The 69,040-nt window shown below is 33.1% G+C and overlaps 2 protein-coding genes across 2 annotated transcripts; one reads left to right on the top strand and one right to left on the bottom strand.

The window, feature by feature from the left end:
- Positions 1-9,826: 9,826 nt before the first annotated feature.
- On the bottom strand, positions 9,827-29,718 carry LOC114727529 (protein NRT1/ PTR FAMILY 5.2-like). Its single transcript, XM_028914234.1, has 4 exons — positions 29,568-29,718; positions 15,718-15,935; positions 12,810-13,375; positions 9,827-10,682 (listed from the first exon to the last, which is right to left on the bottom strand). Exons 1-4 carry the CDS (start codon positions 29,683-29,685, stop codon positions 9,827-9,829), a joined length of 1,758 nt encoding a protein of 585 aa, XP_028770067.1. The 5' UTR covers positions 29,686-29,718.
- An 8,133-nt stretch (positions 29,719-37,851) lies between these two features.
- On the top strand, positions 37,852-44,947 carry LOC114727528 (uncharacterized). The gene is made up of 3 exons (XM_028914233.1): positions 37,852-38,094; positions 38,662-39,022; positions 44,751-44,947. The coding sequence occupies exons 1-3, from the start codon at positions 37,852-37,854 to the stop codon at positions 44,945-44,947; spliced, it is 801 nt and encodes a 266-aa protein (XP_028770066.1).
- Positions 44,948-69,040: the final 24,093 nt, after the last annotated feature.

Genomic DNA, 69,040 nt, shown 5'->3' with positions numbered 1-69,040 from the left:
ACCATCTTATTTTGATTTTTTTATAATTAGTTATGAATTTTCAAAATCTGCTAAAAATTCAATGTTGGATGAAAAGTACCCAGGACCAAATTTTAAAATCTTGAATTTTCTCATCTTTAAGTCTTGGGAAATGGTTCTAAATGGTTCTATTTGTGATATAATTGGGATAAAAGGAGATGTGATAAAAGGCATGGCTATTTAGGAGAAGCCCTTAGTGAAATGGCAATAATACCCTACTAACCCCACAAAACTTCTCACCTCAGTCACAGACTTGAAAGTTTCCCATTTTAACACTATATTGACTTTACTCGAGTCTACGGCCATGCCTTCAGCGAACACCATGTATCCTAAAAACTTTATTTCTTTCAACCAAAACTCATACTTGCTCAACTTAGCATACAATTTGTTCTCCCTCAAAATCTGAAGTACAGTATGAACTTGTTTATGGTATCCCTCCTCACTCTTTGAGTAAATGAGGATATCATTAATGAAGACTCTACAAATTGGTCTAAAAATGGCCTAAAGATTCAATTCATATAATCCATAAATATTATTCGAGCACTAGTTAAACTAAAAGGCATCACCTGAAACTCATAGTGACCATACCGGCTTCAAAAAATGGTCTTAGGAATGTCCTCTGCCCTAGCTCATAACTGATAGTAACCAGATCTCAAATCAATCTTGGAGAACACTAAAGAACCTACAAGCTAATCAAGTAAGTCATCAATTCTTAGAAGGGAATATTTGTTCTTAATTGTGACCTTGTTCAACTACGGATAGTCTATACACAACCTCAAATCCCATCTTTCTTTTTCACAAATAACACCGAAGAACCCCTTAGAGATACATTTCTAATGAAACCCTTTTCTAGCAAGTCCTTAATCTGCTTCTTTAATTCTATAGTAACATCCTGTACAGGGCCTTAAAGATAGGTTCCGTCCCTAGAGCCAATTTAATCGAGAACTCCACCTCCTGCTCTCGTGGTAACCTAGACACTTCTTTAGGGAACACATGGGAAACTCATTTACCACCTTAATTTGACCAACACTCTCTTCGTTCTCCACTTGAATCAAGAAGAACACAATAAAAGCTTGGCATTCATTTTTAAACACACCACTCCACCTAGGTTATTGACAACAAAATCGGAACCTTTGGTACTACCATTATTACTGAGCTTGAGTGTAACATAATAGACTTCTTCTTATAGTCTATGCCTCTTAATGACAAACAAATTAAATCAATGGTCATTTTCAACCCTCAACCCTCAATACAAAGGTCAAACCCTTGTAACCTGACAGTTCTTATAATGGCTCCTGCTGAAGTAGACACACACAGAACAAAAGACAAGTCATCCATAACAGCCTTAATCTTTCAACACAACCGAAGACACAAAAGAGTGGGTTACCCCTTGAATCAAACATAGCTATAAGAAAATGGGCCAGTCCACCCTTGGTGAATTGGACCCAAATTCATTAAGCTTTGGGGTTATAATGTAAATAACGAAACATATGGGTCTCCAATTGTAAATTTTTCCTTTTATATAATTTGCAAAAAGGTGGGAACTTTTTGACGAAGGAGACGGTTTTTTATTTCAAAATTGTGGAGTTAATAAACTGTACAATTGAAAAGGGATCAGTAGGGTGAACCCTATTTTTGTTCTTCAAACTCCCTCCTTTATTCTCTGTTCTGTGTTCCAAAAACTCCCTCCGGTGCATTTGCTGTAAAACTGCAGACAGACTCCGTTACTGTGATCCGTCTTTTGCGTGTGGCTATCTGAATCTGAGATTATTCGACACTTCAAGTATGCCCAAAATCCTTCAGTGGTATCAGAGTATGGTTTATTTTTCCTGTTGGAGTCATTCTGTGGCCTGCATTTTTATATCAGTGTTCTTTTTTTGTTTCTTCGATTCTGAGTATCCAGTGATTTGCTCTAATAAATATTATGCAAATCCTTCTATTTATACTCCTATATGATTGTTTTCTGACTTATATTTATCCTTGGCACTCCACAACAAAATAGAGTTGTTGAAAGAAGAAATAAAACTCTTCTGGACATGGTTAGGTCTATGATGGCTCAAGCAAACCTGTCAATTTCATATTGGGGTGATGCTTTGTTAACGGCAACCTTTATACTTAACCGTGTACCCTCCCTCAAAATCAGTTGCATCCACACCCTACGAGTTATGGACAAAACGCAAACCAAATCTAAGCATCTTGAGACCTTAGGGTTCAGCGGCGTATATCCATGACTCTTCTCATAAGCATGGGAAGTTGGGTCCCAGAGGAAAGAAATGTATCTTCATAAGATACTCTGAATAATCAAAGGGATACGTTTTCATAGGTGAAAACAAAAATGGAACGTGACAGAAACAGAATCAAAGGATATAACATTCATTGAGACTGAATTTCCTAATAGAGGAGATGTTGACGCACTGTTTCTCTTTATGAGACACAGGAACAAGACAGTACAGAACAAATTGACAAAACCAGAATTGTTTAGGTGTGTCAATTGAGTGGGAGCCAAGAAAGGTCAACACTAAGACCTGACAAAGAAAGAAAGATAAGCAATAGCTCCCGTCAGAAGGAGTAACAGGGAAAGTGTTCCCAAAAGACGCTTTCAAATAGAAGGTGAATCTCTCTTAGTTACTCCAGAAGGGGATAATGAGCCCTGTTCTGTACGAGAAGCCTTGTCAGGTCCTGCAAAAGATGAATGGATGAAAGCTATAGAAGAAGAAATGGACTCAATGAAAAAGAACCAAGTTTGGGTGTTAGTTGATCTTCCAAAAGGGCGTAAAGCCATTGGGAACAAGTAGGTTCTCAAAATTAAAAGAAAAGTGGATGGATCAATTGACAAATACAAAGCTCGATTAGTGGCAAAGGGGTACACACAATAGGAAGGAATAATTATGAAAATATGTTCTCACCTTTGTGCATTTCAATTCTATTAGACTTATTCTAGCAATAGTAAATAGTTTAGACCTAAAATTACATCAGATGGATGTAAAAACCGTATTTCTGAATGGTGATCTGGATGAAGAAATCTATATGGAACAACCATTAGGTTTCATTGAAAAAGGAAAGGAAAATAAAGTTTGTAAACTCAAAAGGTCCATTTATGGATTGAAACAATCATCTAGACAGTGGTATTTGAGGTTTCACAAAGCAATAATCTCATATGACTTCCAAATGATAGAGGAAGACCACTGCGTCTACATTAAGCAGTTTGAGGGTAATCTTGTCATATTATCCTTATATGCAGACAATATACTATTAGCTGGAAATAGTCTAGATTCGGTGGTGGCTATTAAAGAATGGCTTTCATCGAATTTTGAATTGAAAGATATGGGTAAAGAAGCAAAGTATATACTTGGAGTTAAGATCCAAAGAAATCGCTCAAAATGAATCCTCTCTCTTTCACAAGAGAATTACATCAACAAGATTCTTGAGCGACTTAACATGAAAGACTGCAATCCCATGAGTATACCTGTTGTTACTGGAGTGGCTTTGAGTCCTGACATGTGTCCCAAAACCGAATCTGACAGAAAGAAGATGGAAAGAGTTCCATATGCCAGTGCTATTGGTAGTCTGATGTACGCAATGATGTGTACAAGGCCAGACATCTGTTATGTAGTGGGACTGGAAAGCAAGTCTAACAGTCTAACCCCGGAGAAAAGCATTGGAAAGCAGTAAAGAGGATCTTGAGATATTTAAAGGGCACTTCTAATTATGCATTGTGCTATGAAGGAAGCGACCTATGCCTTGTTGGGTACTTCGATGCTGATGTAGGCGGAGATGAAGAAGAATGAAGGTCAACTTCAGGTTATACCTTCTTGCTCAACAATGGCGCCATATGTTGGAGTAGCAAGAAGCAAACGTGCATTGCGTTACATTCAATGGAAGCTGAGTTTGTGGCATGCATCGCAGCAGTGTAAGAGGCTTTATGGCTGAAGAGATTTATAGAACACCTTGGATTGGGAAACAAGAGTACCAATCCAGTGATGGTATACTGTGACAATACTGTAGCTATAGCCTATACTAAAGATCCTAAGTATCACAGCAAAACCAAGCACATTGACATCAAGTATAATTTTGTTAGAGATTATATAGCACAAAAGATTGTTACTATATAATACATTTCAACCAAATGTATGGTAGTAGCTCCTCTAACAAAGCTAATAGGCGAAAAAGTTTTTAAAGAACATGTGTAAGCCCTTGGCATACGTAAAGTGTAATTTGTAAACCTCATTAATGAAATTATAATTTTATGTTATCACTTTATGTGTCTGTCCGAAAGTATACAATGTCTAGTATGTCGTACAGGTTAAAAAGGCTGGCTCTCTCACACAGGCAACCTTTGTTGACACTCAAGTGGAGTGAACAAAGATGAGACATTTGTATTCACCAGTAAAGCAGCAATGAATGCTAATATGGTAGGGAAGAAACACAAACTTTATGTCGCCTTGACTAAAGTGTAGCAAGTCAAGATGAGATCCACATTGATAATGTTAGATTGAAGTTTGGAATTCCACTTCCATAATACCTGTAGCCAGATAACAAACCCTTTAACGTCGACGTCATAACAATGAGCAGAGTTGAAGAATTTGGCTTTAGATACTGAGTGTGTCTAGACTTAAGTCTGTACCGTGTTAATAATAAGTCCAAATTGACATACGCTCTTATAGTAAAAGAGTAACAACATAGCATGTGTTTCATACCACATGTGCTAGGAGAACCGTAAAAAGGAAGCAAGTGAAAAATCCCTGCTTCATTGTTGTGTGAGTCCCAGGGAGGGATTATCCTCCTATTGGTGTCCTTTGACTTTGACAATATCATGAAGATATGTTTTAGTGACTGCTTTGGCATGTGTCCTATGGTCATGATTGATGCGATCTAAAGTAATATGCTAAGAAAGCGACTGATTCATATCAAAGTGATATTTGGGCGAAAGAAAGATTAACTGCAATATACACATCTATGCTAGTGTCTGTGACATGTCCCTTATGACATTTTGTTGTCATAAGTGTGGGCACTAGACATACGAGAAGGGTAATCTGAGTCAACCATTGACTCGAGAGGGATTAGATTTACCATGAAAAAGTATATATAAGTAAATTTGGGACATCTGAGGCATAATTTAAAATTCAAGCTACACGAAGGAGAGGGTGACTTGTGCTGATCCTATAAAAGGATTTCTAGTACAGGGACCCAAGCGAAGACATCATGCCCGTGCGGTCACGGCAAAGCACTAAGTATGAAATTGAGGGGAGACAAAGAGACTAGACCCGTGACATCTAATCTACCAAGTGTGAGTGGGAGATGTAAGAAAATGGGCCAGTCCACCCTTGGTGGGTTGGACCCAAATTCATTAAGCTTTGGGTTTCTGATGTAAATAACGAAACATATGGGTCTCCAACTGTAAATTTTGCCTTTTTATATAATTTGCAAAAAGGTGGGAATGGTTTGATGAAGGAGACGGTTTTTTATTTCAAAATTGTGGAGTTAATAAACCGTACAACTAAAAAGGGATCAGTAGGGTGAACCCTATTTTTTGTTCTTCAGACTCTCTCCTTCATTCTCTGTTCAGTGTTCCAAAAACTCCCTTTGGTGCATTTGCTGTGAAACTGCAGACCGACTCCGTTACTGTGATTTGTCTTCCACGTGTGGCTATCTGGATATGAGATTATTCAACACTTCAGGTATGCCCAAAATCCTTTAATAGCACACAAAAGGTGATTTTGTAAGAGAACACTGCCTTGAATCAAGTTAGGTGAAGCACCTGTCTCCTTAGAAGTCATGGTGAACACATGCCCTATTACTGATGGTTTGGGGATCTGGTTGTCCCTCTTGGCCTTGTTACAATGATTAGCCAAATGTTCCCACTCTCCATAGTTAAAACAAATCCAATACTCTCTAGGGTGTCTCCTCCCACATTTGGGATAAATAGGTTAGTTAGTCACACTACAAGTAGATGCTATAGAACCATGCTTAGGGGCTTAACTTCCTCCCCATTGGCTCCACTAAGCCTAGGCACCATAAGAAAAATTCTTCTATTGGAAAATCCCCTGATAGGATTGCTTCTTGTTAACAGAACTGCTAGAACCTCACAGGCTACTCCTCTTTCCCAGTCTACCAGTAGGTGTTATGAAGCTGTTGTAATGCCCTCTTAAGCCCAAGGGTCTTGATTGGCTACTAAAGCACACAAGACTGTCTCGTCTACGATACTCATCAACTTTCCTTATCCTTCATGTAACTTGACAGATATGAGTTCATATCTTCTCAAAGGTAGTAACCTCCACCGTGGCTAACTATTGCTTAATCTCTAGTCTAGCCTTTTCCATTAGCTAAACAGCAATCTACTAAGTATTTCGGTAATGATCCAAGTAAGTCACATTCTTAGATAATGTTTTTGCTTGTCTCCCCGCTGAAGGGCATAAAACTCAACCTTTTTTGTTGTCTCACCTCTATCATGAAGTAATACTCAAAGAACAGCCCCTTGAATTCATCCCATACCATCCTTCTGTCATCTATAGGCCTCATGCTATCCCACCACTATTTTACCCTTTCCTCCAGCAACATCTTAGTAGCTTGCACTCTCTTTCGTGTCTCAACATTCAAACTGCTAAATAGTGTCTATAAATAGTCCATCCATGCCTCAGTATCTCTAGGATTTAGGCTACCATTAAATGCCGAAGGGTTATAAAGCCCCAAATGCTTTCGAACATTAATAATGGGGTTGGTTAGTGGTGGGGGTATGTCCTTAAGATCCTCTTCATCCCTCATCTCAAGGTGGTTAGACTAGCTCCTAATATGCCTAACACTATCCCCATCTAGCTGATCCCCTATTCTATGAGAAATCTCATCTTCCCTGTTCCTCCTGTCCTCTTCCATCTTCCTTACTCGCTCGTTAATGGAAAGGATTACTGCTTGTAACTAGCTTAGAATCTCATCACTAATCGAGTTAGGTCGACCAGTGCCATTAAGTGGTATGTGACTTCCATCGCCAGCTTCAACAGTATGTCTAGTGTTACCATCTTTCCCTACTTGAGGGTAGAACCCACAAAAGAACAGATAAGCACTTAATAAGAAAGAAAGGAAATAAGATAAAAGAGAAATTTAAGTATAATGATTGTATGTTGCCATGAATACTATATGCAATACACCAGAGATCATAAACCTTGAAACTAATACTAAGTTAAAAGGACGTTTTCTTAAAACCATGATTTCATAATAGTTTAAGTTAGCCATAGTACATAAAAAAATTTGACTAGATTATCAAAAGCTACCAAAGTTATAAAGAGTCCAGTATAAATCAAAGTCCTCCAAACCAACAACAATAACAAGTAGGGCCTAGGGCACAATAGCAGCCTATAGAGCCATCCTAAAAATCCATCACACAAAGACTTAGGGCGCAAGAAAAATAAGGGCTAAGTCCAGCGCACAATCACACATGCTTAACTCTTATAGTCTCAAAATCATAACAATCGTTAATAAGATAGGAGTTTTTCCCCCCCAAATGGTGACAAACATGGATCTATAAAGCTCATGCATAACAAAACCTATAGCCTCTGGCCATTAAGTAAATGTTCTCCAAAATACAATAGTCCAAAAGTATGAAAGAGACAGTTACATATGCAGATACAAAACATGAAGCCTAGCATGGCAAATTATATAGTCTTTACAAACTCAAGTGATGAGAGGTCTACTAAGCTATGCGTACCTAAGCCTCTTACTGCTTCCCTTCATAATAAACAATATCAAAAGGCTCCCTTGAAAACAGTGAGATTAACAAGGTGAGATGTAAAGTCCCAGTGACCAAAACTCACTTTACAACATATACCAACAAAATGGTAAGCAAGGGAAGTAATACCATACATAAAATATCTTAAGTTAAAAATATGCAAACACATATGAAATAAACACAATAGTTTATACCCTCCCATTCACCATACTCCTCCTTATGACTCCTTGACATGGACCTGAACCATCTGTGTGGAGTAACCAGCCAAAGGTCACCTCACTCATATCGATTCAATAGGTCCCCTTCTTACCCTGTAGTCCAACCAGGGCCAAAGAGGTGTCTATCTAAGAGTTCTATCCCTATTCCAGGCCGGAGAAAAGGTAGAACTATAAGGGCCTAATAAGAAGCCAAACACCTTATCATAGTGTTAGCATGTCGTATGGGTTCCAAGAATAATTATCCTCCATATACAATACTAACCTCCACATATGAAGATCAACCAAGCAGCCTAAACAACAAACACATATAAAAGGTGACAATATTAGTTAACTTACGAATATGAAAAGAACATAAGTAAAATAACAAATAACCAAACAACGGCCAAAAAATATTACTCCATGCAAGAACAAATCCTTCTTATTTTCACATCACCACAGCTCTGTAAAAACAAATGTACCTTGATGTTGGACCTTCACAAGGCAACTAATAGTACATGCCAAAAATTAGTTTAATAAAAAAGGAATAGTGAAAGGTGCCATACCTAACAGTTTAAAACTTTCATATTGAAAGAGAATGCCATGCCTTTGAACATATGTCTCCTTTAGTCCAGCATCATTATTAGGCTTGAAGAAACAACCAACAATAACGAACATGTTCAATAAGTTCAAGAAAACATGATTACCAAAGTAAAAAAAACAACTAGATGCAAACTGATACCATTGAGATTTCAAGAACCATAGAACCCTACAATCTACAAAGTCTTCAAACAACCATGCTAAAGGACTAAGATTTACTAGAAGTCCTAAATTTGGTCATAGCTCAATATTGGGTAAGAACATTAAGGTGCATTGAGTTGCTTGATTTTTGTTAGTGTAAAGTGGTCCACATATTAGTGTGTTGCCATTCCACTAATTTGAACTCACTTAATGAAATAATCATGTTCAACTAATCCTAACTACATCTCTAATTCCATAATAAATTGACCAATGCGTTGCCCCTAATGACTACCTCAAGAGAGTCCATTATCATTGCATTTTCAAGACTCTGTTTTACCCCTAAAAATTCAAAAATAAGTATTTTCATTGCATCAAAGTAAGTGTTAAGATGCATCTAGCTCTCTAAAGTACTTTTTCAAGTACGTCTAAAGTCTTAAAGTTTTTTATGGTGCAATTTCAACCGTAAACTAATTTTTATGGGGAAATCACATCCACCCTAGCAGAAGTTTAACTTTGATAGTTAAATTGCTGATTAGGCAAACCTTTGACTAAAAATTATTCAGTAGCATCTGAGTAGAACTACTTATAGGGCAATCTTCATTTTATTGAATTTTTCCTCACACATAACATAACTTCATCAACCAAAGAAATAGTCAATTAAGGTAGAAAGTATCCTTCTACGTTCACCTTTTAATCAACATTAAATGTTCATAAGACTAGGTCACTTGATTACTCCATTAAATCAATGTTGAAAGTCCCTTGTAACTAATGTTAAAAACATTTCCTATATTAGTATAGGGTAATTCGTCTTCAAGTATCTCTACCTTTTTCTTATTCTTCCATTTCCTAATGATTTTCCACTTAATTCCTGTAATTCATCATAATTACTCTATTGCCTACAAAAGATGCTTACCAAATTTTATTATCATCAAAATGTAGTGGATTTAACAAAAGATGGTAATTGTGTGTGATAATTGAAGAGAAAAACTTCTAACTTTGTTTGATAATTCTTTTTTTCCTCCTTCATACATTCTCATGTAAGTCACCATTTAACAAGGGCATACTAGAATTAAACACTCAATCATTCACCATGATCCCAAGAACTATATCATTATTTTCAATCAAATCAAACCAACTAACTAATCCCTTGGACTCACTGTTCCCCCCTCAGTTCTTGAGTGAGCATTTGGATAGAATTTGATACTTCAGCTTTATACACATAAAACTTGGTCACAACAATGAACAAGAAGAAGTTTAATAGATTCAGCACTGCAAAAAAAGCATAATAGTAATCAAGATGAGAAGTATTGAGGTTGTTCAAGATCCATCCATAGTGATGATTATGACTATTGCTGGTGATTTTTGAAACAGTTGATAGCAAAATAGTACTGAGAAAGTTCCCAGCACCTAAAATAGTCATAGAATATGAAGTCCCAAGACTCTTCATGTTTTCTGGGGCCTGATCATAGAAGAACTCAATCTTTGCAACTTCCAACAATGCATCAGCAATTCCCATAAGAATAAACTGAGGAAGCAAAATGAATATGCTCAAAGAAACTTGAGCTCCATTCTTAACAACCCCATATTTTTTTGCCATACTAAGTCTATATCTCTCAGTGAAACTTGCTGTGATCATCATCATAATGTGGATTGTTAACCCAATTCCCATTCTCTGAAGAAGTGAAATGCCCCTAGGGTTTTTGGTTATCTTCTTCATGATCTTCACAAAGTAACGGTCATAGAGAACAACTGAGATTAACATGGATAACGTGATGAATGCTCCTAAGCTTGCAGGAGGGATATTGAAGCTACCAATGTGTCTATCAAGAGTAGTCCCTTGCTTAACAAATAACGTATTGGTTTGAGCTTGCATGGTGCTTGGAACAAATGTGCAAATCAAGACTGGTATCATTCTTAGCATTTGCTTTGTTTCTTCCACTTGGGTGACTGTGCATAGCATCCATGGACTAGTTCCTGAACCTCTTTTCACACATGCCTTGTTCAAAAACCTGCAAGGTATTGTATTTATAGAGATTATAACCAAAATTTATTAAAATGATGTGTGTAAATCAAATAAACATGACCAGTAGCAATTGGTTTAAGTGATCTTATACTTATTCTCATATGAGTAAAATATTGAATTTGAGTTTTACATATAGAGAAAATTATTGTTGAGAGAACTTTACATCTATATGGTTCAATCGGGCTTGAACTAAAGCAGTGAAAGGCCAATATAGCCTCCCAAAATGGATTACTATTACCAAAAAAAAAGAAGATAATATGATTATGGTTAATTTACTAGTTATATGAAAATGTGTCACTTCTATTGCATTTAGTGGGTTACATCTTCACCTAGCATTTCAAGCTTTCAATTCAAGAGCTTTTTAATATATTTAGCCAATAAAAAAGGTGTTTTTATGATATATGAAAATCTCAGGAACTCATCAAGATCAAAACATGCATTTAGGCTTCAAAAACATCTACATAAGTACTTATAGATTACCCAACAATAAGATCCTCACATCAGTAATAGGATAAAAGCTTAGAAACTGATAAGTTATAAGCCAACTCTTTATCAACCAAACCAACCGTGGTTGACTATAATATATTTTTTTTTTAATCCTCTTTGATCAAGTAGCTATAAATTGTTATCATTTCCACCTTCAATCATTTTAAATTAAAATTTCGCAAAATCATATTTTCTGGCCTTCTAAGTTTATTAAAATCATTAATTGAATTTTTCTATTTCGAAAACAAGAAAAACCCACCCATTTTGTCAATGATTTAATGTTGTTCCTTTATGAAATTATTCTCTAAAACTTAAAGTGAAATCTAACCGTTAATTGTTTTAAACTAAAGTATATTTTTAGTCTTTTAACTTTATACAATGTTTCAATTTGGTATCTTAATTTTAAAAAATTTATTTTTGGTCTCTTAACCTTAAAACCATTAAGGAAAAATGATAACAATGAGATATTGAATCTTGCTAAAATATTTTTAAATACTAACATATCAAGTTCAATTTTCAAAACAATCATGATTGTTATAAAAAAATATTATTTAAAACTAATAATTTTAAAGTTAAAGGGCTATATAAAAAGATACTTTTAAAGTTAAGAAAGCAAACTAAAAGATCGTATAAAGTTAAAGCACCGAGTATGCTTTAGCTATTATTTTGTATGATCTCTTTACATGAAAATAACGCTTTGCACTGTTATGCTTACATTCAATTTTTGATTTGGCCATTATAACTGAATCGTAATTAATGTCCTATAATTTTTTTTAATGTAGTCCCTAATGATATGATTATGTCAATATTCTATTAAATTTTATCGACAAATATAATTCCCTATTATCTTGACAGTGTCAAAATCTATAATCGATGCCACGCAATAAGTAAATAAAAATATAGATAATAAAGTAAATTTAACTCACATACATGAAAAACTATTGAAAAGTATAATGATACTCCTCCGGTCCTTAATATAAGATCCAATTGTTGAGTTGATTTTGGTCCTAAATATAAGATCCATTTCTCATATTTATCATTTTCTCTAAATTACCCCTATAGATACTCCCTAAACCACAACCAAGTAGAAAAGAAAGAAGGGTATTAAGAAAGATAATTATGGTATTTTAGGAAAAGTGCGTCACATTTTTTATAATTAACTAACTTACCCAACTTTCTTAATCTAATCAAATTAGTGAAATGGGTCTTATATTAAGGACCGGAGGAGTAATTATTAATTAAATTGCTGGTCAAAAATTATTACTTAAATTAAAATATGAGTCAAGAAAAACAAATTTTCATTTGCTCGTTAAAAACAAAAGTGAATCCAGAAAGAGAGCTAGCTTTTGTGAATGATACATGGAATTTGGTTTTATTATTTTAATGAAGCTCCTAAATAGTTTAAATCAACTGAATAACAATCAGGTTCCCTTCAAACTAACTGTATGTCATTATTTTATCATTTAAACTTAAAAGAATAAACCAGAGTTAAAACAAAGTTAATCCAGTTATGATTAAAATATAATTTAATTAAAATATACAAAAAAAAGAACCATAGAACAAAAACCAACATGCTAGTAGCATAAAATCATGATTGAGAGGCCAAAAGGCCAAAAAAAAAAAATACCTGAGTGAGGGAGTGTAGTCAATTCTAAACTTTCCTTTCTTAGTATACTCTTGCAAATCAAGCTCATAAAGTTCTTTAGGATCCGTTGGAAGAGAGACCCTCCATTTCCTGAGAGCAGCCACTATAACCCTAGCCATTCTTGTGAAGGGACTCCCAGTGGGCAATTTATGCCTATAAAATGGTGTGCCAGTCAAGAAGATGCAAATGGAGATTGCAAGCCCTACAGCTGGAAGGGCATACCCTAAAGTCCACCCAACATTGTCTTGAATGTAAACTAAGACAGTGTTTGCAAAGAGAGTTCCAAAGAAGATACTAAACATCCACCAGTTGAAGAATGAGAGCTTCGAGGACTTCTCTTTTGGATCAAAATCATCAAACTGGTCTGCTCCAATGGTGGAGATGTTCGGCTTGGTCCCCCCAGTTCCTATTGCCAGAGTGTATAAGGCCCCATAGAACACAGCAAGTTGTAATGGGGAGGCTTTTTGGCAGCTTGTTAAATCCTTTTCTGTACATTTTGGTGGCTTTAGTGAAGGTAATGAAACTGATATTGTCAACAAACACATTCCCTGCCAAATTTTAATACAAAAAAATTTTATAAGCTTAATTAAGCAAGCTGTAGTCATGCCTTTTGCACGACTTCTAAGAAAAGTTACCTTGTTTATAGTTTATATACTTTTGCTCAGTGAAATATATACTCACACACACAATTAAATTTATTTACCTGGTATAATTTTAATTATATCATTGCACCAACAAAACAAAACAAAAGATGTTTCTTCCTTTTTCCGGTTTTTCCCAAACCCTGTATTTTTCAATGGAAAACTACATACATTTTTTTCCTCTTTCAGTTTTTTCTAATAAAAGTTAAATATGAACCGAACAAACATTGGTTTCAAGCAATGAACAAGAATGGGTAAAGTTACACACTGGCTTGGATTCTTTCTTATAATATACAAATAATTAAATTACATAAATGAAAAAAAGTATGTTAAATTGGGTAAAAGCAATAAATATGCATGTAAAAAGAAACAGTATAACTTACTCCCTCCGATTTAAAATATAAAATGTCCGTCAAATTTTTTCACAAATAAAAAAATATTAGTTAAATTATTAAATGTGTTTTAAATTGATATAAGCTACCCATCCTATTCCCATTGAAAAATATGACTGAAAAATTCTTTTATCTCTCTCCTGTATTTAAAGCTTTCTCCCCCTTATAACAAAGGATAAAAGTATAAAATTATCATTAACTACTCGCTTAACCTCTTATATTTTGGACTTTTTATATTATGAATCAAAAGGAGTATTTTTCAAAAACACCCTGAGAGTGTGAGAAAAAGAGAATGAACATATTAAGATAATTAATGCACTAAAACTAATCAATGATTAATGAAAACAAAAATAAAAAAATTATACTAAAAATTTTATACGCGCTATTGCTAGTTTATTTTTTGGGCATCATACTAGTGAATCCTTTAGATAAAAGAACTTAAAAAGAAAGTCATCCCCGGAAAAATTTCTCCAAGGCGGAGTATTTATCTTCGAGCTATATATTCAATGCCGCACTACAATCATTACTTATTTCTCAGTTTTCAAACTTGCAGACTTTATGCATATGCAGTCGGTGAATTATTGGTCTACCCAGTGCCTATTGCTACTTGTTGTGTGGACTTGTGTATTTAAAAACCATATTTATACAAGTTGCTTCTTCGTTTCTTCTTATTTAAGACAAATTTGGAGTCAAAGCTACCGCGCAGCAACATGTGATCTTGCGAAATATGAAAGTGATGCTATATATCTATAAATTTGAAATGCTGTGCTAAATATTCAAATTGACTTCCACATAATATGAAAAATATTATTATAGGTGACATTTCAAGATCAAAATATTTATATAAAAATATATAAATATTTAAAATATTTTAAAAGAAAATTAATAATTTTAAAAAAAAATTATAAGTCTTAATTACTACCTTCAATCTTAAATATAAGATCTAATAACTACAAACTATATATTATATTTGATTGAAGGTAGTACAATTTATATCTCAACTATGAATAATATGATTCAAAAATTATATAATCAAATCTTTAAAAGATATTTCCAGAAGTGTATTTTCTAATAGGCTAAAGTATATATTTGGTCCTTTAACTTTATATAAGGTTTTAATTTGGTCCCTTAACTTTAAAAAATATACTTTTAGTCATTTAACCCCAAAATTGTTAGTTTTAAATGATGACTTTTTGTAACAATTATGGTTGTTTTGAATGTTAAACTTAATATGTTAGCATTTAGTAATACTTTGTCAACATTCAAGAGCTCAGTATTATCGTTTTTTGTTAACAGTATTAGGATTAGAAGACTAAAAGTTTACTTTTTAAAGTTAAATAATCAAACTGAAACCTTGTGTATAGTTAAAAGATCAAAAATATACTTTAACCTTTCTAATAAGTGTAAAAGATACTCCCTCCGTTTCTTATTATAAGAGACATTTGATGCTTATGGCATGTTCCTATATATAAGAGACACTTACAAGTTGTCTCTACTTTTTTGTGTTGATTTACTATTTTACCCATATTTATTATCTCCAACTCACACTCTCTCTCCCTCCCACTTCTCTTTCTTTTAATAATTTAATTGTTCTCTCTCATGCTCTCTCTCCTTATTAATGAGGGCATTTTTGGAAAAAATTATACTTTTTACACATTAATTGTTCTTAACTAATTTTAACTGTTTTTTTTATCAACGTACTTCGGTTATTTGTCTCTTATAATAAGGAAGGAGGGAGTACTGTTTATTTTTTTTTTTTTTCCAACCATGCTGTTTATGATATGATTTAGTTGTAATACTTAGTTTGTTTCGCACACACACACACGCATATTTTCAAATACGAGGAGAGAGACATACGGAGAGGTAGATCATGGAGGCAATGAGAAAAGTCCAATAACGGCCCAGATGAGCGTCTGCAACGTACGCGCCAAGAATAGGCGTGATCCAGATGGTGCCGACCCAATTAGTAACATTGTTGGATGAAGCTACGGTGCCTTGGTGGAGCTTGGTTGTCAAATACACTATCAGATTGGATGAAATCCCATAATATGCCATTCTTTCAAATACCTCGTACACTGTACAAGAAAAATATTTTAAAATTAAAAATTTAAAAGGTACTTTCCTCTTGTCTTTTTTATAGAAGCCTAATAACCAAACTGAATTACAGAGTCTAAAAAATAGTTAAAATTAATTTAAAATAATTAAATATTTAGGAAATGAACTTCTTCTTTAAGTATGACCAAATATATAAGGAACAAGTAAGAGAGAGAAAGTATGAAAGAAAATGCAGTATGTCAGGTTACCAACATTTTCATTAGTGCAATGTATAAAATTAATTATGGACTAAGGTGCATCAAAGTATTTTTTTTTTTAGTACATTCGGCACTTTAAATTATTTTTTGATGCATCCAATCCTAAATATGAAAGATAAAATAAATTAAAATTTTATATCTAGGATTAAATTAAAAGTTAAGTTAGATTTTATGATGAGAATAGGATGTTGTTAGATATGATTAGTTTTGATGATATCAAATAATAGAGCAAAAAGTTTACATAAATTATTTATCTCATATTTTGACTTACTATCATAGTTTCCTCAAGAAAAGAAAGGAGTTATTATGTTGCACTTTGAGTTATGGAGAATGATCAAGAGGAAGAAGAAGAAGAGAGATTGAGAAAAGAAGAACTTGCAAGATCAAATGAAAATATCAAGATTCAAGTTCATAGATTTGATGTTAAATGTTGCTATACTCAATCAGAAGTTTGAATGGCTCAGTCGGAAGCGAAAATATACAATCGGGAAGTTATACCATCATAAATTGAGTCACCCTTCATATAAACATGGAAAATAAGCTTCAGAGGTGATTTTCATGGGCAATTATCGATCACTTGATCGATCATCCATTTATCGATCAAGTTATCGATAAAATGCATCCTCTGTTATGCTCTGTTCTTCGTTCAGCTCTGACATAGGTTCAGTATTTCTTCAATATCTCTCAAACCACAAATCCGTTTGAGGTGAAACTTGATTCCTATGAAACTAGACTCAGAACACGGTTCATGGACACCAAAATCAACTTCAAAGAGTTTCATATGAGGAAGATATGTTGCTCGAAACATTGCAGTAAGGATTAACGCGTTGATTCCGACCTTCAGTCACTGTGATGAATATAACTTTGCAACCACGACGAATTTTGGGTTGATTCTTGTTGCATTATAAAGTAGACTCAAAGAGCTTTCTGGGGATAGGTCATTTGTAAAATTTGGAGTTGAATTGGAAGAGTTATGATCACTCAAAGTTGACCTTCGTTCTGCTTGAATCAGAATTCGAATTTATGGAGGCAAAGACCAGAAGTTCTACATTGATTGATTAAGCTCTCGAGCAACATACTACTCAAACATGTTATTGAGTAAAAGCACTAGAAGAAATGAAGAAATGAAAAGTCATTATCAGATGTTACTCGAGCCTGATCAAACAACTACATATTCGATCATTTTATCGAGTTCCTGGTACTATCTCTTTAATTCTTCTCTTTTATCTTCATATGCATTATTGAGGTTTTATAACCTATTGGATAAATGGTTTTCGGATAACATTATGGATAGATGTATTTATCGATCACTTGATCGATAAACAAAGTTAACGTTATGGATAAATAGGCATTTATCGATAGCATGATCGATAAATAGATTATCGATGAGAAGACAGATAAATGGTAATGCGTTCTACTCATTCTATGTTTTGCTTTAGTCTCCATTTATCGATTACCTCATCGATCAGTCATTTATCGATAATATGATCGATCATTGCTCTTACATGTCTACCCTGTTTTTCACGTAACGTGATCGATAAATCAGTTCTTTGAATTTACAGGATTAAATCTCCTTGTTTTACTTTATCGATAACTTTATCGATCACTCATTAATCGATCACCTATTCGATCAACCTACATAGCATGTGTTTTCTCCGAATATACTTTTGCTTATTGTTTATCGATAAGGTTATCTATTATTTGTTTATCGATAATGTGTTCGGAAAATCATTACTTAAAATTCTATTCTATAACACTTTGTTTATCGATAACCTTATCCATCATCCATTTATCAATAATTTGTTCGATCATCAATGACTGAAGTTTCATTTTTGTAACACTTGGATTATCGATAATCTGTTCGATCAACAAGTGTTCGATCACTTGTTCGATCATGGAACGTTTTCCGTTTAAACATCAGTCGACTATGATGATTCTTAAAATCAATGATCTATTTTCTTTCAAGCTTTTCTCAGCCTTCTTTTAACATATAACTCTCTATTAAAAGATACGAAGGCAAACGTAACTTGAAAAGGTTTATTCTTGCATAAATCATTTTTGGGTCACTGTATTCATGCTTCATCATTTATCGATCATTTGTTCGATCATCATATGATCCATAATCTATTCGATAATTGCATCTATCTGCTATATCTTTTCTTCATGTAATTAATCGATAATATAATCGATCAAAGCTTTATCGATCAAGACATCGATCAAGTAAGTTCATCTTACTTTCTGAATATCTGATGATTGATTCCATGTTTTCCAACTTATTGTTTATGATTATCAGATACTTATCACTTGATCTGAGGAAGATTATTTCAGATAAAAGAGCCACAACGAATTTATGATGTGAAGAATCGACGTTCGTCAGAAGCTTCCAACGGCTAGTTTCAACGGTCATATTCTTCAAGCCAAACGGGAAGAAAAAGCTCAACGGTCAACTACCCAACATCATCTATAAATAGAAGAGCATTCAAAACAAGAAAAAGGGAGAAGAGTCTGAGCTTACAACATCAAATGCTAAAATGCCGAATCAACATATTCTCATTTAGAGCTCCGAAAGAAAACTCCCTGTCTCTGTACTTCATAGATTAAAACTTATGTATTCGTAAGATAGAGAGGAGAGTTTCCCAAACGTGCTTAAGATTCATCTATCACTTCTTTGAGAGAAGAAATATTCAATCTTCTTTATCATTATTAGATTGTATCCTTACGGTGAGTAAGGGGGAGTATTTACCTCGGTGTGAGGTTGTTGTTGAATAGACTGGTTAGTCTAAGAATTGTAAGTGGCGTCACAAGTGCCCGGATCAAACTTGTGATTGTAGTGGTTCTCAAGTACCCGTGTTAAACTTGAGGGAGATAGTCGATTGAAAATCTCAGGGGGAGCCTGGGGACTGGACGTAGGTCAGTGAGGACCGAACCAGGATAAATCACTGTTTGCATCTTCTCTTCCCTTACCTCTTTATATTTCCAGCTAAACCATTTTACTACTGTGATTATGCTTATCTCGATTCATTGTTTTTATACTCAGAATTTCTTATGAATTTCATTACATTGCGAAAAGATTTTTAATTTTAATCAACACCCAATTCACCCCCCCTCTTGGGTGTTCAGCCATTCCAACATTTGGTATCAGAGCAGGTCACTTGTTTAAAGGATCTAACGATCTCAAGTGCAAAGATCATGGCTGATTTTGAAGGTTTTGATTATACAATTCCACCATTTCTCAAAGATATTGATTTTTGGTATTGGAAAGCTCGTATGATACGATTTTTGAAAACTATTGATTTTGATATGAGATATGTTTTTACAAATGATTTTGTTTTTAAACGAAAAAGGATTGGACCGAAAAAGAAAAGAAAATGTTTTCTTTGAACATTCAAGCAATGAAAATTCTGTATAGTGCTTTAACTGAAACTGATTATGAGAAAATCAGATCTTGCTCTACTGCCAAGAATATTTTAGATACTCTTGACTCTTGTTATACTTCTAACACTTGTGTTGAAGCTAAATGTGAAGACAGTTCACTTGAGACCGATCAAAAAGGGGATACACAATCATCCACTCTCAGTGAACAAATGGAAGTCGAGATCGAAGAAGGTGAAATCACACAATACTTCCATAAGTCTGTCAACACAGAAGAACAAGAGGAAGATGAGCATCAAGAAGAGCTCAGTATGGACGAATATGATGAATCATTATTTGGAGCTCAAGATGCACTTAAGGTAAACGGTCCCAATTCTTCTCGTACATTACTTGTGAAAAATGATTTTGAAAGTTTGCATAAAACTGTTGATCAACCAGTCATTGATTCTGTTTTCAAAAGTAAAAATGTTTTTAATCATGCTGGAAAATTTACTGGGAAGAAAGAACTTACAAAGAGAAATCATTTAAGATTGCATTCTTTTGACCAACGCAATATTTGCATAAAATCTCATAATGGATATCATTCTGTTATTTGCAATTATTGTGGTAAATCAGGTCACATTTCTCACGCATGCTATTTTAGAAGAAATCCTAATGTGAGAAATAAATTTGTTTGGGTTCCCAAAGGACAAGTAAAGTCCAATGCTAACACTCAAGGACCCAAAGCAAAATGGGTACCAAAATGTCCTTCTAGTATTTTAATTTTGCAGGATATTTCTAAGAACGGACATATTGGCCTAAAGAAGAAGAAAGTGCCTAAGAGAGCTACTCACATGATCAATATGAGAACTCTTAGAGCACCCATTGCTGGAACTACAAAGTCCAATCATATGAAGCAATGGATACAAGCCAAAGGAGTACATTGCGCCTCAAGGATGGACTACCACAGTGTAAAATTCGATTACCTTGAGGAGAACAAGAAACGGAGGATCTCTCAAGCATTAAGCAGAAGACTTCTTGAGTCTACATTTTATGAGAGAATATTGCAAGCATCCAAAGCAAGGAATCAAAAGTCTCAACCTCACAGAAAGGTGTATTGGGTATGCAAAAGCAATCCTCCAAGTACCTAAGGAAGAAGGGAGAAAGCTTATCCGATATGGATTTTGGTGCTGAATGTGGAAAGAAGAAAAATCAACACTAATCCATCAAAATCAAGCAAGCTGTCACAAGGACAAGAGAAAATATGGTGATATCTAATCTTTACCCTTTACTGTGCTGATATGAAATTCATATTTGGGTAATGAATGCTTGTTCCTTGTTGCATTCCATTAGCAATCAATCTTTTATGATCTTCAAATTATTTTCCGATTGCTAAATGGACCGAAAATAGAATTGTGCATAGTTTTCTATGTGTTTGTATTTTCAAATGCACAATCCAAATTTTTTTAAAACTCATTGTGAAAGTGCATACAAATGATTTCAAAGATATTCATTTTTGTTTTGCATTCAAATGATTTTCAAAATTGGAAGTTAATATTTTGAGTGCTAAAAGTCAGAAATGCTTCAAATCCTTCTAATAGAGTTTTCTCCATCTCTAACGTGTTAATTCCTGATCTTAATGTGCTATCCTATACTTGAACTCCTAAATCCTATTTTTCAACAAGTTAGACCTTCGTCTAACAAGTTAACCATCCATGTGAGTTTCAAGTCTATCTTTACAAAAAGATTCCAATACGTCAAAGCCTTATGCTTAATGTGTTTATCCTTATTGACTGAGTTATTCCAAGCACGATTATGTGATTAACCATTTCAATGGAATGACTCGTATAGCTTCTGGAATCTATTTAACCTACTAGTCATCTGGACTAATGAGTTAATGTACTTCATTATTCAAAAATCCAGTATTTGAGTGTGAGCAAAGTCTTTGAACCTCCATCGTGAAAAGCCTTTCGGCTAACATCTTATCCATATGACTTTTACTCTCAGAAAAACTCTCTAATGTGTTAATATTGTTGTTTGACATGTTATCCGATCTGATCTTACAAATTGAAGCTATATGATATTTTCCCTCAATTTGTTGACTTCCATTTTTTTTAACAAAAGTATTTGCTTTTAACAAGTTTTTTAAAAACTTTGTTTTCAACATTCATATTTTAAACAAGTGCGTTAAAAACCTTATTTCAAAGGAAGCATTATTTATCTTCTAGCTTCATGTGCATATTTTTACATAACGCTCATGATTTGAATAAATCATCGTTTTCAAATTCATGATCATTCATGGCTAACCTGTTTTCACGCAAGCTATTAGTTTTTCATAAAGTTGATCTGATCAAATCTGATTTCAAAAGAATTTATGATTGATGATCTTTTAGTTATAAAAATCTTTTGATACCTTCTTGCTCAGAAATCATATGGTTTAATCCATATAAGAGCATGAGAGTCATTGTAGCTAACATGGTGTGGACCCAAGAGAAGTTGGGTACCGAAGAACTAATATTTGTGTTGTAGGTATCCTAAAGAATTATAAGAAAAATTCTATTGATGGAGATGTCAATATGGGAGAATTGAATTTCTTCCTCGGGTTGCAAATCAAACAGAAGAAGAATGGGATCTTCATATCTCGAACAAAGTATCTCAGAGAACTTCTGAAGAAATATGGTTTGGAGTAAGCCAACAGTGCAAATACACCTATAAGCTCAACCATATCGTTGGACGTGGACGAGAATGGCAAGGATGTGAACTTGACTAAATATAGAGGGATGATTGGATCACTACTCTACCTCACGGCAAGCAGACCAGACATTCAGTTTAGCGTAGGAATGTGTGCCAGAGATCAATTAGCTCCCAAGCAATCATATGAAGAAGCCGTCAAGAGAATCCTCAGATATCTTGTCGGTACACAAAGTTTGGGAATCTAGTATCCAAAGAAAGGCGCAGAATATCTAATAGGATACTCAGATGCTGATCACGGAGGATACAAAACAGACAGAAAAAGCACCAGTGGACAATGCCAATTCCTAGGAGGCTGTCTTGTTCGTGGTCTAGTGAGAAACAAAACACTGTGGCCATATCTTCTACAGAATCAGAATACATTGCCACTGCCAGCTATTGTGCTCAGATTTTATGGTTAAAACAATAATTACAAGATTTGGGAATCAAGTTGAAGGAAATCCCAATCCTGTGTGACAACACAAGCACAATCAGCCTGTTTAAGAATCCAGTCAATCATACCCGAACCAAGCATATTGATGTTCAATATCACTTCATTCGGGACCATGTTCAAAAGAAAGATGTAGAAGTAGAACTCATTCCTACTGAATATCAAATAGCAGACATTTTCACAAAGCCTCTCGACCAGCAGAAGTCCAAATACTTCAGAAGAAATTGGGAATGGTAAATCCCAATGAGCTGTAAGAAATTCTGCATTACTTCTTTATTTTGAGTATTTCGATTTAATGTTTTGATGATTAGAAGACTGACTTAAGCATCGAAGAGGATAGAAATTTGTTGTGTAGGAAAGCTCTGTTTTGACGTTGAAAAACAGAGGTGAACAGAGTATGGAATGATCGATGAAGACATCGATAATCATGCTACAAGGAAAGGTTAATTTATCGATCACTTGATCGATAAATGAAGTATGTAAGGCGAAAGAACGAAATTGGAGGGAGAATTATCGATAAGCTTATCGATAAGTCAATTATCGATCAACACATCGATCAGGAGCAACAAGGATTTGAAGACATCACTCAATTTGGTAAGAATTATCGATTAATTGATCGAATAACTGTTAATCGATCACATGATCGATCAACTTAGACAGGTATGACTTCTCACTACAAAAATTATTCATAACATATTCGATCAATTGCTTTAACGTGATCTATAATTATGCATTGTGTTTCAACTATTCTTATTCGATCATCCTTAGTCTCCACCCTATCAATTTTCTGATTAAAGGGGAACTTCACATTCACATGTGTCTTATATCTTAAAAGCTCATCTCCTTCGTCAAAATAGTATACTCATCTGCATTCACTGTCAATTGATTAGTTTTGATGATGAGTTGCTTTCACATTTTCCTTTCATGATCCAATTCGAAAACAATTTATAGAAAGGATTATGTATACATTTGATATTTGATTGTACTAACTATTCTCCTTGCAAGAAGTTGTTGAATTCATAACAGGAGAATTTATGCTATGAAAGAAACTCCTCACTGGACTACAGAATAAATTATCCAATTTGAGGATTGATAATTTAATGCGCAATCAAGATATGGAGAAAAGAGAAAGTGATTGAAGATAGAAAGATTATTGGCATCAACCTTCAAAGCATAATCACCAATGCCAATACGAATGAGCATTATGCCTGGCAATGGACTTCATGAATCAATTTATCAACTTGCCGAATTCAAATGAGCATTTCTAAACCCTCTCCTTTATAATTTATGAATATTGATGCATTACATGGTTTGTGCGCACTGAGAGACGAGAATGATATAGGGGGAAAGATTACCCCCCACACAGGAGCTATGTCGTTTAAACTTTTTGCTGATGTCAAATAGGGGGAGAGATAGGCATGAAAAATATGTTGCATCTGATTTGATTTCATATCATCCATATTTTTCACAAAGGATTTGCCATCATCAAAAAGGGGGAGAATGTTAGATATGATTAGTTTTGATGATGTCAAATAATAGAGCAAAAAGTTTACATAAATTATTTATCTCATATTTTGACTTACTATCATAGTTTCCTCAAGAAAAGAAAGGAGTTATTATGTTGCACTTTGAGTTATGGAGAATGATCAAGAGGAAGAAGAAGAAGAGAGATTGAGAAAAGAAGAACTTGCAAGATCAAATGAAAATATCAAGATTCAAGTTCATAGATTTGATGTTAAATGTTGCTATACTCAATCAGAAGTTTGAATGGCTCAGTCGGAAGCTAAAATATACAACCGGGAAGTTATACCATCATATATTGAGTCACCCTTCATATAAACATGGAAAATAAGCTTCAGAGGTGATTTTCATGGGCAATTATCGATCACTTGATCGATCATCCATTTATCGATCAAGTTATCGATAAAATGCATCCTCTGTTATGCTCTGTTCTTCGTTCAGCTCTGACATAGGTTCGGTATTTCTTCAATATCTCTCAAACCACAAATCCGTTTGAGGTGAAACTTGATTCCTATGAAACTAGACTCAGAACACGGTTCATGGACACCAAAATCAACTTCAAAGAGTTTCATATGAGGGAGATATGTTGCTCGAAACATTGCAGTAAGGATTAACGCCTTGATTCCGACCTTCAGTCACTGTGATGAAGATAACTTTGCAACCACAACGAATTTTGGGTTGATTCTTGTTGCATTAGAAAGTAGACTCAAAGAGCTTTCTGGGGATAGGTCATTTGCAAAATTTGGAGTTGAATTGGAAGAGTTATGATCACTCAAAGTTGACCTTCGTTCTGCTGGAATCAGACTTCGAATTTATTGAGGCAAAGACCAGAAGTTCTACATTGATTGATTAAGCTCTCAAGCAACATACTACTCAAACATGTTATTGAGTAAAAGCACTAGAAGAAATGAAGAAATGAAAAGCCATTATCAGATGTTACTCGAGCCTGATCAACAACTACATATTCGATCATTTTATCGAGTTCCTGGTACTATCTCTTCAATTCTTCTCTTTTATCTTCATATGCATTATTGAGGTTTTATAACCTATTGGATAAATGGTTTTCGGATAACATTATGGATAGATGTATTTATCGATCACTTGATCGATAAACAAAGTTAACGTTATGGATAAATAGGCATTTATCGATAGCATGATCGATAAATAGATTATCGATGAGAAGACAGATAAATGGTAATGCGTTCTACTCATTCTATGTTTTGCTTTAGTCTCCATTTATCGATTACCTCATCGATCAGTCATTTATCGATAATATGATCGATCATTGCTCTTACATGTCTACCCTGTTTTTCACGTAACGTGATCGATAAATCAGTTCTTTGAATTTACAGGATTAAATCTCCTTGTTTTACTTTATCGATAACTTTATCGATCACTCATTAATCAATCACCTATTCGATCAACCTACATAGCATGTGTTTTCTCCGAATATACTTTTGCTTATTGTTTATCGATAAGGTTATCTATTATTTGTTTATCGATAATGTGTTCGGAAAATCATTACTTAAAATTCTATTCTATAACACTTTGTTTATCGATAACCTTATCCATCATCCATTTATCAATAATTTGTTCGATCATCAATGACTGAAGTTTCATTTTGTAACACTTGGATTATCGATAATCTGTTCGATCAACAAGTGTTCGATCACTTGTTCGATCATGGAACGTTTTCCGTTTAAACATCAGTCGACTATGATGATTCTTAAAATCAATGATCTATTTTCTTTCAAGCTTTTCTCAGCCTTCTTTTAACATATAACTCTTATTAAAAGATACGAAGGCAAACGTAACTTGAAAAGGTTTATTCTTGCATAAATCATTTTTGGGTCACTGTATTCATGCTTCATCATTTATCGATCATTTGTTCGATCATCATATGATCCATAATCTATTCGATAATTGCATCTATCTGCTATATCTTTTCTTCATGTAATTAATCGATAATATAATCGATCAAAGCTTTATCGATCAAGACATCGATCAAGTAAGTTCATCTTACTTTCTGAATATCTGATGATTGATTCCATGTTTTCCAACTTATTGTTTCTATGATTATCAGATACTTATCACTTGATCTGAGGAAGATTATTTCAGATAAAGAGCCACAACGAATTTATGATGTGAAGAATCGACGTTCGTCAGAAGCTTCCAACGGCTAGTTTCAACGGTCATATTCTTCAAGCCAAACGGGAAGAAAAAGCTCAACGGTCAACTACCCAACATCATCTATAAATAGAAGAGCATTCAAAACAAGAAAAAGGAGAAGAGTCTGAGCTTACAACATCAAATGCTAAAATGCCGAATCAACATATTCTCATTTAGAGCTCCGAAAGAAAACTCCCTGTCTCTGTACTTCATAGATTAAAACTTATGTATTCGTAAGATAGAGAGGAGAGTTTCCCAAACGTGCTTAAGATTCATCTATCACTTCTTTGAGAGAAGAAATATTCAATCTTCATTATCATTATTAGATTGTATCCTTACGGTGAGTAAGGGGGAGTATTTACCTCGGTGTGAGGTTGTTGTTGAATAGACTGGTTAGTCTAAGAATTGTAAGTGGCGTCACAAGTGCCCGGATCAAACTTGTGATTGTAGTGGTTCTCAAGTACCCGTGTTAAACTTGAGGGAGATAGTCGATTGAAAATCTCAGGGGGAGCCTGGGGACTGGACGTAGGTCAGTGAGGACCGAACCAGGATAAATCACTGTTTGCATCTTCTCTTCCCTTACCTCTTTATATTTCCAGCTAAACCATTTTACTACTGTGATTATGCTTATCTCGATTCATTGTTTTTATACTCAGAATTTCTTATGAATTTCATTACATTGCGAAAAGATTTTTAATTTTAATCAACACCCAATTCACCCCCCCTCTTGGGTGTTCAGCCATTCCAACAGATGATTGCAAAACCATGAAGTCTGGCGAAGAATTAAAAAAAAAACAAGCAGGGGGGACTAATCAGCCCGCCTAAAGGGGAATGAAAATTTTCCAATCAAAGTATGGTTGCCGGACTAACCCGCCATTTTCTCATTAAAAAAATAGAAATTTTCAAATCTTTTATTTTAATTTTTAAAATTAAATTACATGATTTTTTATAAACCGTAAACGAAGTTATTTCTATATTTTTATAAAGCCACATAATCAAATTAAATCCCAACTTTTAAATATGTTACATACTAACCATTTTATTTAATAATATTATAATTAAATAATTATAACGGGTGGGCAAAGTGGCCCATTGAACCTAACCCTTTGCTCCACTCCTTGGTGGCTCATGCAACGCATACATACTCGGTGAAACAAAGGGGATCATACCCAAAAATTTTATTTATCAAGCCTTCAAGCACAGGTGCTCTCTAAATTAGTCATATTTATATTTAGTTTTTGGGTGAATATCTTTAGTTTCCTAAGTTTAACATCATTTTGATTTTAATTTGTGAAATTTGAAACTATAGTTTTTTGATACTCAAAATCTGAAATTAGCAATTTTGACCTATTGAATTTAACTTCATTTGGGTTGGTCTTAAAATTTTTGGTAGTGCCTTTAGCCCCTAAAATAAAGATCAAAATAAAAAAAATCAAATTTTAAATATCAAAATCACTTATTTCAAATTTTACAGACCTAAATCAAAATAGATGAAATTTTAGTGCTAAAGGTTCCATTAACCATATTTTTTTTTTCCTGAACAACCCACAAATTTAAAACCACTTACAATCGAATGAATCTATTTTTTTTGGAGATTCGCACCTACATAGGGATCTTAAAAAGAAATTTAGGGGGGGAATCAAACAAGAAAACTTTATTTTATAATACTCCTCTGACTTTATTATAAGACTTATTTAACTAATTTGATTAGATTAAGAGAATTAGGTAAGTTAGTTAATTATAAGAAAAGTGGCATATTTTTCCTAAACACCATAATCATCTTTCTTATATTTCCTCCCCCTCTTTACTTGATTATGGTTGAGAGAGTATCTATAGGGATAATTTAGAGAAAATTGATAAATATGAGAAATTGATCTTATATGTAGAACCAAAACCAACTCAAGAATTGAGTCCTATATCAAGAACGAGAGGAATAATAATAAGACAGACCTCGACCTGAAAAAGTGGGGGAAAGAGAGAGTAATATAGTCCCAGTTTGCTAGACTCTGGAGTATCATCAAGTCAAGCAAGTCCGGGGTATTAAACGGATCAGTTTAGGTTTTATTTTGGATTAATATAATTTGTAATCTTTTAATTTTGTTCTCATTTTAATTTTAATTTCTCATGATTCAAATTATAAGTTTTAGTCACTCAAATTCTTTTTATTTAAAATATTAATCTTTATAATTTAGAAAAAATCTGGACTATTTTACTTTCTTAGAGATCAAAATTAAAATAAAAATAAATTTAAGGGACTAATAATTATATTAACTTTTTTATTTTTAAAAAAAATGAGAAATGTGATTTTGAAGAAAATAAAATAGTTAAAAATAGAAAGCACTAATAAAGATGAAATTCACTACAAGACAAACAAACACGAAAACAAAACCTATTGTGACAGAGGAGCAAGTAGCAGAGATCTGGCTTGCGAAGTGTTTCCATGACAGCGAATTTTCGACAAAACTTAAAAAGAACCACTGATTTCTTAATATAAAGACTTATTTAGTTTTTATTTTAATTTTAAATATAAAATTTTAATTTATTTTAATTCTTATATTTATTTATGTTTTTTAAAAATAATTCTCATAACAGTGACAGTTTTAACCAACACGTAAGAATGGTTTGAAAAAGATAACATCTATTTATTACAAATAACTAATATAATTTTTTTAGTTTACTTGAATTAACATATTAAGAAAGGTAGTAGTTATTTAATGAATGCTCACCAAAGGTTTCAAAACAAAAAACAAAAAGAGAAGAAGAAATTAACATTGATTAACAGAGCTGAAACAATAAAATCGCAAAGTAGTTGACAGAAATGGAGCCTATACAGACACCTGTACTTAAAAAAAAAAAAAAAAAAAGAACTCTACATAACCAACGCAGTTTGTGTGGTGTAAGGTCCCGTTAGAGTCTTTTGGTTAAGTTCATGTTCCAGAGGAAATATCTATACTAGGAGGGGTAGTCACGGCCACTAAATCCAAATTAATGGATAATAGTATTTGAACCAAAAAAAAAAAAGGGAAGAAGAAGAAGCAGAAATGAAGCCTATACATGCAGTAAAAATATTATCGAAAGTCACATTGTTTAGTAGCTAGGCAGTCCTGAAACAATACTACTTCCAGCTTATGAGTTGAGAGGACAAAAGCGTACAGAGAGAGATAGAAGTTTACCAACGACGAAGGAGCAAGCTTTCCAGCGACCTCGTTTGCATCTAAGGACAGGTTTTCCGTCGAGATCCACAGTTCCGTCTTGAGTGTACTCATTATTCATCCCGCCTCCTTCCATCATCTTCTTCTGCTCTCTTTCTCTCTCACTAGGAAGCATTAGGTCTGAATCTGAGTAAGGCTGAGCTATCCGGAGCGCAATGGATAACAAGGAAGGAAAACCAATTCCCTCTTTTGTACAATTTTGTAACCAACTCTTTATTCTCATCCTCTCTCTCTATAGACTCGAAAGCGCGTCTTGGTCAAAGAGAGAATAAAAAATTGAGAAAACGACACTTAAAAATAGACACTGGACAATAATGATATTTTGAAAATTCTAATTTTAATTAAGGAATTAAAGAAATTAAAATTTTCTGCTTGATATCAAAATTATATTTTTTTGTAATGACATTTAAGTCCAGAGGACTTAATTGATGAAAGAAAAAGTTTCTTTTTTTTTTATTTTTTTATTTTTGAAAACAAGATGCCATATAGCTGCAATCAATAATCCCAATGCAAACATTGATAATTGCGCTTGAAACTTAAATGTCTTGTTATCTAAATTAGGACTCCTAAATTTATGATTAAATTGATACATGCAACTGATTTTTCAGAAGAAAAAATTTGTGAGATCTAACTATAATTAATTCGTTTTGGAATCTAACTGATACTCTCCTTTGTTTTGCTTTTTGTCTGTTGTTATTAATTTTTGGGTTAAGATATAAATTTTTTCAAGAAGCTTTTACTCAATAGCATTGGACTTTGAGGTTTTTTTATGAGTTTAAAATTATCTTAAAAATTTAAAATTATAACAATTTTGTCCTCTATTGTCAAAAAACCTAACATTGATAGTTAAAATTGTAACATTAATTGTAATTTTAAACTTTTGTGATAATATTGAATCCAAAGAAATTTTTAGGACCCATCACTCCTGAATGAAAACTTTCACAGCAAATTTATACATCAACTCTTATTTTTTTCCCGCAAAAATTGCCGCATATGTCTCTTTAATTTATTAATGTATGCGTTATATAAGTAATTTATATGAATTTAAAAATTAATTAAGTTGACTAAATGTAAGAGTTGTTTTTCATTAGCTATACATTTTTAATCATTTGCATTACTGAAAAAATGTGTGCGCTTAATGGGCATACTTCTAGAATAAAAAATTGAGTTAAAGGTCAAAAATACTTATCAAGGTATACCAAAAGTTTACCCAACACTATAAATTTTCTATAGGCTCAAATCTACTGGTCCAAATTTAAAAATAACCCAAAAATGTCAGCATCGTTTAAATGAGATAACATCAATTACTTTTATAGTGAGACCTACAATAATTTTTAATAAAAATACCAAAATACTCACAATTGAAATATAAAAAAATTAAGGGTAAAAAATACCTATAAACTTATGCCAAAAGTTTATCAAATATCATATAATTTTTAATGAAAATATTAAAATACCCCCAATCCTTAAGGGCTATTACATTAAAGTGAGTTAGAGATTATTAATTACAATATATTTGTATAATTAATTGTACATAAGATAAAAAGTATGAAATGCTCTAGATATGATCATATTGGACTTATATTTCAAACTAAGTTAAATTGAGAGAAAAAGACTTATATTTTTTAGGGTTAAAATTCAAAAATACTCATAAAGTTATATCAAAAGTTCATTCAGAACTATAAACTTTCTGTGAGTTCAAATCTACCAATCCAAATTTAAAAATAAAACAAAAATGCTAGCGTCGTTTAAATGAGATAACATCAGTTGCTTTTGTAGTAAAACCCATGATATTTTTAATGAAAGTAAGAAAATACCCTCAATTAAAATTAAAAAAAAAGTTAAGGAAAAAAAATATCTATGAACTTATACCAAAATTTCACCAAACACCATATAATTTTTAAAGAAAATACCAAAATACCCCAATGTTAAAAGGGTATTTCATTAGAGTGTGTTAGAGATTATTAATTATAATAAAATTTTACATCCCCACTCTTTATAATTAAAAAAGTTATTAATGTTCTTTTATTAATTTTTTTTAACCAATCAATTTTTCCTTTTTTTTCCTTTTATAAAAATCAGCCAATTTTTATTGTTATTATATTAATTATTATGACTGAAAATATTTTAATAGCATAAATATTATATATAATAATTAGATATTTTTGTAACCTATCATGTATTATATTTTGACACCGTTATTACTTATCCAGAAGCTTTTTAATTTCAGAGAATTTTTAAATAAAGTCAACAAAATAAATATTTACATTTTAGTACTTTGATTAGTATTCATTCGATATTTTTAGATTTTTAATTCAATTTCAAAACATTGTAATTAAATTTAGAAAAAATTATATTCTTATAAGAGGGTGGACTTTTTTCTTAAAAAAAGAAGATGAACCGAGAAGATTGTCTGGAGGTTGGAAAAAGATTGTGTTTTTTGTTTTTTTAAACTTGAATATCTTGATACTTTCATTAAAAATATTGTGGGTCCTACTATCAGAAGTGGCTTTAAATTTTCTATTAATGATTTCATTAAAAAGCCATATATGTAATAAAATTAAAATTTAAGTGTAATATTGTAAACATCTTATTATAAAGAATAATAACATGTTTTAAATAAGGCTTAATGCAAACTTTGGTCCTCAAATTTGTCCTCATTTTAGTTTGGTCTCCTAAATTTTAAATCATAGGTTTTGGTCTCTCAAGGAACAAAATAGTCTAATCTTTTATTGGATTATAGGGATTAATATTATAAATAAAAAGAAACTTAAGAAATCAAAATCTATGATTTGAAATTTAAGAGACCAAAATTAAAATAAAGACAAATTTAAGGGATTAAAATTTGTATTAACCCTTTAAATAATAATTGAATTGAAAACATACATCCAAAAAAGAATTAAAGAACTACGAGAGGAGTCGTGGCTAAAAAAAGTTGCATTTTCTTTTATCATAAATTGTGCAAGAAAGTTGCTGACTGAGATAATAATGCAAGGGAAGATGCTATAGATGAAAAATCACATCGGAAACAGTTACCTGAAGCAGGCTGAATAAAATTTTTCAAATCGATAATATAAAATACGCACAACAACTTTGTATTCCAAGCACATGCCCTTCTGATTCTATTTATAAAGTAAAAAAAAAAAACAAGTTTTGATCCTATTTATAGGATAAGGAAAGAAATCTTTCATATTAATGTATAATTTTACCATTTATTTATTATTATGTTGACTTAATGTATATTAAATAGGGATAAAGTTGAAATAAAAGTTAATAAAATTAATAAATTAAATATGAATAAAGTTAAAATAAGAGTTAATAAAATTAATAAAGTTGACTTAAATTTTAAACAAGAGTTAATAATTAATGTTTCTTTTTATCTATGTGAAACATATTGAAAATAACTTATAATTAGGACAGAAGTAGTAAAATATTTGTTGGTAAATAATTAATGTTTCTTTTTATCCTTAAATCTGACATTCTCCCTTTTTTTGATGATGACAAAATGGAAGGTGCATAATGAACTCAAAGTGCAAAATAAAATCAGCCGACAGAATATGCTCACAGAAATGAAATCACCAGAAACTGATATTTGTATATATCAACTGTTCAAGCAAGTACCAAATCACTCAACAGGTTTTGATGATGACAAAGTAAATAGTTAAACTTCTCTGCATATCTTTACTAAGTTTCTTTGAATTTAGTTACTATTAATGTTTTATCAATAACCTGTTAGATAAATGCTTTTTTTGATAACGTTATGGATAAATGCATTTATCGATTACGTATTGGATAAATGGCCAAACTTCTTTGAATAGCGCTATTATTAAGTATTTATTGATCACTTGATTGATAAACAAGGTTTTTGATAAGCCATCAGATAAATGGTAAGTTTCTCTGCATAACTGTTAAATTTTTATTCGATCATCTGTTGGATCATTAATTATTGGATCATCTGTTAGATCATTGGTTTGATTAATCAAATGTTTGATAACTGACTGAATATTGTGAGTACAAATATAGTTAAGCTTTATCGATCACGTATTAGATAATCACTGTGATAGATAACCTGTTAGATAAATAGGTTGTTCGATCACCTATTCGATATTTGGTAAAACTGTTTAACATAAGTACTTTTAGAAAATTATTGATCACTTGATCGATAATTCAAATGATCGATAAGCTATCAAGTAAAGAGGATAATCTTCCTCACTATTAACAAAGGGTTAATTGATCACCTTATCGATTAAAGGGTCTTTGATCACATGACAGATAACTGGTAAGTCCCTTCAAGTCACATATTGTTTGGAATGCTTTATAGTTTATCAATCACCTCTTCTATCAAACACTTATTGATAACTTATCCCAACATTGCTTTACAAAACCTCTTTGATTGATCAATTAGTTATTCAAACATATCCCTCTCTGTTTTACTCAGTTCAAATGTCCCTTGGTCAATAATCGATCACTTGATCGATAGTTAAATTATTGATCACTTAATCAATTAATATCATGTTTTCTGTCTCTATCAGTCTAAGTCCTTTAGAACAACTTTTGCAATAACTTGTTTGATCAACATTTTATCGATAACTTTTCATATTAATGAGTTCAAAGTATTTTTACACAGTTACTTATTTTATCCATAATTTGTTTGATTAAGTGTTTATCGAATATCTGTCGATAAATTACAAACACTTTTCTTTAGACTGTTCTTCACGATGACCTTCAAAACATATATTTTCATATTATCTTTAAGCTTTTCTTAGCCTTCTTTGGTTATCTTATATTCTTATAAGAACTGAGAAAGCATGTGTCTCAAGTTCACAAGATTTTTAACTGGTTATCTGTAAGGAATTGAAAGACGACGCGCAGCGGAAACAACTCGAAGTTTTAAAACTTTCAATCCCTTTCCGGATCTACCGTTCGCGTTTAAGTCAGGTAGTAAGAAGCATTACCTTTAGGCGTTCGATTCCCTGGTGACTTGATGATTCGGCCGTTCAGGATGCTTCTGCTCGCCTCCTGTGTCGTTCGAAGTCGACAACTCCGGTCGGCTTCCTCTACCGGTATCCACACGAGTAGCCTTCAACCTCGAACGGCGTGCCAGCGCCTGTGTCCGTCTAGGGTTTTGGGAATCCGTCCTCTCTCCTCTCTTTGCCGTCTCTTAGGTGTTAGTTCTCTCTTAGTTAAACCCTAGCTCCTCATATCAAATATATAGGATGCTATATAGGTTTAATTAATAATATTTAATTTCGAAATTAACTCTAAATTAATTCTGAAATTAACACAATATCAAATATTGCCTAATCAGATAAGAGAACAATTAAATAAATATAGTTTAAATTAAATCCGTCTCACAGATTTAATTCACTTATTTATTTAAAGAGATGACGGAATTTATATATTTAATTTATCCTTATAAATTAATATCTCTTATATATATATATATGAATTTATATATATATATATATATATATACACGTCCACCCTATTTATTCATTGAATCTGGACATATCTTAGATTCAATGAATCTGGACATCATAACTCGTGTCGGGCTATTTTGTGTGCGACCCTGTAGGCCCATATGAAGTTGGCAGTGGGCCATTAACTATAATGACCCACAAGTCGTAAGCGGTCTCTAGCAAGACATCACGACTACCCAAATCATATGAGGATCATTGAACGATGCAACCTTTCATACAACCATATCACGTCCCTTTTGTCTCACGACATTTTGGTCATGGATGAGGCATGGAGAACGTCATCCTCCTATCCATGACCGTTACTTTCTCGATCCCTGAGTAGTCCGAGTATAGAAACGGAACTACCTTTCCATTATAGTATGGCCATACATTTCTCAGACTCACTCATCGAGGGGCCCAGTAATGTCTCTCTACGAATGTGAGGGACAAATTCCATCTTGACCATTCACATTCCTCCGCATGAAAAACCACTAAACCTGAACACAGTCTTTATGATCACTCGGTCAAAAGTGACTTTTGACTAGGTCAAAGCTAAGCGTTTCTCATGTAGGAATCCATGATGATCTCAGGTCAAAGGGCATAGTGACGTGGTTTGTATATGAGAGAAGCTTATGACTTAACCCATGCAGCTCTCTCATAGCGGGTCGGTCCAACACCTTGTACTCTTACATGTGCCTATGACTTTAATTTATATCTCTATATATCTTTAAAGTCATACTGGTCTTATTTCATCTTTGCTCCCACATAGATGATCGACCAGGGACATTTAGGATAAACCATGAGTTATCCAAGGATAGTTACCACAGAAAACATGCAAATAATATGATAACGTAATTGATAAATTCATAAATTAACAATGTTCAAAACATAATGATTGGCCCCTAGGGCACAATTTCCAACATTATCATGTATATCTTACTATTGACTATATTTCATCATTTATCAATCACTTGTTCCATAAATAGTTAATCCATAATGACTTCGATAAATATTCTCTTCTTCTAAGTTTGATTCCCTCGATATTAATTGATAACCTTATTGATCAAGGGATTATTGATAAAAACTTCGATCAAGTTGATTTGTTTTACCTCCTGAATATATGATCTTTGATCTTATGATTTTCATATCCTGTATCAATTCCAAGGATCAACATTTCTTGTGTTATTCTTTCATAATCACTTGAGAAGAAAAACTTACATTTTTGCCAAGACACTTCTACAGGATACAAAGCACAACAGTTATATTATAGGCTCAATCTACTGTGTTAAAAGCATTTATTATGAACAACCTTTGTAACTGCCGAACAAATGCAATTGATATTTCAATGGCTATAAGCTCTTATGTCTAAGAGAACACTGAAAGTCTCTAACTATAAATGGGGCAAAAAGCATTGAAGGAAGTATTGAATGAACCAAGCTACCATCTGTGAAAATTAATCCTCACATTTATTACTCTGTTTTTATGTTCTGAGCTTCAGTTTTTACTATATATATTCTGCAAGAGAGTTTGTAACTCTTTTTACTTAAATCTGTGAGTGACTCATGAGTGTGGGACTCTTGAGGGGATTGTAACCTTATAGGTAGTAAAGGGGAGTGATTACGAGTGACTCAACTGCTATACTGAGACACTAAGAGTCTGTTGAATCTTAGAGTTTAGTGAAAAACTCAGAGGTGCTCTAAGGATTGGATGTAGGTCAAGTGGTTGAGACCGAACCAGTATAATCTCCTATGTCATTCTTCATCTATTCATACTTGGTGAAATCTTTCCAAACCCATCTCTATTGCTTTATTTGATTATTTATTTTTTTAAGTCAATTTTTTATATATTACCTAATTCACTCCCCTCTTGGGTAAAACTGCCGCTAACATTTGGTATCAAAATAGGTCTCTTTGTTAAAGACTTAACCGTCTGAAGATGAGATCCAATGGCAGGATTTGGTGATAGCGTGCCACTCGAAAGATGCTCAACGTCAAAACCACTAGGTTTCAACGAAGAAAATTTCACCTTCTGGAAGATGAAAATGAAGATTTTTATTAAAGCTATTAAATATGGCCTACGGGACATGATAGAGCATGTGAACTATATTCCAATGAAGACGGTAAACAATCAACAAATTTCTAAAAGTCTGAGAGAGTTTGATGATGAAGATAAAAGGCTCATTCTGCTGAATGATAAAGTAATCAACATGTTGATTTGTGCCTTGAGTCAAAAAGAATATTTTTGGGTTTCAAGCCTGGAGACTGCGAAGAAAATGTGGGAGGCACTGAAGATTGCACGCAAAGAGACAATCGAAGTGAAATAGAGCATAATCAACACTCTCACTACAGAATTCGAATGATTTAGAATGAAAGATGGAGAGAGCATTCAAGATATGGAAGTGAGATTCTTATACCTCATCAATCACCTCATTGCGCTCAGCAAAAAATATAGTCAAGAGGATCAAGTAAGGAAAATATTGAGCGAACTCACCAAAGAGTGGGAATCGAAGGTGACAGCCATTAAGTAAAACAAAAGGAGAATGAATTGGCTTGGTTGCTGCACTATTTGGAAGCCTGGCAGAATATGAAAGCAAGCAGAAGTATAAAAAGGAGATGATCGAGAAGAATTACAAAGGCATTGCTCTCAAGGCTTAAGAGAGCGAAGATGACAATGACGAAAATCTGGAGGATGAGGAAATGGGCCTCATAATCAAGAGGTTCAAGAAATTATACAAGAATAGAGGTGGAAGAAGATTTCCATTACAACGAAAAGCCTTCACATCTTAGATGGAGACCAAAGACCCAATTATATGCTTTGAGTGCAAGAAGCCGGGACACATCAAAGCAGATTATCCTCAACTATCTAAGTTAAAGGACAAAGATAAAAGGAAAGAAAAATTCAAAAAGAAGAAGGCTTTTGTCACTTCAATCTGGGAGGATAGCTCATCTAAAGAGGATGACAATGACAATGAAGAGACGGCCAACATCTGTCTCGTGGCACAAGACGATAAAGATTCAAAGACCGATGAGGTAATCATTTGTGAACCTTCCTATGATGAATTACAATCTGAATACAATGATTTATATTTTGAATTAGTTAGAATAGCTAAGGAGTTGGTAAGCTCCAAAAAAAAAAAGTTCAAATGAACAAGTCAAGTAAAAAGAAATTAGTCCACCAACCTGTATAGAGTGTGAGCAGAGTAAGAAGAAAAATAAGGAGCTTACAAAAACTCTGAAGAAGTTCACAAAGGACAGTGAAATACTCAAAGTGATACTAGGAGCTCAATAGTGCATAATGGACAAATCCAGAGAAGGATATGATCCTGCTCAGGATAAGAAAAAGGGAAAGAAGAAAAACAATGATCGATCGTATCTAACTTTCTTTAGAAATTCAGTTCATTCATCTGATCTACTTCTACATTATTCCTACTGCAATCGTAAGGGTGATACGATATCTTCTTGTTATGACAAGAAGAAAGAAACTTATGGAACATTAAAATGGGTGCCCAAAGGTACTTATGTACCTCAGACAAACCAAACTAACCTAAAAGGACTCAAGAAAGTATGGGTATCTAAAACGTGATCTTACTGATGCAGGTTTGTCTTAAAGCTTCTAGAACAAATAAATGGTACATCGATAGCAGTTGCTCCGAACACATGACGGGTGACAGTGACAAATTCTCAACACTCAAACCCAAAGAAGGTGGGAAAGTGAGCTTTGGTGGAAATCAATTTGGAAAAATAGTAGGAATCAAAGAAGTTGGAAGTGACAAAGGAATGAAAGTTGAAAACGTGTACTACGTTAAAAGTTTATGTCATAACCTGCTCAGTGTCAGCCAGAGTACCAACAAGAACAACTGGGTGATCTTCGATTCAAAACATTGCTTGATCATTAGCAAAGATGACCTATCACTTAAAAAGAAAGAATTGAATGTGAAGCTAAGAGCACTAAGGGATGGTAACTGTTATACTATTCAAATTGACTTTAAACTTTCTAAAAACTGTTTTGTTAGTAAAAATGAAGAAAGTTAGCTTTGGCATAAACGTCTTGCTCATGTAAACATGAATCAGCTTTCAAAATTAACTAAAAAGGATTTGGTTATTGGTTTACCTAAAAATTCAGTTTGAACATAATATTGTCTATGATGCTTGTTAAGAAGGTAAACAAACAAAGTCCTCATTTAAATCAACGAAGACAGTCTCAATTGAGAGACCACTCCAAATAGTTCACATGGATTTGGGTGGTCCATCAAGAGTTAAAAGTTTTGATGAAAACTTATATACTCTTGTGATAGTTGATGACTATTCAAGATTTACCTGGACTCTATTTCTTTCCTCTAAAGACGAGACTTTTAGTGCATTCATTATTTTTGCTAAAAACGTCCAAAATTAGAAAGGTATATCTATTGTGTTAATTAGGACTGATCATGGAGGAGAACCTAAGAACAATGAATTTGCTGATTATTGTGATGAACACAGGATCAACCATAACTTCTCAGCACCAAGAATACCTTAACAAAATGGAGTTGTGGAAAGAAAGAATAGAGTGCTCATGGAGATAGCCAGAGCAATGCTAAATGAAAAAGGAATATCTCTAGTATTCTGAGCAGAAGCCATGAGTATGGCATCTCCAACAGAGCATACATCAAAACGCTACTCGGGAAAACACCATACGAGCTGTACAAAGGAAGGAAACTGAATCTAGCTCATCTAAAGGTCTTTGAAAGCAAATGCTACATCCATAACAACAACAAAGAAAATCTTGGTAAATTCGATCCTAAAGCTGATAAAGGTTTATTTCTAGGTTATTCTAATCATAGTAAAGCCTATAGGGTCTTTAATAAAAGAACGTTTACTATTGAAGAATTAATTCACGTTGTGTTTACTGAAATTAAGTTGATTTCAAAACCTCTAGATTATGACGTTAAGATTGTTTAGGGTTTTGAAAAGTTGAGTCTAAACAAGTCTTCCAACAAAATGCCCTCTATAGAAAATGAAGAAAATAAAGATAATCCAATTGAAACATTTTCTCAAGATAACTTAGATCGACCTCAAGCTAAGAGACATAAGAAAGACCACCTTATAGATCAAGTCATTGATAAAGTCAATGAAGGGGTTAAAATCTCGAGACAAGTATTCAATGAAGCGCGTTTCTCTACAGTTATCTCTAACATTGAACCAATCAATGTTAACGAAGCTCTATCTAATGAATTTTGTATAGCAGCAATACGGGAAGACTTGAAACAATTTGAAAGGAATCAAGTTTGGGACTTGGTATCCCGACCTAATGACCATCCAGTCATAGGCACTAAATGGGTATTCAAGAATAAGCTCAATAAATCTACACAATCATTAGGAACAAAGCCAGATTAGTTGCGAAAGGCTATAATCAAGAAAAAGGTATTAATGACGATGAAACATATGCTCCAGTAGCTAGATTGGAGGCCATACGAGTACTCTTAGCCTTTGCCTATATAAAAGATTTCAAATTATATCAAATGGATGTTAAAAGTACCTTTTTGAATGGCTACATTTTGGAAGAAGTTTTTATTGAAAACCTCCTGGATTTGAAGATCCAGATCTTCCTGATCATGTTTACAAATTAAAAAAGGCTTTATATAGTTTGAAATAGGCACCTAGAGCTTGGTATGAACGTCTTAGCAATTTTTTGATAGAGAAAGGTTTTGAGAGAGGCAAAGTCGATGCAACAATTTTCATAAAAAGAAACAAGAAAGCACTCTTAATTGTCTAAATTTATGTAGATGATATTATATTCGGTGGTACTAATGAAAATCTTTGCCAAGAATTTGCTAAGTTGATGCAGGGAGAGTTCAAAATATCTATGATGGGAGAATTGAATTTCTTCCTTGGATTACATATCAAACAAAAGAAAAATGGCATATTCATATCTCAAACAAAGAATCTCAGAGAACTTTTGAAGAAGTATGGGTTAGAGCAAGCAAAAAGTACAAATACTCTAATGAGCTTGACCATATCCTTGGATGTAGACAAGAAGGGTAAGGACGTGAATTTGACTTAAGTATAGAGGAATGATTGGATCACTACTCTATCTCATAGTAAGCAGACCAGATATTTAGTTCAGTATAGGAATGTGTGCCAGATATCAATCAACTCCTAAGGAACCACATGAAGAAGCCGTCAAGAAAATCCCTAGATATCTTATCAAAAAACCTAATCTAGGAATATGGTATCCAAAGAAAGGAGCAGAGTACCTAATGGGATACTCAGATACTGACCATAGAGGTTGTAAAATAGATAGAAAAAGCACTAGTGGAAAATGTCAATTCCTCGAAGGTTGTCTGGTTTCATGGTCAAGCAAGAAACAAAACACCATGGCTATATCTTTTACAGAATCAGAATATGTTGCCATTACAAGCTGTTGTGCTCAGATACTATAGTTAAAACAGCAATTATTAGATTGGGGAATCAAGTTGAAAGAGATTCCAATTCTATGTGATAACACAAGTACCATCAGCTTATCAAAGAATCTTGTTCATTATGCCCAAACTAAACACATTCATGTTCGATATTACTTTATTTCGGATCATGTTCAAAAGAAAGACGTGAAAGTAGAATTCATTCCTAGTGAATATCAAATCACAGATGTAACATCCTGAGTTTTATCGGGTTTTAATAGCCTCTTTTGGGTTGATTTTGAGGATAGATTAGTGATTTAATCTTGATCTTGGTGTTTGGGTTGGATTTGAGGTTTGTTGGAGGAATAGGTGAACGTACCCCTCTCAGGGTATGTTCGCCGCAACTTCGCCGCGGCGCACCGGGAGTTTCAGAGGGGAGTGTCTTCTCGGGAAGGTTTGGCCGCGGCGAAGTCTAGGGGATGCCGCGGCGAAGTTGTTCAGGTGAGCGAGGCTTCCCTTTCGGGAAGGTTTCGCCGCGGCGAAGGTAGGAGTATGCCGCGGCGAATGTTTTCTGGGCGAGCGAGAGTTTCCTCTCGGGAAGCTTTCGCCGCGGCGAAGATTGGGGTTCACCGCGGCGAAGTCAGGTTTTCAGGCGAGTAATCCTTCTCGGGATTAGTTCGCCGCGGCGAAAGGTCGCGAATCTATATATTCGTGGGAGCAGTTCAGCGTGCGAAAAATAAGAAAATCTGAGGTAGAGAGAGAGGCTCTGCTAGGGTTTCGGTATTTTGGTTTGGAGGGGGCATTTCTAAGGATCCATTACCTCAAGTAAGTGATTTTAACCTCTAATCTTCTTTCTTTATTGGAATTTCTTGGAATTTCTGAGGATTTTTGGTGGAACCCTAGGATTTTCTAAGTTGTGATGGAATTGAGGTTTTTGACCGATTGTTTTGAGTTTAATTGATTGCATTGGGTTAGTTTAAGTATTTAATCGGTGTAGTTTCCTTGGATTTAAAGAATCTTGAATTTTTGGAGCTAGGGTTTATGGAATTGGATGATTTGGGATTGAGGATGACAATGTAGAGATTGATTTTGGGTTTTGTGAATTGGGTTATGTTAAGGAGGGTTAAATTGGATGTTTAATCGGTTTAGAATTGTTGTTGGAGCCTTAATTGCTCAAATGGGATGTTTGGGTGTAGAATTCCATAGTGGGTCCTTGGGGTTGTGAATCTTAATTGATGTTTGGAAAGGAATTAAGGTGTTAATGGATTGGTATGACTTTGGAGTGTTGCCTTGATAGATATACCCTTTGAGTTGGGTAGAGTTTTGATGGGAGATAGGAATTTTGTGTCCCCAAGTGTTGTTTTTGGCCACATTATTAGTTTGAAAGCTAATATATGATGGTTGTGTGTTTGTGTGCTTGTGTAGACCGGTTGTGAGTCTTGGTGGTGCACGGGGCCACATCGTTGGTTTGTTATTCCTTGCTCAGGCGAGAGGTAACCACTTTCCAATCCTTAGTACTTGCTTCTGTGGTACTGTGAGTAGATTTGTGTTTTGTGCTTTAAATAGTAATTATGTTCAAACTGTATGTTGTATATAAAAAGGGAAAATCGTCTTGTGGGGTTTTTAATTGATGATGAATGAAATCTTGAAATTGTGAAGGATATGCCACTGAATGAGGTTAATTGTGAAATGATTATTACTCTTTGATTATGATTTGAGCATGATGCATTAACTGGGAATTGGTGAGAGTTTTGTCTGTTACTACCACGTGGTAAGGCCTCCATTAATGCATGATGGTTGGCTTAGTACGTCCCCCATAGTGAGGGATAGGCCTTTTGGCTCCTTACGTCTCCCAAAGTGAGGGATAGGCCTTTTATGGCTCCTTACGTCCCCCATAGTGAGGGATAGGCTGGCTTCGGCTCCTGAAAATCCCCCAAAGTGAGGGATTTGGTTGTTGGGATTGCATCATTGCACTTGCATAATTTGTTGTGGCTATCTCGTTATTATACTATTTGTGAACTGCCCCACTTGACACCTCACGAGCACCTATTTAGTAGTACCTAGTATTGGAAAGGTTGGTTACTGGGACTTTGTCTCACCCCGTGGTTTACAATGTTTTCAGGTGAAGGTTCCAGGCGTGGGCCATCGGGAAGAGACGCAGAGGCTTGAGCTCGGTTAGCTTTAGGCCTCTAGCATTTGTATATGTATGACTAGTATATATTGCCACATTTAGGACTGCTTTTTAATATATTTGATTACCCGGCCTTGTTGTAAACTGGAGAGAATGTATCTCCTTACTTTGTTTGGCCAGAGGCCATTGCTAGTGTTTGATGAACTCTGGATTATATGGTTGAAAACTATTTAGATGGGCTGATCTTGATGTATGTGTTACCCGGACCGGAGGCTCGGAGGCCCAGTGGATATGAATGGATTATTTTAGTTGCATGCAACGTCTTACGGGTTGACCCGAGCTTGAAAGTCAATTTCTAAAAATATGAAATTTTCCTTCTACTATGGTAGCTCGTTTTAACAGCTCTCCTTTTCTACCATAGTAGAGGTTTTATGATGGGTTAAAATGTCTTGAGGTAGAGGGTTTTTACAACAGACATCTTCACAAAGCCCCTAAATCAACAGAAGTTCAATTACTTTATAAGAGAATTGGAAATAGTAAATCCCAATGAGTTGTAAGAAATCCTATATTTTCTCTTTATTTTGAGTATTTAAATGTAATGTTTTGATGATTAGAAAGCTAACTTAAGTATCAAAGTGGATATAAATTTGTTTTGCAGGATACTCTGTTTTGATACTGGAAAAAAGAGGTAAACAGAGGAGAGAATGTTTGATGAAGACATTAGTATTTATGCTTCAACAATTGCTCTATTTATCGATCACCTTATCAATAATAGCCTTTAGGGGTCAAATTATCGATCACTGAAGCATAAGGAGAATGACAATTAGCAAATTATAGATAACATGTTCGATAATCCAAATTATTGAACACATGATTGATCATATGAGACAAAAGCTCCTAGATGGAGAAAAGCAGCCTAAAAGGTAAGCTTGATCGATCATCTGATCGAACATTGCTTTATCAATCAACTTATTGATCAACATGAGCTGGTAGGGTTTCTTATTGTAAAATTATCCATAATGTGTTCGATTAATGCTTTTTCGATAACATGATCCATAATTGTGCATTGTATTCTATTGTTCTTATTTTTCTTCAAATTACCATTAAGCTTATCTATCATCTACATTATCGATCAACTAACTAATAATTCTCTATTGTTTTTGTTCTCACTTATTCAGCATTAGCTTCATCCTCAACTACTCTTACAATTCCTCTTGCAATTATCTCTGTCTCACTTCTTCCACCAATCTCTCACCTTCCTCCTCTTCCCATTCCCTTCACTCTACCTACTTCATCCTTAGTCTTGACCCCATCAATTTCTAATGATAACAAAAAAGGGGAGAAGGATCCTCAGGATGTTGTAGATCTTGATTAGATTTTTTTTGTTACTAAAATATGTGTTGTTTAAACTATTTACTTTGTCATCATCAAAACCTTAAATCTAACACTAATAACCAAATTAACCAGAAAACTGAACTGAAATAATTCAATTAATTCAATTTGATTATTATATGCATTTCAATTTTGGTTCGGAGTTGAAAATAGATGTTGTTCAATTATTTGGTTTTTTTTTGTTTTGATTGAAGTTGAACTAAAAGATAAATTCTTACCCCTAAAAGAAATACCTGAAAAAAAATAGAAAAAGAGAAAGAAAAAATAGAAAAAGAAGAAAAGCAAAAGAAATAATTCAATAAGGCATTCTTGGAAAGCAAATTGTGTTTAAGTGTATATATGTTAGGAAATCATTCAAATGCATACATGATGCTTGTTGATAATTTATTTTCATTCTATGAGACATCTTTCTAACATTACAACTCTCAAAGTCCCCTTGATTCATTTATTTAAGTATGTATTGTGATAAAAAACTAGAATACTTACAAGCTTTTGGTAGGACCTAGGCTAAGTATGTTTTGAAATATTCCTTTTTGGTGAGTTGAGTTAAACACTTAATCATAAGTGCTCTCTTGTTTAATTATGCACTATTTTAATTGTCTTACATCTCTAGCTTATGGCTTGTGTTAACTTGGTAATGATAGTTGGTTAAGTTATTGCATATATACCTTGAGCATATCTTGGTTTTCCTTTGCATTTGGACTGTTTTAAGCTTTGGATAGTCTTTGCCCAAGAGTTTAAAGGTTTAACTATGGAGCAATAGATTGGACCAAATTGATATAGTATTTTTTTTCCCTTGCGTTTTAAGTGCACTTTGCTAGATTCTTGGGCATTATTGCATATCTTATAGCTTTTGGTTAATTTATAGTGATTGCTTAGTTTTAAAGCATAATTTGCATGTTTTGCATGTTCTTGTGATTGCTATTGGTTTAACTTGATTCTATGGACCTTTTGATGCTACACAATATTATTTTAATCTTGTAGGTACCTTGGAACATGAAGGGAGAAGTACAAGGACTCAAACTTCAGACAACAAAGGTTAAAGATTCAAGATGTCCTCTTTAGGTTCATTCTGGTGACAGAGCTTAAATGAGGAGACCTTTTCTAGAATGACATCACGATATCAACACTTCATCAATTCGGATATGGGGCAGCTAAAATAGACTACCCACTCAATAATTGACCCTCTTCAACCCAGAACACTAAGGTAGATATTTTAATCGAACCCTAGCCTCTCATACTTCACTTTCTTTGTTCCATTTTTCATTTTTTATCATCTCCCCTAATTTTCTCAAATTCCCTTCATCTCTTTAGCTTCATTTCATCATTCCCTCTTCTTCTACCGTCTCTTCTATAGCAAGAGGTGTGTCGCTACATCTAAGAGTCACCATTACAGCTATATGCTACTAAGGTTCATCATCTCTTGGGATGGTTAGTGCCTAAGCTCTTAGATTTTCATTAGGAGAGTTTCTAGTTCCATTTATGTTTTGTTCTTCATTGTATTTTCAGATTTATCTAGGTTTAGATGTATATGAATGTTAATGTTGAGATTGAGCTTGGACTCTATTTATGTTGAGCTAGTTAATGTGTAGTTGGATTTGGATTATTGTAGTTAAGTACCTTGTTATATTAATGCATATTTCAGTTGAGCGAAATTGCGTTGAATCTCTTAGCATCATGTTGTTTGATTCTATATTTGTGCCTTGCTTAGAGATGGCATTGATGCTTGTTTCATTAATTGAGGAAATTGAAAGTTGAGTGCATAGTATGATAGTGTTAGATGCATTCAATTAATCAGACCTTAATTAAAAGGAAAAGTGCATTAATCTAATCCAAAATGAAGAGAACCAAAGCTTGCTATCAAACCAAATCTCAAGAGATCCATTCCATTGCATTTCATTCATTTCATCCATCCAACCTATTTTTATACTAAAAAGACCAAAAATATTTTATTTACTTCGTACACACATGTTCATTTTACCCTTGTCAATTTTGCATTTTTATCACTTAGTTAACTTAGTATTCAAATAAAGGCTCCTTAAGTGAGATGACCCAAGGTTGTACTACTATAATGCAATTCTTAGTAAATTTGTGATCTTAAACCCTAAGGCGTGCTAGAATAGGGTTGGATCACTTCTTTTTCATGTTTAGTTTTAGTAGCCGTCACTTTTCCTCCTCCTCCTTTTTTGGAGCTACCATACTTGTTTTCTTTTTATGTCCATCAACCTAGGTATGATTTCTCTTAACACCCCTTTTTTTTGTTTTCAAAATTTTCAAAGATCAAATATATGTTTTTTATATTCTTTTCTCTTGGCTTTCAGTTTTCTCAACTAAATCTCTATCTAAACTTAAACTTGTTTATTCTACAGAATATCTTTTCAGCACAAACTAATAGTTTTTAAGACCAATTTTTTGTGCTAAAATTTTTGGTACTTTGTTTTTTGTGTGGAAATGGGAAGTGAAAAAATTGAAGATAATAGACTTCAACTTCTATAAGATTTTAGTAGTGCCTTCAAGCTAAGCATATTAATAAAACTTGTAGGTGTTAGTGTTGGTAGGAAGATAACACTACTCATGAATGTATTAGTTGGGAAAAATATATGATTACAAAGATTTAAAAGTTTTATTTTGTAGGTACTTGCAAAATACAACTTTCAAATAGAAGCTTAAATAATTGTATTCATTGTAATCTTTTCAACCAATAATAGTTTGTTGATTATAAAATTATTGTTTTTTTTTCCATGGTTTGTTTTTTGTAAATTAATATTTATCATATTCATATAATATAAATATTTTTTTAAAAAAATAGAAGACACCTTGATGTGAGAGTTATTGTAAAAGAATGGTTAAATGAATGTTCTTTTATATTAACAGTCACAAAATGTTATTTTTACATGACCGTTCTTTCACCATAATCGTCACGTAAATGACCTTTACGTGACCATTTGGTATCATCAAATATACCATCCAAATAATATGTAACGTGTTTATTGATGACGTTTGCCAATGGTCAAGTGGGACAAAAATAAAATGACATTTATTAACAATTCTATAGTAGTGTGGGGTAGAACCAAAGATACATACTTATACAATTTAGATTCACCTAAAAGATTAAGAACCAACTCTAACCTTGACATATGTAACATCCTATTTTTTAATCTCTAAAACCTCTAGTAAATATATGAGTAAATATTTATTAATAGCGATTTAACAAAGGTTAAATATATATAAGCAATTAAAATATTTATGATATATAATATGTGTGTATATGTATAACTATGTATATATGAACCAATGAATAAAATAAAAAGACTAAGAAGTCCCATATCGACTAAATGATGGAAAGATGGGGCTCTTTGAGCCTACAAATAGGTGGTAGTAGGGGAGAGCTAAGAATAAGTTAAATAAGTTCCACAAAAAATTGAGACAGTCTCATTAAAGTGCTCAATCTAACTATTGAAATTAATGTATTGAATGTCTTGAGTCTATTTTCCAAATTTTTTGCTCAATCTAACAGTATTAAATTTGTTTCTCTAAATTCTTTAAAAATACAACATAAGGTATAAATTAAGAGTTTTCTACTTGGGTTATGAATTACTTATAACTGATGATTCTAATGAGTCTAGTAATTTAAAGATAATATAACTTAAAGAAACTTAGGAATTGAATCTAAATTATGGTATCCCTATTTTTACTCCAAACAATAGAAAAATTTGTGAGTTAGAATTCTGAGTAACAATTCAAAAACCTTAGAGAGAGAATTATAGGTTAAAATTTAAAATATAGCTTACCTATTAGATATTGTAGTAACATATATTTTTCGTTTCTAGATCTGAAGTTTGGTTTGACGACCCCAAGTTTAGGGTCTTGATTTTTGACTCGTAAGCGCTGGTTGGGCACCAGGTAACGTAAATTCTTACTTGTTTCTCCTACTGGTTCCTCTATAAGGAGTTTTTAATTAAATTAAACCTCTAGGATAAAGTTCGAATAATATGGAATAGAAAAACTATTTTCAAATTATGAAAAACTTTCTAAAACTTTTGAATTTGCTTGGTGGGATCGCTTTGTGAAAGGGAATCAATTGCTATAACCTTAAGACTAGATAGAAGCCTGATGAATGATTTTTTGATGAAATTATAGAACTATGGCCTATTGTGTAGTCCGTGGCAGTAAAAGGTCATTTATTTACCGTGACGAAGTGTCCAAACTACTGTTTTATTTGACTGTGTTTTGTATGTTGACATGAGTTCCTGGAATATGTTTATATCTTGACTATCTAAGAATACTATTGTAGAGTATGATATTAAATATCTGACAGGGTTGAGATATGTTTTGAATCTCATATGAAACATGTTCTTGAGATACCTGATGAGAATTAGGAAATGCTATGGCTATGATTAATTGTTCAACACTTAGGGGAGATGTGGTGATGAAGATTAATAAACATATGTTTCCACATGGTTTGCCTCCATAGAGCGCAATGTGATTGGCCTATTGGAGAGGCCAATATCCCTTTATTTGTGATGCTCTAAGAGTATCTTAGGATAGTATTTCTTGAGGATAGCATCCCCCTTAGGATATTAGACAACAAACCCATTAGGGCAGAATCCCTTTTTTTTTAAGGAACACATAGCCCGTGTGTACTCTGTAGACTTTGGCCACTCCACATAACACGCGTGGGAAGCTCTAAAGAGTCAGTAATCACATGATTAGGACTTAGCACATGGGTTCAAGTTAGCAAGCATAAGAAGAATATAAGGCATTAATTGAATGATTAATAATAGTAATGAATGATGAGTGAAGTATGTACATATGTTGATTTTTTTGTGGCTTATTTGTTTGTCATATCCGGTATTTATTATGTGATAGTAACAAATTTAATTATTATTGTTAGTCCCACTTAGTGTCTCTTAAGGTAGGAGTTTTTATTACTGAGACAGTAGTCTCATTTCATTACATCTGCCATTTAGGTAAGAGCAGTACAGGAGCCATAACGGAGAAGCAATCAGAGGCATGAGGTCACCTTGATTGGTGATCACTCCTCGAAGTCTAGTTATGTTTAGTCATTAGTTTTTTGCCACCTAGGATATCATTATGCATCTCTTTTTTAGAGCCAAAAAAACAGGCTGAGCCCGTTTAAGCCCAATTAAGTCAAGGGCCAGGCTTGTAATTTGAAGCCTCCAAAGGTAAATTGGGCTCAAAAGGGCTAGCCCTGTGGGGCCTAGTAGGGCTAGCTCGTTTAAGCCGGCCAATATTTTTTTTTAATTTTTATTTTTTTAATTAAAAAAACCTAACTCTTACACACGCTTACTTTCAGTTTTGCCCACTCACTCAGACTCTAGCACTCACTCACTCAGTACTCTTTGTCTCTCCTAGTCTCCTCTTCCAGTCCTAGTCTGTCTCCCAGAGACCACAGTCCTATAGAGTTACAAACCACCGTCGGTAGTCACCCTTAGCAGTCTACTTGCCCTCAATAGTCTGCTCGCCCTCATGGCCTCACGTGTTAGTCCCGCAGCTGCTTGGCGCTTTCACGCCACACTAATCACTATCATCACCTCCTAGTTTGCTTTGCTAGTTTGCCTACATTTGCAAGAGCCCAAACTAAATCCACCGTCAATCCCGCATCTCCCTCCCTGTGCGTCCAGTGTCAAGCCGTCAACTAGTTCCCGTGTTCCCCCTTTACTTCTTCTCCTCCCCCATTGACCAATGTTTGATGTCTAGTGAGTCGTCAATTAGCCGTCTCCCTTGCTGTTCATGAGTCGATCCAAACTCAAGACGTACAGTACCACCTCTCTAGTAACAGGTCGACAGTGATAGTGTCTAGTGAGTCTTTACTTTATTCCTAATTTTAGGCCACCTCATTTTAGACTATATTCAATCATTGTTGATTTTTCTGGTGTCAATCATTTTTGAATTCTGATATTGATTGCTGTTCATTTATTGATTACGTGCTTATATACATTAAGAAGATCCTAAATTGTAATTTTTTGCTAATTATTGGCAACATCATGTCTTTCTTACCACAACAAAAAGAGAAAGCTCAAGGGACTGATGATGTATCATTAGCTATAGATGCCAAAGGTAAGTCATCTTCTCTTCAAGATACTGATGAATCAAAGCCTAAGAAGCCTAGAACATTGACCTCTGATGTTTGGAAGTATTTTACTAGAGTTGAGATAGATGGGGTAATTAAGACAAAATGTAATAGTTGTTTAAGTTTATATGCATCAGGTGGGGATAAAGGCACTTCACATTTAAGTCGTCATGTTAAGACTTGCAAAAGTCTAGACAAATTTCATAATATTAGATTGATGATAATGGACAATGAAGGCAACATAAGGTCTAGAAAAATTAATCATAATCGTATTAGGGTGGTTACAACTATGGCCATAATTGAACATGGTCTTCCTTATTCATTTGTTGAATATAGATGGATTAGGGAACTACCTAGAATGTTAAATCTTGATGTGAGGCTCATGACTAGAAAAACGATTGTGGCTGATGTTACGAAGTTCTTCCGCTAACAAAAAGATAATTTGAAACAAAAATTACAGAAAAGTATAGGCATAATATGTTTGACTTCTAATTGTTGGACTGCTATGACTTCTAAAGGATGTATATGCTTAATAGCTCATTTTGTGGATGAGAAGTGGAGACTAAATAGTAAGATACTTTCATTTTGTAGAATTGAGCCTCCACATTCTAGGGTACAATTGTCTAAAAAAGTGTATGATTGTTTGAAAGAATGGGGGATTGAGAATAAAATATTCTCAATTACTCTAGATAATGTATCTGCAAATGATAACATGCAAGAGTTACTAAAAGATAAGCTACTTTTGCAAGAAAATTTTAGCTTGATTTGTGGTGGTGAATTTTTGTTGGAAATTGTGCCCTAGGGGCCAATCATTGTGTTATGAACATTGTTGATTTATGAATTTCTTAATTATGTTATCATATTATTTGCATGTTTACTGTGATGACTATCCTTGGATAACTCATGATTTATCCTAAATGTCCCTAGTCGGTCATCTATGTGGGAGCAGAGGTGAAATAAGACCAGTATGACTTTGAAGATATATAGAGATATAAATTAAAGTCATAGGCACATGTAAGAGTATAAGGTGTTGGACCGACCCGCTATGAGAGAGCTACATGGGTTAAGTCATAAGCCTCTCTCATATACAAACCATGTCACTGTGCCCTTTGACCTGAGATCATCATGGATTCCTACATGAGAAACGCTCAGCTTTGACCTAGTCAAAAGTCACTTTTGACCGAGTGATCATAAAGACTATGCTCAGGCTTAGTGGTTTTTTCATGCAGAGGAATGTGAATAGTCAAGATGGAATTTGTCCCTCACATTCGTAGAGAGATATTACTGGGCCCCTCGATGAGTGAGTCTGAGAAATGTATGGCCATACTATAATGGAAAGGTAGTTCCGTTTCTATACTCAGACTACTCAGGGATCGAGAAAGTAACGGTCATGAATAGGAGGATACGTTCTCCATGCCTCATCTATGACCAAAATGTCGTGTGACAAAAGGGACGTGATATGGCTGTATGAAAGGTTACATCATTCAACGATCCTCATATGATTTGGGTAGTCGTGATATCTTGCTAGAGACCGCTTACGACTTGTGAGTCATTATAGTTAATGGCCCACTGCCAACTTCATATGGGCCTACAGGGTCGCACACAAAATAGCCCAACACTAGCTATGATGTCCAGATTCATTGAATCTAAGATATGTCCAGATTCAATGAATAATATAGGGTGGACGTATATATATATAAATTTGTATATATAAATACATATTATATATGAGAAATATATATATATCTTAGATTTAATTTATTAGGATAAATTAAGTCTATATATCAATTTTAAATTGATTAGATATAATATAATATTTCAAATTTGATTTATGAGAATAAATCAAATATAATTCCGTCATATCTTTATTTTGAATTAAATAAATAGGTGAATTAAATCTGTAGGACGGATTTAATATAAACCATATTTATTTAATTGTTTTCTTATCTGATTACGCAATATTTGATATTGTATTAATTTTGGAATTAATTTAAGATTAATTTTGAAATCAAATATCCTTCATAATACCTATAGCATCCTATATATTTGATATTAGGAGCTACGGTTTTGGGGGTGAGAGTGCAAAAGCTTGCAGATAAGAGACGGTCAGAAAATAAAGAAGGTAGGACGGATTCTTCAAAAAAAAAAACCCTAGACGGACAAAAGGCGCTAGCACGTCGTTTGTGATTGGAAAGCTGTTCGTGTGGATACCGGTAGAGGAAGCCGATCTGAGTTGTCGACTTCAAGTGATAAAAGAGGCGAGCAGAGGCATCCTGAACGACGGAATCCCCGAGCCACCAAGAAACCGAACATCGAAGGTAATGCTTCTTACTACTTGACTTAAACACAATCGGTAGATTCGGGCAAAGGATTGAAAATTTTAAAGTTTTTTTTTTTCCGTTGCGCGTCTTTCAATTCCCTTCAATTTTTTCATATAAGATGTTGTGCCCACATCCTCAACTTAATAGTTCAAAAAGGTTTGAAAGTAACAAGTAATGCTTTGTGAAAGATTAGAGAGAGCATTAAATGGTTGAAGGTATCTGATGTAAGAATGATTCGATTCAAGCAATGTGTTGAGCAAGTAGGTGGCATTGACACTACAATGAGCCTACAATTAGATGTGCCTACCAGATGGAACTTCACTTATTTTATGCTTAAGAGTGCACTTAAATATTGTCGTGCTTTTGCAAACTTTGCTTTGTGTGATTCAAACTACCTAAGATGTTTTAATCTGATACATGATGAGTAGAATAGAGTAGAGGCAATTTGTAATTTCTGGAGGCTGTTTGAAAAGATAACAAGGTTGATTTCTAGGTCATCATATCCTACTGCCAACTCTTATTTTATGCAAATATCAAAAATTGAGATGTTACTTGATGCAAACATAAAAAGCATTGATGATGTGATTAGAGATGTCCAAAAGAATGAAAGAAAGGTTTGACAAGTATTGGCAAAATTACAATATTCTTCTTGTACTTGCTGTGATTTTTGATTCAAGATGGAAGTTTAACATCATCAAATATTGTTATGTAAAGATTGACCCTGTCACTTCTTCTGAGAAGATTGCCAGTGTCAAGAGCAAGCTAGATGCCATTTTCAATGAATATTCAAATATAGGGATATCAATCACATCATCTTCTAAACATGGACATGGAAGTGCATCTACTTATAGATCTTCAACCCTTACAACTTATCATGCTTCTCACACTTTAAGTGCTTCAACAACAACAACCACCTCTTTTGATAATGCATTTGATGTATGTTTTAATTTTGTCAATTGAATTTGTTCTTTATTTAGCTTGTATTTCATTCAATTTTTAATGATGCAGGATTATCAAGATGTCTATGCAATCATGGATCATTCTTTATGGACATGTCTGAATTAGAAATTTATTTGGAAGAATCAATACTGAAGCTGATAATTGGAAAGATTTAGATGTCTTGAACTGGTGGAAGAATAATCAACTTCAATTTCCAAATCTTTCAAGGATGGCAGCTGATATTTTGAGCATTCCAATCACCATTGTAGCTAGCGAATCAGCTTTTAGCATTGGTTTGCGTGTTCTCACGAAGTATAGGAGTTCTATTCTTCCAACTAACCTTCACGCTCTCATTTGTGCTCACAGCTGGTTGCATGGATTTGCATATCAAGGTAATTCACTAATTTATAAGTATTCTATTATAATTATTTATGCTTTTAATTGCTTAATTTGTCTATGATTTTGGTTTATTATTTATTGTAGAAAATGCATATGATATTGATGATGGCGAAGAAATCACTGAAATTTTTAGAAGTCAAGAAGAGCCTATTACTAGTAAAGCACAATCAAATATCCTTGCAATTAATGATAGTAATGATGAAGTTTCAAAAAAAATGAAGATGCCACTGTCACGTGATGCCTGATGTTGCTTGATATGAACTCTGTGCTTGTTTAGTTGTTTAACATGAACTTAATGCTTATTTAGTTGTTTATCTTTGTCTTCACTCTTCCATTTAGTTTGTCTATTTAATAGACTTTATTGCAGTGTGATGGATATTTTGGAATATATGATGATGTTTATATTTGTAACTTAATTTTATTGATATTTATATCTTTTATTAGTAATTTTATTATTTTATCTTTATTATTTTAATTAAATATGCAAGAAACATAAGAAAATTAAATTTGTAGTTAAACGGGTAAAAAATCACGAGCTAACCCTGAGCCCATCACCTTACCAACCGAGCTTGAAAAATAAGCATATTTTTTAGACTTGGGCTTAAATGGGCAGGCCCATTTAAGCCTGAGCCTGTGATGGGCCGGTCTGTTTTCCCAGTGCTACTCTTTTTATACCCTCCATGTTGAAACTATTTATATGTCTTTAATTATAAATTTCTTGTTGAGAGCTTTAAGGGCTGTGGATCTATGATTAAACATTTATGAGGACTTCTTTGAAATAATTAAACTTAGTTTTGCCATATTATTTGTAACAAACTGTGTCAAACAAGTATATGGAAGGCTTTTTTATAACCATGTTAGGGGTATACTCCTTTCTTAACATGGTTATGCATAATGGGTAAGTATAATTCTTTTATAACCATGATATGCTGTACGATTGACTGATTAGCATATTCTTTTATATCATGGTTATATGACAACAAAGAAATCCAAAACAAAGTTTGTAACACGCTTTCTTTAATTATCAAGGCAATAGTATTGGCGTTCCTCTATTATGTTAAGTGTAGCGAGTTTCCAGATAGGGTGTTACATTTTGATATCAGATCCAAGTTTAACTTTGCAACCTATATTGTTATTGTTGATTGTTATGTTGCATTCATTTAGGAAGGTGGCAAATAAATATGAATAAAAATAATTTCCCCGCTAATTCCTCTTATTTTCCCTTTACTGTACCTTGTTCCTTTCTAATCTCTTCCACACTTATGGGGTTTCCTCCTACGGTGAGGAGGATGGTTAGACTACCATGAATCGGTACTATGAGTAGCCACTCCAAGGCATGGGTATTTTTTTCATTATTAAATGTTTAGGTATTGCAATAGTTCAAGTTTGGGGCAAATAAGAAAAATAACATTAAACTTCTTTGAAAAACTTAAATTTTAGGGATGAAAAAAATAATAGAATGAGAGGTCAAAGACATAATAAAGTAGGAGTATCTTTTATACTAAACGTGATAGTTAAGCTTCACAGTAATTTTAACGACAAGGTTTTATGGGGAGTATGCCTTCAATGTAAAGGTGGGACTATTGATATAAGTAAATTAGGTATTAACAATGTGTATAAACAATTTTGCTATGTGTTAATGCCTTGTGCTTGCAATTAAAACAACTTTGTAGTGTAATGAGTGATGTAAAATTATCTCTTTGCTATGTGTTAATGCCTTGTGCTTGCAATTGTAAATTGTGTGTTGTTATCTAAAATGTGGCTTTACCTTTTCCCTTTTCCTTTAACATAATTGATTAAAAAAAAAGCAAATGTGTTTTTTTCCCAATAAAGTATGCAAATTTCTAGTAAGTTGATGAGCCATATAGCTTGACTCCTAAATAAAACTAAGCTAAATGCAATATAGTGGCACTAATCTAGATGTCGAACTCTTGAAGAACCTATAGATGTCTTAGTAATCTAGAGCAAATATCAAATTAACCAAGCAATATGTGTGCATTGATTATGTAAGCAGCAAATTTATCAATGACTCAAAGGAAAAATTACCTAAGCCTTTTATGATTTCCAGACTTAATGAGTGAAGATTAATGCAATGTATGAGTTATCCTTGATGGCCAAATCCACCAATTATCCTAGTTCTTCTTTTAATTGAGTTATAATTCCTTTATTAGACTCGGTTTGTGAATACCTTCTCCAGATAATAAATTCAAGGAGTTAGAATCCTGACTCATCAAACTCATCTTAATGCCTAATATGAATTATACCCTACAAGAGGTATTCTACTCCCTTAATTAACAATGTTAGAACCTTAACTGGTCAATCAAGAGATTCAAATACTTGAGATGAAAGAATCAATACAACAAAAGGAAATACCAATCTAATCAATTAATTAAAGTGTAGAAGACAATCTAAATCTCAGTTTCTATGTAAATCAATAGAATTACATCTCAATACAATCACAAATCACAAATATAAACCTTAGAAATTACAATCTATGAATGTAAAGAGTGAAACTAAAAATAACGTGGAAGAAACTCCCAATATAGCTTCAAAAACTCAGATTGGTTTCATTGAACACCAAGGAATCACAATCTAGCCTCTCATGACTGAAATCATAGCTTCACAAAGCTCAGCAACTTCAATGACGATGGCAGCAAGGATCTAAGGAGGAATGGAGGGGAATAATCGGTGAAAAATGAAAGAAATTGAGTAGAAATGATGAATTGATATTGGAGAATGATAGAGAGGTGAAGAGAGACGAAGTTGAGAGGATCTGAGTGGAGAAAACAAGTAGAAATGAAAAGAATGATAGAACTTCCGTTTCTAGCACATGTTCTAAAATTTAAATGCAAGTTTTTGTCCCTTTACCACGGCGCACCATCAAGTTCGTCGCGACGCTCACCAAAATGATGCTATTTAGATTAGTGATTATGTGCTCCTTCATTAGACACATTCGCCGTGATGAAGATCAACGTGCATCGCGACGCATTGAGATAGAATCATTCTTCCTTGATTTCCTCAACCTTTAATCACCTACAATATTCAAATTAAACTCATAGTCATCTAATCCAAAGTATGTAGCATACATAAGAGCCAATAAATGAATAAAACTCAAGAATTATCACATAAAAACACACAATTGACTCTTACATCCTTGATGCACAAAAACCTCTAACTTAACCCCAAATTACACACTCAGAAGCTACGAAAGCATAAGTTTGGACTAGAAAATATAGGTCAAATATGAGACTTATCATAAGTGCAGAATTATGAAATATATTTTCGCATTGTAACCAGTTTATTAATGAGATAGAATATAAGTTGAAAATTCTTATAAATTTTGTACTCAAGTAAGAAGTGCTGTGAATAAGTGACCTAAAAATAAATAAATGAGTATTTTGGATAGTAATTTGGAAGCAAGTATTTCTATATTTGAGGTAGTTGCTTCAGTTGAATGATTTTTTTTGTTGATTTGACGCTTAGATTTTTTGTTGATTTGATACTTGAGTGACTATTTTTAGTAGTATTTAGATCTAAAAGTGTTATGATTGGTGTTGATAGGTCATGATAAATTTGGTAAGATCACTGCTCCTTTTCCGAACTTAAAAATATTGACGTACATGAAATTATAAGATTTGTGAATTGTTATAGTAAATTACTTTATCTTTATTCTTGTTTTGAAAGACGACTTTATAATCAAAAGATTTTCATAAATGGTGTTTTCTTAATAAAAAAAAATGTGTATATTATGAGTATATGCTATTCCTCTTTATGTAAATATGTGTATGTAGGATATTATTGAAACCACGTTAGTTTGAGGTTTTACCAATCTTATGCTTATGTGTTGTTTTCACCAATTAACCTGATAATAGATATGTATAATCAATAATCCAAGGCATATTGTTTATAGTTTTATAGTCCCACATCATATCTGCATATTTTTAAACAACTTTGATGCCAGGTGATAAGCGAAATACACATGTATGAATGAATTGATGGTTTTAATAATAAATATCAATTTAGATGTTAGAGACTAGAAGAAAACAAAATAAATTATGTTAACAGCTCATAAGATAATGGTAAGTTATATTTCTTCAAAATGTGTGTTTGTGTGTGAGTGTTTTTTTAGACTCAGTAGTAATTTTACACACATCTTATATGTCTAAAGTATTGTAAAAATTTACTGAATATTGGAATCAAATAAGGATTTTCAATTCTTTGGGATGCCTTAAAAAAATGATAACCTAAAATTTTTTTATAGGACTAAAAGGAAAAGATATTCTTTGATGTAAAATTGTTTAATTATTTTCCACCTATAATCTTTGTCCTTCAACAACCTTTAATTGTAAAAGTTATGGGGAATTATTTTTTTTAATATTTCAAAACAAAGGTATACAGAAAAATTTGAAAAAAAAATAGAGAATCGTAATAAGTGTGAGTTAATTGTAGTAGATATCCTTTTAAAAAAACAACAGGGAGAAAGAAAAGAAAAACAAATACAAAAATAATATAGTTCATGGGTTCTCTTTATAAAGATTATGTTTTTATTTACTTCGTGTTACTAATTGGTGAGGGACTCTTTTGTCTTGAAAAAAATCATCTTGTTACCTCATGGGGAGTTAGTTATTGATTTTTTTACTTTTAGGAAATATTTTAACTAATGAATTGGTAGTTGTTGTTTTTATTCCTTTAATAACCTTCGCAAAAGTTGAATTGGAAGGAAATTTCATAGTAATAACTAGCTGCTTCTTGTAAATTTTTTTAGAATAGGAATATAAATTACTAGAGTGAAACACTTTGATTAAAGGATAATGATTATTCAAGACTTAAGTGAATGACTAGGATTGAGTGTGGGTGGTAGCTTCTACAAAATATTGATATGAGTTTATGGATTAATTCTTGAGCTAGAAAAGGTTATCAGGGAAGAATTCTTAGCGTTTGAATAAATGTAATCTTCATTGTTCCTCACCAATAATGAGTATTTATAAGACTAAGTTACAATATGTAATGGTAATAACCTTGACTGTTATAAAGTATAATGTTAAGTGGAGAGGACAAAAAAAAAAGAGAGAGACATTATTATATTTACTATTTAGGAAGGGATATTTGCACATAAATGGTTATGACATTTGTTTCTGTGTGTGTGGATGTGAAGCTTTCCTTTTTTGCATGAAATTAACATAAATAAAGTGAAAAAGATAAAGTAAATTAGTTGAGAGTTTTGGTAAATTGGTTGAGAATAGCACATTGAAATTGTGATTCCAAAATTATGTGATATATATATATATATAACAGATATATATGGTGATGTCAGATGTGAAAAATTGAACAACAAGATATGATAAAGCTAAAAAGAAAAAATGAATTGAAAATGGTCTGATAAGCTTATTTGGGAGCTAAATTTTAGAGACAAAATTTCTTTTAGGAGAGAATTGTAACATCTTATTTCTTAATCTCTAAAACCTCAAGTAAATCTATGAGTAAATATCTATTAACAGCAATTTAGCAGAGGGATCCATTAGAAAGTAGATAATATTTGGAGGTTGATTTGGAAATGGAAAGTGCTTGAAAAAATGAAAAATTTTATGTGGCTCTTTACACACAAGACGGTGCACATAGATCAACTTAGGGCAAAACGAGGTCTTGCTGAATCGGGGAGATGCTCGTTTGGCTGCTGATGGAACCCAATCTTTATATAGTTTTCTTAAGTGTTTTCTAATGTTTTGCAATACTTTTACCCTCATTATGCATGCATTTATATCCATTTGATTACATTGCGTCATGCATTGCATTTTCCTGTTTAAGGGATAAAAAGGGTCATTTTTTCTCCTTAATTGTAATTGCCTTGATTTGAAATCAATTAGTCTTTATAAAGCTCTTTGTCATGATTTTTAGGTAATTGAAGAAGGATCCAAGACCCAAGATGGAGCATAGATGGAGCCACAAAGTTACAAGGACCAAAACACAAGAGCTTGGAGTGTTTTGCTTCCGCAAGTCACGACATGGACTGTCGAGGTTGTGACCTGGATGCCCTTTTAATGAAACTACGTGTTTTGGACTTGAGTTAAGATGAAAGCTCTTTGTCTCCACAGGTTGCGATATGAAGCTTTTGAGGTCGCGACCTGGGGCCCCTAAGTCGCAACCTGACGCTCCTGAGGTTGTGACCTGAGTGCGTTAAGTGAAGTTGTGTGTTTTGGAATAGGTTGAAGACATGAGAGGCTAAACCCTTAGCCTATTGGTGATGGAGGATGAAGTTTGAGCTCAAGGACCTAATAGGGGAGTTATCGGTCTAAACTTGTGTTTGATTATGTGTTAGAGATTTCTAGATTTAGAGATTTCTGCATCTGTTTTAGACTTGATTTATGATTATAAATCTTTTGTTTAGACTATTGAATGTATTTGGATTAGATGCTGTTAATGTTGGTTCATATATATATCATTTTGAATCCTTGTGTTCATTTAATTATCAGTGATCATTGGTGATTAATTTGTATGCTTGGTATTCAGTATTTGTCGATTGACTTTCTGAGGACATTTGCATCATCTGTTCATCCGCACTCTATGTGGTTTCTAACAATGTTTTAAGAGATATTAATTAACTTTGATTAAAGTGAGTTTTTATTAATTAAGACATTAGACCCAAGTGATTACTTAGAGTTTTTTTTCAGACTTGGAGATTTTCTAAAACTCCCAATCTTTTTAAAGAGCAGTGATAGCTGAGTTTCTATCATCAAGAGACTATTTCACCATAATTCCTTTTTAATCCAAAACATTTCTTCATTCAATTAAAATACTAAAAATATTTAATTCTTTGCACTTTTCATTTATTGCACCACCTTAAACAATTAAAACCCCCCTTTTCTTTAGCCAAATCATCATGTTTTTTATTACCAATTTAGACTAGGTTGTTTTCTAATAAAGTGCTCCTTGAGAAGAACAATTGGTTGCACCTTATACTACATTATTTGGTGCAATCACAAATTTTGATGACCCGGAGGGCGACATCCCAATTTGATCAGCTGTGAACAAGAAGAAGATCATATACACTTATTGAGAGACTGTCCAAATGCTAGACAATGTTGAATATTGGTGATTAATGACACGAATTGGACTATCTTCTCCTCAATACAAGGCGCATAATGGGTTAAGTGGAATCTCAAATATGAAACGCGTAAAGATTTCACAAAAAAGGTCACTTGGCTTGTTCTGTTTGATTATGTTTGTTAGGATATCTGGCTATATAGATGTAAAACAACTCTTTAAGTGAGAAGCTCCTCATGGACAGGAGAACAGCCATTCTAGCCTGTTTCGTGCTCGTTGGGACCAAGACCTAATAGCCAATTGCAATTTCTATATGGGTAATCCTAAACAGGAGTCAGAAGACATGCCCAATATGGGGGTTTCATCAAGCTACAAACCGATACATCAATCCTTCCCTCTGGTCGAAGCAGATGTAGAGGTGCTATATTGGTAGAGGATAGTAGTTGGATTGCCAACTATAGCTGTAAACTTACGGCAGTACCACCTGCTATAGCAAAAATAATGGCAATTATTCATGGTTTACATCTTTGTTGGAACAGGGGACTCAACAAAGTTGAAGTGGGGTCTGACTGCATTGAGGCTATCAATATGATCTTACGGCGATGTGACATAAATCATCCTTACAAAGACATCATAGATGAAGCCAGACTCTTATTTTCACAGGAGCTGGCAAATAGTTATCAAACATGTACCTAAAGAGAGCAACAATAGAGCATATCAACTTGCTAAGCTCGCTCATAGTCTTGTAGGAAACTTTTATATCTTTAAGCAACCACCTCCTCCCATTTGAAGAGAAGATTGTTACTTAAAATGCTTATATTGTTTTGTTTTCTTTATTATTTTTTTGGTAGTCTTTTTTCTTAGTTTTGTTTGACTCCTTGTCGGATGCACTTACCCTTGAAGTAATGGTATCAAGTGTTTATTCAACAAAAAAAACCATATATAAGCAATTAAAATATTTATGATAATATGTATATGTATAATTATGTATACATGAATCAATGAATAAAATAAAAAGATTAAGAAGTCTCACATCGACTACATAATGGGAAGATGGGGCTCTATGAGCCTATAAATAGGTGACAGTAGGAGAGAGCTAATAATAAGTTAAATAATTTGTGTACAAAACTGAGAGAGTCTCAGTAAAGTGCCATGTGCAGGTTCATAAACCATTAGATTAGGCTAAAATTTGGTCCGCCCATCTAGGACATCCAACTCATCAATTTCAACAGTTGGATTAGCAATTTGATCTTTGAGGTATGAGTTTTTAGGTATGTATTAAACTCTTTTTTCCAAATTTTGTAGATAGGACCCTGAGTAGTAAATTATTGTTTTTAAATTTGTTCACCATTAGATCAAGCTAGAATTTAGAGAATAGACTCAAGACATCCAATGTGTTAATTTCAATGGTTAGATTAATAATTAAACTTCTATAGTAAGAATAATTTAACACATATTAAATCTATTTCTCTAAGTTTTTCAAAAATAGAACATAGGCTATAAATTAAGAGTTTTCTACTTTCATTATGAATAAACTATAATTGATGATTCTAATGAATCTAGTAATTTAAAGATAATTTAATCTAATAAAACTTAGGAATTGAATCTAAATTATGCTATCCCTATTCTTACTCCAAATCATAGAAAAATTTATGTGAGCTAGAATTTTGAGTAACAATTCGGGGAGGTGCGGTGATAGAGATTGATAGACATATATTTCCATGTGGTTTACCTTCATAAAGTGCACTATGATTGGCCTATTGGAGAAGGTAGTATCCCCTCATTTGCAACACTCTAGGAATATCCTGGGGCAGTATCTCCTAAGGACAGCATCCCTGCTAGGATATTGGGTAGTAAACCCATTGGGGTAGAATCCCCCTTTTCTGGAGGAACCCATGACTTTCATGTACTCTACAAACTTTGACCAATCCTTATCACATGTGTGGGAAGCTTGTGAGAGTCAACAGTTATATGATTAGGACTTAGCCCATGGGTTTAAGTCGGTACGCATAAGAAGGATATAAGGCAGGAATTAAATGATTAATAATGGTAATGAATGATGAGTAAAGTATGTAAATATCTTGATATTTTTCTTTAGCTTATATGTTTGTGATATTTGGTATCTATTATGTGATAGTAACATGTTTAATTATTATTGTTAGTTCCACTTGGTGCCTCTTAGGGGCGCTGGTAGTTGAAGTGGGTAGGAGTTTTCATCACTGAAACAATAGTCTCATTCTGTTACATCTATCATTTCTAGGTAAGAGTAGCAGAGAAGCCGCGTGGCGGGAAGGAATAGAGGTGTGAGGTTACCTTTAGTGGTAATCGCACTCCAAACTCTGGTTATATTTAGTCATTAGTTATTTGCCACTTAGAATATTATTATGCATCTCTTTTATATTCTCCATATTGAAACTGTTTATATGTCTTTAATTATAAATTTTCTTAAACATTTATGAGGACTTCTTTGAAATAAGTTAAACATAGTTTCGCTATATTATTTGTAACAAACTGTGACAAAAAGGTAGAGGGAAGGCTATTTTATAACCATGTTAGGTGTACAATCATTTTCTAATATGGTTATGAATGGGTAACTATAATTCTTTTATAACCATGATATGCTGTACTACTAATTGATTGCCTTATTTTTTTTAATATTTTGGTTATGTGACCACAAGTAAGAAAATCAAAAACAAAGTTTGTAATTAATATGCTTTTTTTAATTATTATGGTAATAGTGGTGGCATTCATATATTGTGTCAAGTTTAACAAGTTTTTAGATAGAGTGTCACAACATACATTAAGTTTGACTTGGATTTGAGGACGAGTACACCTTTAGATGAGACTGAGATCTTGGAACATTACTAGAATAACTTGGCCAATAGAAAATATGTGAACTCAGAATGCTTAGGAATAACAGTGACCTCGAGGTATAGTGAATAGACTCGGGATATAACACTGATGATGTTTGTAAAGCGCCAAAATCATCATAATGTCGCCTCTGCTAACGGATATTGACACTAACCATTAACTTCATATTGACTTGGTGTTAAAGAGCATTTTAACTTATTCCAAAACTATTCTTCAAACAGTAATTAGCACCCTAAATAATGTGGAGAAAATAAAACCCGATCCATACATTTTATTATCAAAATATATGGCTTTATATCGCGTAACAGGTTTTGCCGACCCAAACTAACAATCAATTAGCAACGCCATCACAAGTAATATGTGTATATTATGACTTACCAACTAAACACCCGTTGGTCCAGAAAAAAATCTCTCAGCTTGTACTTGCAGTCAACATTAAAACATGATGCACATGTTATAGTTTAAATAATAGTAATAGTAATGCTGCGGAGAAAGAAATGGATGGATGCGCTTTAGCTGAAAAACTGGGGATTCATAGGTGAGAAAGAATAAAGTTTTCATCCTACATGAAGTGGAAATTGATGGCACCGTCACAGGTTATACATTTTTATCTTGGTTAACTATGTAATTGACTGACAAATGCCTATAATGGTATAGATAGATAAAATCTGACCCGACCCGGTGTTGTTAGGTGATTATTAGTAATTAAGGACTGACCGATCCTTTTTTCTTTTTAGTTCATGAATACTCAGTTGGCAACACATATGACACCCTAAAAATGCTTCAACATGTTTCATTGAAAAAAAGAAAAGAAAAAAGAATTGGGTCAATGTAAATGCTCTTTAATTCAAAATCAATCTAAATTTAACAGTCAACGTATTGCAACGGTTTTAATATTTGAATAATGAATAAATAATTGTACTTAGGATGCCCGGTGCTTCTGGCGAACTATATCTAAAAAATATCCTTGAACCCCAAATCTCTTTATTCAAATATATTCCTTCTTTAGAAATAATTTTAAAAATTTTAAGCATTAATTGTATGACTCTTTATTTTTAGCCGCAAATCTATCTTTTAGTTTGTCACTGATTGAGATTCTTATTCAATGTTTGAAATTCATCATTGTTCTCATTTTAGTGGCGTGCGTCCTACTTCCAAATAATTTGACAGCCGCTTATAGCTACATGATATGAACGAGCCCAAGTCTAAAGTTCACACCAATGCTTTCTTGGTGTGCCAAGGAATATGCGTCACAAATGACATCGAGAATTTGGACATATTATTCCAAATCGTTTGAATTAGAAGCCCATTATTCTTAGAGAATATGGTTCAAATTCTTGCATACATTTTGTTTTTAATTGTCTATTTTGACTTATCAGGAAAATTTTATCCGTCTAACTTTTGATTCGGCCTAAGATCGCCAAGATATAGAACATGTTTGGTAGTCAATTACGACGTATTTTCTAAATGTTAATTTAATTATCAATTTGTAATATCCACACACGTGACTATGAGATTAGTGATACTGAAAGGAAATAGAGCCACTTTAATACTAGTAGAACATTTGAGTCCTATTATCTTCTTGGCGTCTAAAAAATCCTTACCAAAGTGCTATAGAGAAATTTTCTTTATATGGATTGAAATTTATAGACATATGAAAAGATACATCATGATATGATTAAATAGTGGCCGCCACATGACAAAAATTTGGGATTAATGCGTAAAAATACTTATAAAATATTTTCTGAGGAGTAGTTGGCTTCAAAAAATTTAGTATATTTTGTAACTTGCTTATCACTTTAAAAAAGGTTCAAAAAATCCACAATATAGATAATGTGTTCATTTAGTAAATAATGTAAATTTCACATACTGTCCCACGTGCAAATGAGTTAGTGCAAATATATCCATAAAAATATTATATAGGACAATTGTCCATCAAATAGTGAGTAATTATTAAAAAAAGGATTGTTATATTGTAGCTGGTAATTTCAAAAGTTATTATATTATATAATATATTATAGTTGTCAATCTTATAAGGAACACAAATGTCATTCTTTCTAATTGAAATTAGAAACTGACTTTTTATTTAAAAAATCCGAACTTATTTGGTTAAGACCTAATTACCAAAGTTTAAACATAACTATATCATTTTTTAAATGTCATAACAATAACCAAACTTAACTATAATGTTGAAAAGCCCCATTCTTAATAAGGTCTTCAAGTGGATGGTTAGAAAAATGCCTAACATACCCTATACCTAATGGCCAATAGACTTCAGGTGGTCCGACCACTTGATTAGGTCTAATCATGATTAAATCTTGTCCTAACAACTATTTAAAGAGGGGGGGGGGAGTTCAACACTTGGTAGGCATGACATTGCGGCCTAATTCAAAAACCTAACTTAAATAGTTGAAGGGCCACTTAATCATAGTTGATTAAAAAAAAACAATAAAATTGGCATTAATTAATAATTATGTATTTTTGTTTAATATCTCGAAAGAGTGGAAATAGTAATATGTCAAAATAACTAATCTGCAAAACCATTATTAATTTCTTACTAAAAAAAAAGACAAAATACTCAATGAATACGTAATAACAATTTTGAGCTAAGACAAGAACTGTAACACGTGGTTGGCGATTTAATCGGGGAAAAAGATAAATAAATACCATTTGAAATTCCAATTTAAAATAGTGACACCAATTTTTTGGAAAGAACAATACTTACATTAAGTTCTTTATATCCATTATGTTAAGTAGTCCAATCACACATGACCATATATCTTATTTAAAAATACTAGCATTTAATTATAAATGAGTTAAGGTGTATCCAGTACCCTAAAGTATTTTGTGAAACACTAACATCATGAAGTATTTTTTTTAGGTGTGGTCTAGTAATGTAAAGTATTTTTTGGTGCATTCAGCACGTACTTCAATATTTTTTATAAAGCATCTAATACCCAAAATTATTTTTTGGTGCATCCAATACCAAGACAAAAAAAAAACATTTCGGGGCACTAGACGCACCTAAAAATATTTAATGCTGGATGCATTAAATACTTCAGGGTGTTAGATATATTAAAAAAAATATTTCAAAATACTGGATGCATTACAAAATACTTCAGGGTTGTTAGATATATTTAGAAAATATTTGGATACTGTATACACCTTAACCCATTATAAAATTACTATATGAAATAAAAAGGGACACAAGACATATATGATTAGAGATTTGACATGAGGGGTTACAAGAAACTAGCCCTAATTTTTTCCTTGCGACAATCCAATTAATACTCAGCCAAAATGGAATTTTGAAATGTCGGCAACTGTACAATATTCCTCCAATGTTATAAAAAAGTTACTTCTGATTGAGAATTGTTTTACTAGGAACAGAATATCGCTTGTATCGTTCACAAAAAAGGAAAAAAGAAAATCGCTTATATCACTTGTTTTTCTATTTAATGGAATATATTCGGCAATTGTCCAAATACATGTCGGAAAGGAAAAGATATTCTAGAAAGGAAGGAAGTGCGCTCACTTTTGAATGGTACTCTATTTTAAGAGGTACACCGAAAAGAATCGGCATCAGATTTCCTGATAATCTTTGCACCTTGCATAGAAACCTTTCTAATTCAGATGCATAAAGTCATAAAATGAAAACAAGCAGCAAAAGTGTAAGTACGTGGTATTAGCTCTTATATATTTTAATTATAAAAAGCCAATTTATAGTGTGATTTATACTATAAAACAACTCTTATAATTAGAACCGAAAATAATATATTATTAGAAGCTAGTTTGTAGAGAGTACTATAACTAGTAACTCTCTATAATGAGACAGTAGTTAGTATATTATTAGACATTTTATTGTGATCTTTTTATCTTTTATTTATGGAATAAAGTTTAGATAGCAACAAAATTTGGACTGGATCGGAGCACTCAGCCAACCCCGTGACTATAGTAGAAGGGGGTGTGATCGTTTCGGTATGGAATTTTGAGCTTAAATTTTATAAATGCTAAAAATAGTTTTGGAAGAATGAACAACAATTGGGTCTAACAATGTTTGAATTTGGACCATTTTTGTTTCCCAAATTTTTATATTATTAAAATTGTACGATATGTTGTTTATTTTTTAAATATGTAAAATGTTTTTAAAAAATAAAGAATTAAATTATATACATTTTAATATTTAATTTTACAATTTTTATCCAATAAAATGATACTTTAAAAGTATAATATCCTTTTAAGATATTTTAATGAATTTAAATTATACAAAAGTATATCAAAAAGTTATAAACACTAATTATAATTCAAGAAAAAGTTGTAATTAAGTAATTATTTTTAGACAATATGATTGATTCTTGCCAGTAGTTCAATTCTCTCAGGTCTTGGACTTTTAATACGTGTTCGCCGAAAA

Source organism: Neltuma alba, unplaced genomic scaffold, assembly GCF_004799145.2.
Source record: "Neltuma alba isolate B1F8T4 unplaced genomic scaffold, ASM479914v2 tig00012482_pilon, whole genome shotgun sequence".
NCBI lineage: Eukaryota > Viridiplantae > Streptophyta > Magnoliopsida > Fabales > Fabaceae > Neltuma > Neltuma alba.
The sequence above is the reverse complement of the archived record's forward strand: the minus strand, read 5'-3'. Positions and strand labels throughout refer to the sequence as shown.

Excerpts from the sequence above, each read along its gene's own strand:
- LOC114727529 (XM_028914234.1), bottom strand. The coding sequence starts at position 29,685 with ATGATGGAAGGAGGCGGGATGAATAATGAGTACACTCAAGACGGAACT. Across the intron at positions 13,376-15,717 it reads CCTCCATGATCTACCTCTCC|GGAATGTGTTTGTTGACAAT; the intron begins GTATGTCTCTCT and ends AAAATTTGGCAG. Across the intron at positions 10,683-12,809 it reads GACTACACTCCCTCACTCAG|GTTTTTGAACAAGGCATGTG; the intron begins GTATTTTTTTTT and ends AATACCTTGCAG.
- LOC114727528 (XM_028914233.1), top strand. The coding sequence starts at position 37,852 with ATGGAGACCAAAGACCCAATTATATGCTTTGAGTGCAAGAAGCCGGGA. Across the intron at positions 38,095-38,661 it reads AAGATTCAAAGACCGATGAG|GTTTGTCTTAAAGCTTCTAG; the intron begins GTAATCATTTGT and ends TTACTGATGCAG. Across the intron at positions 39,023-44,750 it reads GCTAAGAGCACTAAGGGATG|CATTAGCTTCATCCTCAACT; the intron begins GTAACTGTTATA and ends TCACTTATTCAG.